Source organism: Martes martes (assembly GCF_963455335.1).
Source record: "Martes martes genome assembly, chromosome: 15".
NCBI lineage: Eukaryota > Metazoa > Chordata > Mammalia > Carnivora > Mustelidae > Martes > Martes martes.
The window spans coordinates 55946620-56018541 of NC_137903.1; the positions used below are offsets into that span (position 1 = coordinate 55946620).

General features: G+C 45.5%; 2 protein-coding genes across 2 annotated transcripts; one reads left to right on the top strand and one right to left on the bottom strand.

The window, feature by feature from the left end:
* Positions 1-24982: 24982 nt before the first annotated feature.
* Positions 24983-30038, bottom strand: LOC308356093 (cyclic AMP-dependent transcription factor ATF-3-like; the record flags this gene model as incomplete). The annotated part of the gene is made up of 3 exons (XM_080824787.1): positions 24983-25180; positions 26612-26719; positions 29799-30038. 3 exons carry the CDS (start codon positions 30036-30038, stop codon positions 24983-24985), a joined length of 546 nt encoding a protein of 181 aa, XP_080680913.1.
* A 430-nt stretch (positions 30039-30468) lies between these two features.
* On the top strand, positions 30469-58342 carry LOC308355957 (kinetochore-associated protein NSL1 homolog; the record flags this gene model as incomplete). The annotated part of the gene is made up of 6 exons (XM_080824508.1): positions 30469-30474; positions 31291-31366; positions 35721-35851; positions 37865-37919; positions 56748-56815; positions 58064-58342. 6 exons carry the CDS (start codon positions 30469-30471, stop codon positions 58340-58342), a joined length of 615 nt encoding a protein of 204 aa, XP_080680634.1.
* Positions 58343-71922: the final 13580 nt, after the last annotated feature.

Here is a 71922-nt window from a genome sequence, read left to right on the forward strand (position 1 = left end):
CCCAAGTCCTTGCCTGCTGGGAGCCTCCAGCCCACTGTCTTGCCCAAATAGGACAACGGCAGAATGTCAGAGCCTGGATCTGGCTGGGGGCATTGGGTACTGGAGGCGAGGCCGCCGGTCCCAGGATTGGGCAACCAGGGTGTGACCTCTGAGGCAGGCAGACTGAAGCCCACTCCGTGCCAGCTGGGCTTGAGTCAGAGCTGAAGGTTTCCAGAGCTTTGCCTTGGAGGCGTGGAGAGCCCCGTGACTCACCGCGGTGCCAGCCAGGGAGACTGGAGGTTCCTCCATCCGGCAGGCTCTGCCCTTGGCACCTTTCATCTCACATTTGTTCATTCCTTCATTCATCCCGCAGACACTTGTCACGCATCCGAAGTGTGCTGGGCTCTGGGAAGGCAGACCTGGGTGAGGAAGACAGACTCGAAGCAGGAAGGCCTGAGGCTCTCTTGTCTCCTCAGTGTCTCCCCATGCCAGACTGCTGATGGAGCTCCCCCGGGAATAACTGAAAACTATGGTGACCCCCAAAACTGCTCCCTACCACCCCTCCCCGCGTCTGCTGTCCAGATTCACAACCAGAAAGGAACTTCTTGTTAGGAAAAAAACAGAAATTGGGGACTTGAATTAGAAAGTGGAAGGAGCAAGGTGCCTCCTTCGTGCTCAGGTAAGGGGCGGCTGTGCTGTGGTTAGCGAGCTGTCGGTGGGACATCGACACCGGCTCCAGATCCCACTTGAATCCCGGCGAAAGGGGAAGTTGCTGTTAGAGGTCTGATGAAAGGCTCACTGACAGATGGTGATAGTTAAGTGACTTGTCTAAGGGCATTCAATAAAGATTAGTTCTCCTGTCCATTTCCTCCTCCAGATTTCCTTGGAGGTCCCAGATACTCCTAAGACCCTTCTTGTCATCCCCGGATGATGGACCAGCTTCTGACTGCTTCCCAAGAGCCAGAGCCTAGACGCAGTTAGAAGGTTTGGAGTAAGTAAACAGGGTTCTTATTAGCTGTGAGAACTTGGCAAGTACTTAACTTCTCTGAGCCTTAGTTTCCTCATCCGTAAAACGGGAATAATAATAGGATCTCCCCAGTGGGAGGCTGTGAGGAATAAATGGGATGAGACATGAGAAGGGCTTAACATGGTGCCTGCTAGAGAGTAGTTGGCCAACAATAATTGCCATAATATCTCCACTCCAATGGCCTACCACCACCTTCTACTCACTAGTTCTTCCCCACTAATCAGCTCCCCGGCCTCACTTTTTGGTTCCCTTCATGGAGTCTGCATTCCCCCATTGTGTCCCTGGGGACCTGGCCACTTGGGTTCTACTTTGTCCCTTTCTCATGACTTTTCTCCCATCCCCCCATGCCCACGCTCAGCCTTTCCCTGTGTCTTCCCTGGGGTCCCTGACATCAGTCCCCTCATTCAGTCCCTCCCCACACAGCCACCAGATTTAGTGTTTGGATTATGCCTCTCTCTGCCTCAGGAACCTCCAGCGACCCATTTGTGACCCCTGATAATGTAACTGTCCACTCCTCACCCTGAAGGCTTAGGGCTTCCACTGTGGCCTGCCACGCCTGCCACCCTCCTTCCTGCCCTCTCCCTCCCCCAACTCTTTTTTTTCCCCTTGGAAGGATGCAGCTCTCCCCACTGCCCTCTTGGTCCCCTATGTGTGCCCTGCCAGCAAGACAGACTTGCAGAGACTATCCTGTGTAACGAAAGGAATCTTCTGATGCTACCCTCGACCCAGCAATGTACCTGGTATATACCACTCATAGCAGTCAAGGTCTCCCAAGGAATGGATTTAATAGAATGTATATATAGATATAGATATAGATATAGATATAGATATAGATATATGCACATGTTCCAGCCCAAAGACCGTCTGTGGTAGAGCCAGGAAGAGCAGATATTGCAGACGAAGTCTGAAAGCAGTTGGCTCGAGAATTCTCTCTTGCTCGGGAGATGTTAGTTTTTTTATTCCATTTAGGACTTCAGCTGATCGGATGAAGGGAAATCTGCTCCACTCACTGTCCACCAATTTAAGTGTCCATATCACCCCAAAACACCTAGAACGCTGCTTGACAAATGTCTGGGCGCCGGGCAGCCCCGTCATGTTGACACATAACCATCCCATGGCCCCCATCCCTCCTGATGTCTACCTTCCTGAAAGGATCCTAAGAATTCATCCACCCTGAGGAATACTATGGGGCACTTTGCGGAATGTTTACACTGTAAATGGTGGAATTTCAGCACCTATTTCCCAGGCATAGGAAGCATGACTTGGGGGGGGTGCGCTGGGGGAGAAGGGTCTTTCTGGAGGCTCTGAGGAAACCGCAGCACGCCAGCGTCTCTGTCAGCTCGCTGCCGTCCGCACTAAGCTGCTAGCCGCTCTCCTCGCTAAGTCTGGTTCACTCTTTGGCAGCTTTGCAGAGTACAGAAGTTCCTTTCCAGCCTCTCCTCACGCTATCTTTGGTCCAAGCACAGCGGCAAGAAAAATTGTGAAGTAGACCCAAATACAGGGCATGAAACCAACCCAAACCACAGAGAGCACTCATCCGTGAGCGGAAGAGGACCCTCTGCCAGGCCAGGAGGGAAACAGGAGATCCCAGAGGCTTCAGAGGCGGGGAAGTGGAGCCCAGGGTGAAGGTATGTCCGTGTGCGCGCGCACGCGCGTGTGCGTGGGTGGGGGTTGGCCCGTGTGTGTTGTGCGCGTGAGCCCCGACAGAACGAACTGGAAACACATCTCGCCCTCCTCAGGCTGTGGTATCTCTCGTGTCTCTGGACACAGACCTGTCCAAGCCCAGCCCACTCGGCCTTTCTTTTTTGCCCCCTTGCCCACACCTCACAGACTCTGTCCCTGTGGTTGCCCACCAGAGTCCCTAGCGGTGGTGCTTGGTCTTCAGGCTGTTGGGGAATCTGCCATGGGGTAAGACTAAGGAGACCCAGGTTCTCCTGGTTCTGCCTCTGCCTCTGCTTCTGCTGCTTCTATTTCAAAGGGATGCAAAGCTAGCTCATCTCCCAGATGTCATCGAGCTCCAATGACGTGTGGTTAATTATTTGGGAAAGCAGTGACATTCAGTGAATCAGCGTGTATGAATGTTTCAGCTGCAAATAACACCACACTTGGAGTAAAGAACTAAATGAGGGGCTGATTCATTATAGCAAACCCAGAGACTAGACAGAGGTTGTTCTGGGATCGGTGATGGTGTCTCTAGGAGGTCATGAAGGACTCCAGCTCTTCTATCTTCTCTCTCTGCTTTCTTCACGGCTGCTGCTGTGTCCCCTCATCGTGGCAAGAGGGCTGCAGGGGCTCCAGACTTTCCTTCCTCTGCAGCAGCTACGCAAGTGGGAAGAACGGGGGAGGGGCACAATCACTAAGGAAAATCTCCCCAGAAGCTTTTTTCTAGCAGCTTCCTCTTGCGTCTCTTTGGCCAGAACTGGGTGACAGGTCACTGGACAAGAGGATGGGACTGACCAGTCGTGATCCACCACTTGGACCAGGTGGATGTACAAACGAATGAAACCTTGGGGTTCTATCAGCAAGAAAGGGCTGAAGCAGCTGTTGGGTGGGTTACTGATCGTGCCTGCCACAGCCGAGGGAGTGATTTCAAGAACAAGAAACAGAGACAGTGTCTGGTCGTTGTAACCAGGAAGGGAATGCATTGGAAAGAGAACAGGGGTGAGTCTGCAGGCAAGAAGCAGGGAGCACACACAATAAATGCTTTTTAGCCAGACTGGCCTGGCATGGACCCCTCATCACTGTGAAAGAATTCTAGTGCCTCTACACTTTGTGTCACTTGTTCAACATTAAAGTCTTGGCACCTATATTGTACTGAATCAGCCTGATGACCCAGACATCGGAGTGCAGAGAGAAGTACCTGGCCTTTTTGTCTCCAAATGAGACATCTATCAAGACTGTATCCGCTGGGAGGTTCTCCTCCAATAGGAAAGAAATGTTGGCTGGTGTCCAGCCAACAAAAAACCAGACAGCCCAGCTAATATCTAAGAATTTGAAGAGCCTCTATTAAGCCTGCAGCTTGAGAAGTACGATACTTGGGAAGGCAGTGGTTGGGCTCGTTGACGTCCACCAGGATTAATTACCAGGAAGCAAAGTAATGCCTGTATGTCTCCTATCATTCTGCAAGTCTTACTGACTGTTGGGTACGTTTAATTTAATGACAACACTAACACCTGTTTGTGTTAGCCAAGTTTGCAGCATGGGCAGCTATTCACACCTTCAAGGGATTAGAAGAATGTGGTTAAAAACAAACAAACACTGGAGGGAACGTTACCCACAATGAAGCTGCACTGGGGAGAAGAGTCATACCTGCAGCTGCTTCTGCCTCGGGTCTTCTCCTCTGGGACACCCAGGGAGGGTACCGATGGGAGCAGAGGCTCCGGAAGGGCACCAGTTCCATCGGGTTGAATCGGTTGGGCAGAGAGAGGCAGGTGGTCTTGGATTCTGCAAGTTTCTATTCTATTGAGGGACGACTTCTGGTCATCCACATGACCTCCAGTTCAAATGGGTCAAACATAAGCTCATGCAGCATCAGTCCTGCCATCCCTGAACACAGGAACCCAGGTCTGGGATGGAGAGAAGGATGGGACAAGAGAGCTCCCAGCCAGTGAGCGATGTGCAGGTGTTTACTCACACATGGTTGTCACTGTTAAATTCACAAGAGACAACCTGAGCTTCACTGTGCCCCACAATGCCCCTGAGGTCCTCCAGGGACTACTTCCCTACCCTCTCGATGTCATTGTATTTGGCATCTTCCTCCTGGCGGCAGGTCAGATCCACGACTGACACATTGGAGGTGGGGACACAGAAGGTCATGACAGTGAGCTTCCCATTCAGTTCAGGGATGACCTTGCTTGCAGCTTTGGGGGGCGAGTAGAAGCAGGGGTGATGTTATGGGCAGCCCCCCGCCATCTGGAGTCCTCTGTGACACGGTCTCCTTCAGCTGAGGCTCCCCTGTTGCCCACATACCTCACTCAGCCTATTCGTCTGTGAGCGCAGGTTCGCAAGCTATGAGCACTACATCAAGGTCGTTGTCCTGAATCGGGAAAACGATGAGCACATTCTGAACCTTGACGGGCTTTTCTTTCTTCATTTCTGGAGGATTTAAAAATAGATCTGGAGAGGACTCTTGGCAAAGTAATTCCACACGCATGATGTCCCCTTTCCACAGCAGAGTTGTCAGGAAAACAGCTGACTGGAAATGCCTTTTCTGGATGAAATTGATTGTCCTCCAGGCCCAACATCAGGATCCCAACGACTAAGTGACAGGTGCCATCCTTTGGGCAGGGCCAGCCCTGGGCGACAGCACAGAAGGCCCCTTCCATTCTCTTCCCCCGTCATCCCCTCGGTGTCCCCACTCAACCTACCCCCAGGTCTCTCCATGAGGCAGGCCCAGTGGAGGGGCTCCCGGGTTTGGCTCATCTTCACCTGCCCCTGGGCTGTGCTGAAACAAAGGTTCCTCAGCTGTGCCCCTGGGGAGGGATTCAGAAGCCTGGGGTCAAGACCGGGAATCTACATTTTTCACTGTCCCTTGTTGATTCTGAAGAGCAGCCCAGCTTAAGAAACGCTGCTGGAGGGCAGCCAGCAAGGGCTTTAGAATCAGACAAAGCTGAGTTCAAATCTAACTTTTGCTACTATGGCTGGGGACCGTTACGGGGCTTCTCTAAGCCTCAGTTTGCCCATCCGTAAACTAAGAACCTTGAGTAAAATGATGTATTTTATTTTATTTTATTTTAAAATAATGTATTTTAAATTAAAATTCTCTCAAATTGAAAATTTGTATTCTTCTTTCAAGCCGGGAGAGAATTAAGGTTAAGAATCACAGTGCTGGGGCGCCTGGGTGGCTCAGTGTGTTAAGCCTCTGCCTTCGGCCCAGGTCATGATCTCAGGGTCCTGGGATCAAGCCCCGCGTCAGGCTCTCTGCTCAGCGGGGAGCCTGCTTCCCCCTCTCTCTCTGCCTGCCTCTCTGCCTACTTGTCATCTCTCTCTCTCAAATGAATAAAAAAAAATTTAAAAAAAAAAAAAAGAATCACAGTGCTGAAAAGAATGGACTGGGACACCTGGGTGGCTCAGTGGGTTAAGCATCTGACTGGCTTTCGGTTCAGGTCTCGATCTTGGGGTTGTGAGATCCATCCCTGCGTCAGGCTCTGTGCTCAGCTTGGAGCCTACTTGTCCCTCTCCCTCCTCCAGCTTGCTCTCATTCTCTCTCTTAAAAAAAAAAATGAATTCTTTAAAAAAATAAAAAGAACAGGACCATACCTGCCTGCCACCCTTTCCTCCATCTCAACCCGTCCCACCTGGGAGAGCCAAAGGCCGAGGCCGTGAATTCCAGGCTCTTAAGCGGCTAGCGGAAGCCTGATCCTGAGGCCCTATGGGAAGTTCGGGAATCCTGGGCGGATGAAGCCCTGGCTGGCTGGGCAGGGAGCAGGATTCTGAGGTCTGTCCCTGCTTGCCGGTGGGGTACAGGTTCAGGGAATCCAGGGGTCCCAGGAGTATGGGTCCACGTGACTGTAGGAATGACCCCCCATAGGCAGGGGTCTGCGGGAGCACCGTGCCCATGTTGTAGCAGGGACTCAGGATTTTTTAAGATCCTGGAACGTAATAAATATCAGTTCCCACCAAGTCCTGCATTACCGTAAGATAAAACTAATAAGATAACTATGAGTTACTCTTTCAGAGAGATCATCATTTTAAGGGGGAGAGACAGAGTGTCGAGACCAAGAACAAATTCCATAATGTAGAGGATGGAGAGTGTTAGGGTCCGTGATCAAAGGAACGAGACTGATGCAAAGCGAAAGTCAAGCAGTTTTATTTGCCGCCAAGCGTGGAAAATCAAACCGACTGGCAGGGGCCGTCTCTTAGGAAGAGGCAAGAGGCGATGACAACCACCACAGGAGGCCGCTCCCAGAGGAGGCCACTCCCCGACGACTACGCTAACGACTACGACCCCGACCCCGACCCCAAAGACGCCGCTCCCCGGACGAGGAGGCTCCCCAACCTCAAGGAGGCCGCTAGCTCTGGGGAGGCCGCCGCTCCCCGCCGCCCCGCCCCGGAGGCTGCTCTAGGTGGCGCGGCCGCTCGCGCGCTCCCCAGGGCGCCACTGCCAAGGACTATCACCCAACCACTACCGGAACGACGACGACTACTACTACCCCAAGGGCTATCCCAACGGCTACTCCTCCTCCTCCTCGCCCTCCCCCCGCCCAAGCCCCCCTCACAGACTAACCGTTAGAGAGGCGGTTGAGCCCGGCCCACACACAGGTGGCCAATGAGATTTCAACAAACGGCAATAAATACATGCGCGCCTCACTGATTGGATGTCTCCATCCGGCCTGGCCCGCCCCGCCCCTATATAGTCTGTGATCTGGCGAACCAGGCCCTCATACAGGCCCTCACATAGAGATGGAAATGTTTCAGGGGAGGGGGCAGGAGAGCCCTTCTAACCCCTGTAAATTATACTTGCGGGATTTCCCATCTCAACAGAAAATTGTAAAACTTTTTACCCCTTCCCTCTCCCTTCTTGTCAATAATCTTTTGCCTCCCTCTCTTTTAAGAATCAGGTTACACTGGGCCCCTGGGTGGCTCAGTCTGTCGAGCATCTGCCTTCTGCTCAGGTCATGATCTCAGGGTCCTGGGCTCCCTACTCTGCCAGGAGTCTGCTTCTCCCTCTTCCTCTCCCCCTGCCTGTGCTTGCTCGCTCTCTCTCTCTCTCTCCCCCAAATAAACTAAAATCTTTTTTATTTTTTATTTTTTTAAAGAGTCAGATTGTTTTGATTCTATCATGCCCAAACTACCGGTCAACCTTAACTCGTATTTAAGGGAAATATTTTGGAAAAATCTTTTCTTTCCTTGAAATCGTTAAGAAAAGGGCAGCTACTCCCTTTGGAAGTGATTCAGAACATCTCAGTTTAGGGTCAGAAGAACGGGCTGTTGCCTCTGGAGCCACCTTCCTCTCCCCTGTCTTCTCAGAGTGGTCTTTTTCTCCCTCCTTCTGGAAATGAGATGCCTGAGGCTTCAAGCCTGGGTTGATTGATCCAAGAGCTATCCTCCAAGGTCCTCTGTATGAACATTCAGGCTTCCTAACCCTCTTGGCCAGGTCCCAGAATATTCTGTTCCCTTGACCAGGAACAAGTAGAAGAAGGTCAATGTAGGAAACGCAAGGGGAGAGGAGAATCGTGGAGTGTTGTCATGGGAAGTGGGATATAAATAAAATGCCCATGTCCAAAGACGGAGAAGGGTCTGGGTGCTCTGCTGTCCAAGATGTACACTGTGGGGTGGTTTTGGCAGGGCACGGGGCTGAACGAGACCTCAGCGCCAAGAGAGGAGAAAGAGGGAAAGCTTGGTGGCCAGATGCTTTCTCTTCCTCTGACTCTTGCTGGGTCACTTAGAAAGGACACAGAAACCCAGACTGTGTTCCTTCCTCTGAATGACTTCCAACTCTGTCCCTCCCTGCCCCCTAACTGGAGGCCACTCTATTTTTAAATTTCTCTTGGGAAGTAGATTCCAAAGTCTTCCCGTCAGGGGAGCCTCTGATTTCCAGTAAATTCAGAGTCAGGTAGTTTTCTATATTCATTTGCATTCAGTTTGCATACAATTAGCATGCTTTGGAGTTCCGGACTCTTGAGTGAAAATCACCCAGAGAATTAATGCAAATGGGCCCAGCTTTTGTGCTCCCCTGCGGTGGCAGAGCAGGGCAGCTTCAGCCTCAGAGTGAGGGAGTGGCAGGCCTGGCTTTGTAGGCAAGAAGTCTTGTCATCCCCTTGATCTGCAGGGGCTCATACTGGGCCCACTGGGAACTCTGTTGGGGCGGGGTGGGGGTGGGGGTGGGGGGCTCTGTTTTCCGGACCCTGAAGCTTCATCCTGAACGTGGAGGAACCTTGGAGAGGGAACTTCAGTCGTGACGTGGGCATGGGAGGTTAGGTGGGACAGGAGCTGGCTGAGGACGCACCTTCAGATCTAAAGAGGGCTGGGGGTGGAGACGGAAGGAAGGAGGACGGAGCTCATCACTGGAGACCGAGAGAGCCTATAGCAGGGGAGCCCCGGGTAGGAAAAGGAGAGAGGGGAGAGGTAAGACAGAGCAAGTCTGGGAGAGTAAGCCCTGCGTGGCTAGTTAGAATGGAGAGTGGACGTTTGTTAACTAGGAAGTTGACTAGGTTTGTTAACGAGGAAGGTCAAAGTTAGCAAGTGCCTGGCCAGGCAGATTCCCTGGGGGCCATTCCTTTCCTCTCTGCTAGACAGGGCTTTCTTGTTGGGCCGAGACATTCATCCCTTGGGTCTGCCCAGGGATGGTCTGAGGGGTCACAGCCTGAAAGGGCCAATGACAGAGTGGTTCCTGGTAAGACAGAGATCAGCAGGTTGGAACCGGAAGGAACGAGCATCCCGCTCTGCCCAGAGGCAGCTATTTCCTCCAGCAGCCAAGACACCTCGGACCTGAAGGAAAGGCTCTGTAGCAGAGAAGTGGAGGGAAAGGGAGGGACCCCCAGGGCCAGGGGCCAGGGTGGCACCTGACATGGCGCCCAGTGTCCTAAGCCAGGGAGTTTCTGGCTGGCCGGCCGGCTGTGGGCTGGCTGCTCACCACAGTGCAGGGGCAGATCGCTTCGAAGGCCACGTGCTCCACAGAGCCAGCCCACGAGGGGGTCAGGAGGGTGGAGACCCCTTGGGATTTCATCCTGGCTCCACTCCTGAAGGCCTTGGGAAGTTATTTGAACTTGTCTCTGCCTCACTTCCTTCATCTGTGAAATGGGAATAATTAGGCCAGCTTTGTGGAGCTGTGGAAATTTTTCGAATAGTGACCACCAGGAGAGGAAGCACTCAGTAGATGCTACTGTCCTCATACGGGGCAGCCCCGACCAAGATGCAAGGAAAAGCCAGCGGAGCCTGGAGGGAAACACGGGGTTGGGGCTGTGAGAGTGTGTGTGTGTGTGGGGGGGGTGGCTCCCAGTCTCTTGGCTCTGTGCCCAGTGTGGCGGCTGCTCGTACACTTTCGGCCCCAGCGGACACAGCCCCAGCAGCAGGCCGTGTGGATGAGGGCCAGGCCCGGGCTCTGGCCATCCACAGGCTGGGAAGTGACACTAGTCACTTCTCTCCCCTCTCTCCAGGAGGAGAGTATGAAGGAAAAGAAATTGCTCCTTTATTAGTTTGGCAAGAAGGCACCTGCGAGCTGGAGGGAGGGACCCCAGTAAGAAGAAAGGCATGGAACCCTGCCTGACTTGTGTGTCCCACTCCCAGCAAAGGGTCTGCTGGTCTGGCCTCTGTGGGTAAGGGGGCACTGAGCATCCTTGGTGGTGTCTCTGTCCTGGGCCTCCTGCCGGTCAGCTCAGAGGACTACTGGAAGGAGGGGAGGGAGGGCCGTAGGGAAGGATGGAATGCCCTGGAAGCACTGTGTGCAGACGCAGGAGTGACTGGTGGGCCCTTTCTTGTCAACAGAGCCCTCCACAGATGCCCTTTCTTCCCGCCTCACACACACAGCCAGCCTCCCGGACACTCCCTCTGGTGCACCCATGTCACGCTCCCAGCATATCCCCCATCTGCACAGCTGCTATCCTGTGGCCAGCAGCACTGAGCTGGCGGAGGACAGAAAGGGCCGAGAGGCTTCTGAATGGGCTTTTCTCCACATCCTGACTACTGAGATCCCAGAGCAATGGGCGAACCCCCCGTGTTTCCTTCAGCCCATGCTCCTCCCTTGAGATCCAGCCCATGATGCCAGGGGACGTCTGGCAGCCGAGCTCTCGGGGACCTCGCCACCTCCCAAGTAGAGTTAGCGGACGAAACAGACTGTAACCTAACAGTGTCTCTGTCTCTCGGGCCTGGCCACAGTCATGTCTTCTTGTCCTAGGTCATGTCAGATTTATCCCTAGCCTGACTTCCATCGTCATCAGCTGAAGTTAAATTCACCATCCCTGGATGCCCAGAGAAGTCCCAGAATGGTTGCTACTTGCTGGATTTCAGCATCACAAAGGAGCCCTTGTGCCTGGGTGCCGTCAGTCGGTTGGAGGGGGCCTGGGTGCCCTGAACCTGACTTGGTCCATCCACAAGACGCCCCGTCCATCTCTGAAGGCTGGGTCCCGGGCCAGGGCTGGGACGGGCCTCTCTGATTCTGCCCCTGGGCCAAGAGGCCGAGATGACATCGTAAAGTTGAAGGAGTAGACGTGAAACAGAAACAAATGGCTTTCGTTCCAGGAAGTCAGAAATGGAAGGAAAACTTGTAGATATGCTTTGAGACCCACTGTGGACTAGGTTTTTGCTGTGCTGGCCAGAACTCTGCAGCTGACCTTGGGAAAGCCCCTCTCCTCTCTAGGCCTCAACTTCCTCATATGTAAAGTCCATCTGGGATTAGTCAAGATCCTTCTGGGTCTGACGTGCTGTGTCGTTCCAGGTGTCCCAGTACTCTCTCTCTTTCCCGGGGGTCCATGAGCCTGAAGGCATGTGGCGAGGGGGATAGGGAGAAGGGGACCAAGAGACGTCCAGTGGGCGTTCTTGGGAGTTCAATTAACTGAACGGGGGAGGACAAGAAAGGGGTAAGAAAAGAAAGTAAAAAGAAGGAAGCACGTGAGAGGGGAGTTGAGGAGAGGGAAAGTAGGAAACCTGGAGGTGGCACAATGACCCCAGGGCTCCTCAGGTAAGTCCCGGCCTGGCTGACTTTGTTAGGCTGGGGGGTGAGGGAGGGGCGAGTCTCGTTCTCCAAAGAAGGCCACAAAACCATCGCCGCCCCCACGTCCTTTTGCAGTGCGGTCTTGTCATTGCCCTGTGAAGAAGGAAAAGTTCAGTTTCTCTCCCTTAAAACCCGGGTTGCCCTTCTGACGCCCTCGTAACCAGCAGAACGTGGTAGCACTTCCGTTGGGCGCCTTCTGAGGCTCAGGGAGAAGCAGCTTCCGCTTGGCTATCTTGAGAGATTTGCTCTGAGGGAAGCCAGTCTGCCTCCCCGTGACCAGCATGAGGAAGGCCGCGTGTAGGCGTTCCCGTGGAGAATCCCACCTCGTAGCCGTCTCCCCCAAGGCACCAGACACGGGAGTGAAGAGTTCTTTGACTCTCCGGCCCGGATGACTGGTTCACCTCACTTGATGCCATGAGGAGCAGAAGAAACCGCTCCCAGTGGAGCCCTGCCCAAATTCTTGCTGTCGACGTATCGACGCGGTATCATTTTTTAGGTCACAAAGTTTTGGGGGAGTTTGTTATAGAGCGAAAGGATGGTAGGAGAGAGAGGCTTATCAAAAGATAAGCTTCCTTAAAACGAGAAACCCTTAAACACGTATGAACAAGACTTTTAAGAGCTCAGAGATGTGTGAGGTTTCAAAAGTCATTGGGAAGCCAAGTTCTAACTTTGCCTACCCAGGACGTTACCACAGAGTTACCATTTTCTATAGGTCACCATATTATGTTTTTAAAAAGTATATTTTTATGGGAAAGGGAGAAAAGGCACCCATCCCAGCAGATCGGTTAGAAGGGACGAGGTGAGCAGCAGCGCACGTTGGCGAGGATGTGGAAACAGCAGAGCACCCACGCATTCCTGGTGGGAGCGCGTAATGGCATAGTCACTGTGGAATGAGCATCTAGGACTGAACCTATGTGTCTATTCGATTCCATTTCTAAGTATATGTCTGAAGGAAATGTATGTATATTTTTACCCAAAGATCTGCGTATCCACGTTCATAGCAGCACTATTCTTATTCGCCCCAAACTGGAAGTAACTCGAACACCCACCAATGGCTGAATGAATCAATAAATTGTCGTCTATGTCTGTAATGAAATAGAGCTGGGAGAAGGAATAACGGCCACAAAAATCATGGACAAATCCCATGACTATGATGTTGAGGGAAAGAAAACAGAGTCAAAGAATACATACAATGTGATTCCATTTACCTAAAGTGGAAAAAGAAGCAAAATGAGTCTCCGATGTCAGAGGTTAGGATAGTGGTTCCCCGGGTGGTAGAGAACACGAGGGGTGCTTCCGGTATGTATGTTATATCCCAAACTCAAATGTTAAAAACAGGAGGAAGGGCATGCTCTCGAAGCAAAGGATAGTTCTTTAAATAACCAATTTAACTTTCTAAAAGGTTTTGTGAGAAACTTTTAAATTAATTAATTTAATGAATTGAAATGAATTGATTTAACTTAATTATGAAAATCTTTACATTTAATTCATTTTTAAAATTAAATTAAATCCAATAAAAAGGAGACTTTTAACTTCTCCTTCTTTAATCTCACGTAAATTGCGTACGGCAAGGTGCTGGGGCTATGACTATGTCTGCGGGAGAAAGAAACAGGGGTGATGTGGTCAGCAGCAACCGAAACTGGGGGAAAGAGGCCAGCCCCCCAAGGAAGGTGCTTCTCGGAGGCTCCTTGCTGCCAACCGTATTGTGTGCACGCAAGCGCATGGCTAGAAAGATCTCTTCCAAACTTCTGCAGGTCACGGCACATGTAGAAAACGGCAACACTGGAATGGCATACTGGGGTATCACATGGGGCTCCTGGCAGCCAAAGCCAACTGGCTGGGTCTTCCGGGTGCCCTCAAGAGGAGTGGTATCATTTCCTCGGCACACTTGTGGGAAAACACCCACTTAGAGAGCGTGGGAAAACATGAACCTCCATAACACATTTTAAGTTCTCCTGCTCTTCTGCTCCAGGAAAACCCAGCTCTAGGTGCCCTTCATTTCTGGATTACAGGTCCCATTTGCAGGAACGAAGATCCTGGGGTCCAGGGGTTTAGGTAGCATTCCTGGCCTCTCCTTTATGCCGTGGTCTCACTTCCGCTTCCAGCCTCATTTCCCAACACACCCTCACCCCCTTCCCACTACCCTCCCCCACCCTACCCCCTAAACACATGATATCCTGGGCGTGCTGTTCTTGTCTGTCATCTAGAAACATCGCCCAAGACCCCAAGCTCCCAGCGCCTCCTCTTTCTCCATCATCTCTCTGCTCAGACCTTCCCTTCTCTGTGATGCCTCTTTCTATACACTCCCCAAGGCCACCACCGCACTTTGATTTGCGTTACTGGTATGGGTGTGCATACATGAATTATCTTGCCCATAGCAGGTGCTCAACAATGGTTTCTCGAATGACTTCTAGGCCGCAGAGAGACCGTGACACTAATTCCACGCTACCCCTATTCTGGACGGTCACTCATTATCCCCTTGAGTTGGAACCCCCACGTTCCTGGGGTACCCGTCTTGTGGCCACTCCACACTCTGCCATTCCCCTGCCCTGGAAGCCGTGCAGCCCGGATGAGAGACATTACGCACTCCCCGCCGCGCCCCCCACCCCCCAGCTCCCAAGTCTGGGATTGGCATTAGGCTAATTGTGGTGTGACAAAGGGAAGGGGTGACTGCCCCTTAGCCTCAGTCCTGGCTCCCATCATTCAAGCAATAGCCCGTAGTACCAGGATGTGGCCACAAGGGGCTCTACTGGGCGACTCTTACCTGTACAGTGGAGGAGGGTTTGTGTGAATCCATCTCCCCGAGATACACGAGGAACAGCTCCAGGAGCTCTCGTCTTCTGTCCAGTTCCCTTTGGCTGCCTTACACTGATGTTTTACCCCTTAGCCACCTAGATGCAGTTTTATATCTTAAGACATTCCTCCTTGCTTCCAGGAGCCTCTCTTCTTGCTATCCCCTGGACACCAACAGTCACCGCGGGGAAGGGCACTTCCCCTGTGGTCTGTTCTGCCTCCTTTAGATGAGTGCTGAACCTAGGCCATGAGCTCCCCGTCCGTCCAGGATGTGGGATGGAGAATCGTCCTGTGCCGTCTTTTCAACACCTCCTGACTCTGCCCCCTTCTGTTTCCCCAATGCCACCCAGGATTAGGTTTCTTCATCTCTGGCCAGGATTAATACAATCCTGGCTTCCTGGAGGATCGCCCGTCTCCAGACAGCCCCCTGGCCGCCAGCTGTCCACCCTGGCTTTCAATGGCTCCCCAAGGCCCAGACATTCACACAGCACCCCAGGTGCCCGAAGATCCAGCTGCCCGATTCTCCAGCCTCCCATCCCTCTTCTCCCCTGGGGCGCCAACCAGCAGTACTGAAATGCCTGTAATTGCTCAACACATGTGCTATTTCAAGGTTTTGTACTTTGCGCACATTCTTTTCTGGGACCGGCACCTCTCCATGCTGTGCCCTAGCTCCCCATACTTCCTCCGCCTGGCAGAGCCCTAGTCACCCTTAAAGCTGCTGATTCCTCTGTGAACCCTTCCCCGACCTCAGACTCCTTCCCACGCCCAGGAACCCCTCCTCGGAATGGATCCTGTGCCCTGAACACACGCCTCTCCTTGTATCTGCCATCTAGAGTTGGGATGAGTACTCAAGCCCGTCCTGTTTTCCCCATAGACGCCACAGCTCCCTGCGGGAGGCCGAGCGAGCACTCAGTCGGTGATCCATGGAAGGTGTTGCCTCACCCCTCTCTGAACCATCACCTCCACCTTGAGCAAGTCCTTTAAATGCTCTGAACTCCCCTTTGCTGATCTGCCAAGCGCAGACCTGGGAGAATCAGAAGAACTTTAAATCATTGTAAAGAACTTTAACGGGCTAAGTGCTGTTCAGCAGCCAAATGCTATGCAGACGTCTTTATTCCAGACTCGCGTTTACCTGCACCTGCCTGTGTGGAAATCGGAGGGTCAAAGGAATGGGATGGGGTCTTTTTGTGACGTCGCTGCCTTGAGTCCGGGGACGAGCTGGTTACGAGTCAACTCTTAATTCTGTCTCCCCGCAGCAACGAGTCTTCTCGGAAGCTCTGGGTTAATGATTCTGAGGTTGTTTTCCTCGCAGGGCCAAACCGTATCTAATCTTTGGCGTGTTCTATTCTTTAAGAATCACTTGACTCACTCCAATAATTCTCCATTCTGGGGTTGTGAGCCTTGTTTGGCCCGAGGAAACGGTGACTGTGTGGGTATCCCTGGCGCCTTTCCTTCCTCATCCGCGCCCCCACCCCATGGCCGCCACCACCCTTCCCTTTACAAAGAGAAGAGACTCCTCTCCTCCCCCACTGAAGGGCCAAGCACATATGCTGGGACCTAACAAATAATCTCCCTCCCGTGAAGTTTAAGGATTTGTGTTCTGAACTCCGAAGGGGAGACTTGGTAAGGAGAAACCCCTTTCAATTGTTTCTCCGTACCAAAGTTTAAATTGGTGGCGGTGGGAGAAACGGATTGTAGGGAGATTGCCGCCTGGTCCCTGGAATCCCAGGCTGTTTATGGCTGCAGTGCAGGTCACACAGAGGCTGGAGATAGAAGTCTGGGAGCCAGACACCGCTCAAGGGTGGTCTGGGCACTCTTGAGATAAGACCAGCTGACGGCTGTGAACTCACTGAAATTCAAAAACCAGCTCACAGTGGCTCACTACCAGGAGTCCCCCAGCTCCCATGCCTCCCTCCCCTTAATCTAGTACATTTGGTGCAGAGTTTTGGAACACAGTGGTGGAAATGCTTTGCCTAAAGGAGTGGGTCACTGTTCTGCAAAGGTCCCACCCTGCCATAGGAACTAGTTCACTTTGTTGCGCCTCGGTGCTCCTGTCTGTAAAATAGAGATTACATTTACCGTAGGTAAATTATTCCAAGAACCCAGAACCCAATTTAAAGAGACCAGACCTTGCAGACATAAGACACACACTTTTGGGCGTACAGAAGAGTGAAAACGTAAGGGAAGGCATTGGTATGTCTGGAGCAGTAATTTCATCATAACTGCCCCGGCATTTCTCGGACCGTTCAGGCTGCAGAGGTCTGATTGCCGAACAGAACGTTTCCAACAGCACTGAAAGCCCGGTCTTCGCCTCATGATCCGGTCTTGTTTGATCACACTGTCCTGAATTTTGTGTGTGCTGGTCCCTTGTTTTTGTCCCACATGTACTTTTAAGATTTTAGTTTTAATTTAACTTATTTACCACATGCACTTCCGATCTTGTTTTTGAACTAGTCTATAGATGGGATAGGTGACAGCCACAGAATAGGTTTTTATCGTAGGCCGGGGTATGCCGCTGCGCCCTGTTGCCTGTTTTATCTCTTTCACATCCGACTCTATTGTCAGTTGTGTTGATGGGAATTTGGGCCGCTTGCGGTGTTTTGCTACTTTTTGCTATAAACGTTCTCACTGCCTTAGCAAGTTCTTTCCTTGGTATATACCCGGTGTATAGACGGGGTTCCCGGGCTAGCTGAGAATATTGCCAGCAGAGGCTGCTGCTCCCCTCTTCCCTCCACTGAATAGCCTGCAGAGATGGGGAGTCCCCCCGTTCGTTCTTTGTCCCTGTTCTTTGTCTATGGACCTTCAGGGGTTAGGAACATTGATTAAACTAGAGAAATGGGGGAGGTGGAGCTTTCCGGGCCATAGTTTGACTTTCAGCTGTGGCCCAGAGAAACAAGCCAGACGGGCCTTGAGGCAGGATGCTTTGGCTCTGAGCACGGGTGTGAGGTGTGGGCGGTCCTCGACCGGACCCTTGGGTCTCAGGTGGCAGCCCCGCTCTGAGGTCACTACTGGGCTGCAGGACCTAGAAATTCAAACAGAATGCAGCATGCCATTCTCAGATTGCAATCTTTTATTTCAACTGCAGTTGAAATAAAAAATTACAATTAGCTGGTCGAGACCGTTGGACGAGTCGGAAGTAAATCAGGGGTGTTTGCGGCACCTGCCAAGTCCACGTTCAGGCTCCTGGGGGACATGTTGGCAGTGCCCGCAATGGCGAGGTTGGCTCTGCCTCCTCCTGGATGCTTGCTGGCTGCCCCGACCCCCCGGGGTCCCAGACCTGGGGACCGCCCCGCTCAAAGCGCCTGCTGTGGTGCCTGCTGCGACCCCCGCTGCGAACTCTGCTGCTGTCCCAGCGGGGGCACTGCCGCGGCCGGCGGCCACCGCCTCGGTCGTGGCCCCTGCTGCCGACTCCCTGTAGAGCCCGGCAGCCCTCGTGTTTGCGGCACCTACAGTGGGCATGCTGGTGGGTTTGTGACACTGTGAGGTCACTACTGGGCTGCAGGACCTAGAAATTCAAACAGAAGGCAGCATGCCATTCTCAGAGTGTAATTTTTTATTTAAAAAAAAAAAAATAGTGAGGAACGTAGAGTGGGGTCTCCGGGGATACGTCCCCAGCTGCCGAAATCTCTGGGTCCGACTAATGGGCTTCGAAGTTCACTGTCTGCACGACCGCAGACGTCCCATTCCCGCTCTCTCCAAGCCATGGCTGCTCGCCGCCGCCTCGGCGATGGCCTCCACACCGCTCCTGTCCGCCGTCTTCTTCCCCAAACTGTCCGCGACTCTGCCGCGTGGGGAGGCCGCGCTTCAGGCAGCGAGGCTGGGTCTCCGGTGCTTCAGGAACCCGCGCACCCCGAGCCCCTTGGTGCCGGCGCCCGAGCTGCCGGCCGAGAGGCTCCGCCCCGACTTGTGGGCGGTCCCGGACTCCTTGGCGATGGGGGCGTGGCTGGTGTCTTGGTCGGGGGCGCGCCTGCCGCGCGCGGGGCTGCTGCGGCCCTAGTCCTTCTCGCCCTCCCGCGGGGCTCTGTGGCCGCCTAAGGAGCGGCTGGAGGCCATCGGGGCGATCTTGTTCCCCGCGGCCCTGCGGTGGCGGGAACTGCGGGGGGCTCGCTCCTTCTCCCTCCGCTCCCTCCGCTCCCTCCGCTCCCTCAGGTCCTTGCGGGGCGGCCTTCCCGCCGGCTCCCCACTGCCCGCCGAGCTGGGCGCCTCCGACAGGAGCTGGCCTTCCGCCCCGTCCGGAGCGGCTTCTCCCGCAGGCTTGCCCGCAGCTCCGGTCCCGGCGAACGCCAGGCATATGCGGGCCTCCCCGGCTGCCAGCTCTGTCTCTGTCCCTGCCGGGGGCACTGCCACGGTCTCCTCCCCTCCAGCAAAAGCTGCAGAGGTGGCCCCGGCCACCTCCGAGCCCACGTCCAGGCTCCTTACACTGACCTCGTCACTGACCTGATCCCCGCTTTCTTCGACCTCTGCCCCTGCTGGGTTCCCCCAGTCCTCTTCGTCCAACAGGGGCGCGCCCAGCATGTCCTCCGCTGGAACGGCGTAGGTCCTGCTGTAACTGTCCAGGGGCGGCCGCAGGAGGTAAATGAGCTTTTCCCAGTAGGGGAAGAGGTCTTCCCGTGCATCCAGAGGGGGGCTCAGCTGCAGGTAGTAGGAGCGGCCGGTGGCCAGCTTGAGGCGCAGCTGTTGTTTCTCACGGTCGTGCACGGAGATCCGCACAAGCTTCAAGGGCAGGAGCCTGGTGAGCTCCAGGGTCCTCGAAGCCTTGCGGCCTTTTCCCTTGGTGGCCTGGCCCCGGCGGGAGTCCTCTTCACAGCCGGTGTCCGGGCGGGCCAGCAGCATGACATCTGGCAGCGGGAGGGTGGGGCTGGTGGATGCCACGGCCACCGTCACCGTTCTGACTCGGTTGTGCACGTCCACGACTTCCCCCCTTTTGCTGATCTGGATAAAGTCACTTTCAAAAATTGGTGCATGCTGGAAGATGTCATATTCCCCCTTGCGCAGTTGTCGCTGGAGTTTCCCCATGGCGGTGTTGAACATGCTCACCCCGGAGGCGCTGTGGGCTGTGTGATACGGTGGCAGAGACTCCATGTTGGTGACTTCTCTGTATCCCAAACAGCCGGCCCAGCAAGGGGTGAGGGTTGGTCTGGGGGCTGGTCCCTGGAGCTTCTCCTCCTCGGCCTCCTTGGGTTGGCAGAGCGTGCAGCCCTGCTCCTGCGACACTCGGCTGGCTCTGTGGCAGGGGTCCCAAACCCACCCAAACACACCCACAGGCCACAGGCCACAGGCCACAGGCTCCCCCTTTGGGTCAGAACCTCCCAGAGACAGGGGTCAGGGTGGGGGGCTCTGAGGGTGACCAAGGAGATGCTGGTGGGTGCCTGGACCTCGGATGAAGTTCTGCAAGAGTATGGAGATGGATGGTGGCTCCTCCACCTCACCTCTGTCCCTCGCTTTTTAACAGCTCTGATAGGCCAGGAACTGCAGTCCTGGTGAGAGACTAACCACTGTCTCAGCCTACACCCCCCGCGCAGCCCTATTTATACTCTGCCGCCCTTTGTGACCTGTCGCTGTCACGTACCCCTTTGTTGTCATCTCCCAGACGCCCCCTCAGGGCAGGGCCATCATCTTCCCCCCAAAATGCCCCATTGCCCCCACAGAGGACAGGCCCACCCTGCCAGGGACCCAGGCGGGTATCCAAATACAAATGTCTTCAAATGGAACAATTTGGTGTGGGGAAGTTTTTTTTCCCTCCCCCAAATTCAGGAGATTCAGCAGCTGGACAAAATCTATAGGAATGACTCGAAGACGATGGGATAGTATCGTCTGAAGCATCAGAGCCCTCGGTTTCACTTTCTCCAGGAACCCAGAACTGGCAGTCTTGATCCTTAACCTGTTCCTTCCTAAGACTGCAGTAGACACGGCTGCTAACAGCCATTAACAGCCGTTAACGATGACATTGAAAACGGCCTCCCCTAGGCACCAGGCCGTGTTCTCCACATACGACCACGAGAACCCATCAGGTTTGGGACTGCTCCTACTGCCCCGTTTTCCGAAGAGAGCGAGGGGACAGCATCAGCCTAACTTCACAGAACTCATGGTCGTAGAGGCCATGTTTCCGGGCAGGTCTACCGGATTCTAAAGCCTTGTTTGGAACCACCATAGTACTTCGCTCCACAAAGCTCGGGCCAGCCCCAGGTTTTAAACCAGACTGATTTAAGACCTTTCTGAGGCCCTGTCGGAAGTTGCGTGACTCCCTGTGTGTATACGTGTTATGGAGAGAACCTAAGACACTACTTCAGACGGCGGCTGGGCTGAACTGGGGAATTAAATTCTACAGGGGGGCATCTCGGTTCCTCCCCTCGCTTATGCTTCCACAAGCAGCCCATCTGTGGAAACCTGGTTATGCTCTCGCAAGACCCCCCCACCCAGGTTTCGGTCCCTTCTCCTCCAGTGAAATGAAGCGGGGGTGGGGGTGGGGAGTGCTGAGATGTCATCTGCCATTCCAAGAGCTTGCCACGCAGCCTCCTGGGGCGACAGGAGTGCTTTGGAAGCAGCAACACCTGTGGGGAGCAAGTACCCTTGTGCTTCCTGCCTTCCTGCCCCTCCCACACGGCTAGCCACAGAGTATGTGATTTCTAAACTGGCGCTTGAACGTTCTAGACATTTGGGATTCATTCCTTGAAAATAAAGGCCTTTCTGTTAAAACGCACACACGCGTTCATCGACAGGTGAAAGGACAAATAAAAGGTGGTCTATCCATACGGTGGGATGCTATTCAGCTGTAAAAGGAAACGAGGTACTGCCACGTGCTCCAACAGGGATGAATCCTGAAAATAGGATGCTAAGTGCAAGAAGCCAGATGCAAAAAGGCCACATACTGTATGATTTCATTTAGACGAAATGTTCCAGAAGAGGCAAATCCATCGATATATTAGAGGTTGACTGGGGCTGGAGGGAGGGGAGTGTAGGGAGCGACTGCTTCATGAACAGGAACAGGATTTACTTTGTGGGGATGAGAATTCTGGAACTAGATCGTGGGGATGGTCTCACAGCACTGTGAACGGACGGAGTTTCACTCTCTCTAGAATGGGTACGATGGGAAACTTCATGTTGTAGTTTCTCTCTCCCTCACACAATGCCCGTATACATTCCTGCTTGGAACCCTTTAGAAAGGTCAGTGGTGTGACTCAGCTTTCCATTTCCTCATCTGTAAAATGGGGTAAGAGTTGCTGTGAGGATTCAACGAGATAATGCCCGTGAAGTGTTGAGCGTATCGTGGAACTCAATAAATAGTAGCTGTTGTAATCATTCCCCCTCAACTGACCCTTCAAGCGTCGGTGCAGAGTCCTTCCTGAGAGCAGTTTTTGAGAAGACAGACTGAGAAGCTTCTGGGGTTAGAGCTACTATGAGAACACAGAAGGTGCTCAGTGGGCAAACCTGGCTTCTTCTGAGTCCCGGCTTCAGGCAGATCCATGAGAACACAGAGAAACTGAACACAACCAGAGTATGGGATGCAAAGAGACGAAAGGCTTAATACGGGTTTGGGTTTCAAGGGTTTGTTCAAAGCCCATGGGGAGAAAGTGGGATAAAGACGGAAAATAGCATTCTAGCTCTTGGCAGAAAGCGCAAGTTTGAATTCCAGAATCCCCTGGGGCCAGAATCCTTTAGCACTCTCGGTTCCGAAAGAGGTGTCAGGCCAGATGTCAGGGAAAGGCCAGGGGACAAGGATGAGGTCAGGAGAGAGGGTGGACGCTCCACGCCCTGCAGTGTGACGTCACCAGCCCAGCAGGAGGCAGCCGCGTGGAAAGACACTGGCAAACAGGGGGTCTGATTCTGGCGGAGGCCCCCATCCAATGAATTCTCCCAGATCCTCCCAACCTTCCCTCTCCGTCGACAACTTGATGGTAAATACATATTCATTTTCTTTTCTTCAAGTATCAAAACACAAACTTGGCCGCAGAAAATTAAGCTGCTTTTAATGCACTTGGTAAAAGGAGCTTTCAGTTCCACTAACCATATCCAGTGTTATTTTTCGGATCCATTTTTGGGGCCATAGCCACCACCCACTTCCTTCCTCTCCAATTCATTGTCCGTGGCAGCTGAAAAAAAAATGGTCTTGAGTTTTCGAAAGAGCTGATTGGTGGCACCTACACCTACAACCGGAGGGTAAATGCGAGAAATTCCTCCCCACCCCTTAGAGAAACTAGATGATCTCCTGAAAGTGGGGGCAAACAGGCGCTATCACCCACTGGATCTGTAGAGATTGGGAAGTGTCCCCGATGGGCAAGCGAAGCAGCAGAATCAGGACACTGGTGTCGCAGGGGTTAACTTGAACCGTGCAGGAGTTCAGAGGAGCAAGCTTCCCATTCGTGTGCACAGGAGTCTGAACCTGGAATGAAGCTCCTCCCTCTCTGAAGGAAGACGTTAGTGGCAGAGCAGCCCATTTTTATTTCTAGCCTGTTAGGGATACCTCTGTGTGCCGGCAAAGAGCAAGGGCGCCTGGTTCTGTTCCAGCCTTCCTGGAGATTCCAGAAAACTCGGCGGAGTACCTCTCTTTGAATTAGCACACCTATCCCATCTAAATGATTCTCTCCCTGTCTTCCTCCATTCTTTCCTTGTGTTTGAAACACATACAACAATCAGACACGTATTTGGACATAATGGGTGTACTCGAGTGACGACTTTCAGAGATGTCCCACGGCAGAAGGTATGGTGTTGAGCTGAGCAACGGGTCTACGCTTTAGGCGTCTGTACATGCAGAGGAACCCAGTTGTGGTATTTGGCAGTTCAGATTTTATCTCAAAACTCTATGCTAACACCAAACAGTTGGTCGAAGGGATATACTTGGTTGCCACTGTGTTCCGGGGCTTGTCAGTGAGAAACCGGGCATCAGATGTCACATACTGAGGAACAGAATTTAAAGTCAATTATTTCACCCTGGGGCTCCCCAAAGAGCAAAGGATGACTCCCGGGAGAATTTTTTTTTAAGATTTTATTTATTTATTTGACAGACAGAGATCACAATTAGGCAGAGAGGCAGGCAGAGAGAGAGAGAGAGGAGGAAGCAGGCTCCGTGCTAAGCAGAGAGCCCGATGCAGGGCTCGATCCCGATCAGGACCGGAGCCAAAGGCAGAGGCTTTAACCCACTGAGCCACCCAGGCGCCCCTCCTGCGAGAATTTTTAAGCAAAACGCCCCTCTGTCCACAATGGAGGAGTGGGAGGTGGGGAAATGACTCGAGTTCACCCACAAACCCATTGAACAAGAACAGAAACCAGCCCGACACTTAAATTGACCATGTCTTGGTTCCAATATTTATTATATCAACAGGTTAGGAATACTAGGATAAATAAGTAATATTTTCCCTTACAGAAAATTGTAATGTACTATTGAGTGGGATTAAACGCTCTGAGGATTTCACAGAAACATCAGAATTTAAACAGACAGTAGCCAGAGCCCTGTGGCCAGTGTGAATGACCTCTCACAGCTCTCAATGCTCTGGGCCAGATTTCTACAAACATCCTCATGACAAACAATGCCACTAACGTCCAACAATGCTAAAGCCTAGGCATCACCGGCTTCAAACGTGTCTCCACTGAATGTGGTTGGCAACCGCGAGAGAAGGAAAATGGAATATTCGTTGGCTCTTCTGGCCTAGAAACAACTCCTGACCTAAGTCACCGAGTAGAGAGTCCTAGTCCTTTGGAAGTCGGACTTCCTGCTTTCTTCCTGGGACATTAGAGCTGAGTTTGCGACAGAGGACCTGCAGTCAGGCCCGTGAGTTTTGCGTCAATGCCTGGGTGCCGAGGGAAAGGGGGCTTTCTCCAGTGATGTGAAGCTGCCCAGCTCGCCGCAGAAGGCTCTTCTCCCGGGGTGGACGAGCTCTTCTGGCCACCTCAACATTCTGGAAGACACTGCCTTGTGGGGATCGCCCCCCAAACTCTCAGAAACCAGATCTGAGGAAAATCACACCGGTGTTGTGCGCAACAAACATCAGGAGAGCACAATGCCTAGCTTGGACACAGCGCTGCCTTGCACACAGTAATTGCGGTGCCTCATAGCAGGTTTGCTAGAAAGCACATCCCTGACCATTGCACAGCGTTGCTAAACGCCATTCTCACTCCGTGTCCCCTGTGCGTGGCCGTGGCCGTGGCAGCGCAGGACGTGGCCCCACTCCATCCACCCAAGGTCCAGACACTTCTTCAGCATGAGTCCTAATGGTGAGAGTCCTGGTCTTGGTAGAATCCAGGCAGCAGGTGGGCAGGACCCTGACCGGGGCCCCTCTGCAGCATCCAAGAATAGCCAGCACGTCAAGGCCTAAATCCTGGCATTGAGACAAAAAGATGCCCTCGTCCTGGTCCAGTGTCCACTCTGGTGCAGAGAGGAAAGGCCCAGCCGAGTTACCCAGGGCTCTTCCGCCTCGACGGTTCTTCACGGCTTGGGATGCGAGAGGGGCACAGGAAGTCAGATCTCCAATGGCTTCAGGGTTCGGGATGCAGAAGGTTTCAATGAGGACCCCCAGTTGCCCCCATACCACGATGGCTTAGCTTTGCAATGTTCCCTCTTTTATCTGTTGGATAAAAAGGTTTCTCTCATCTTCTGGAGTCCGCCCGTTCTGAGCCCGGACAATGCACGTGGGCCGGTGAAGGTTGAGCATGTATATCAGATGCTGCTTCTCGTTCTTGAGCTCTTCGATCTGGGCCTTCAGTTCGGCGTTCGCACTCTCCAGCTTCTCCGACTCCTGGGGGATAAGCAACAGAAGTGTTGGGGACGGAGCCAAGGTTCCAGTACAGAGAGGCTGGCCTCGGGGCGCTGGAGGTCACCGCCGTCAGGGTTCATCGGGCTGGGAACGGCCCTCAGGGAGGGAGTGCGGTGGGCTCCCCGGGGACAGTGTCGCCACAAAGCTGGGACAGCGGCATCAGGTCTGGAAGAATCCAGATCCTGGGGAAGCCTTTGAACTTGGAGGCTTCTTCAGAGACGCCCTCGAGTTTCCACTCACAGTTGAGTGCGGGTTGTGACTCTCACGGCAACGAACCAATGGCTCAGATAACTCCTTTGTGGCAGTCCAAGGGCCCACGCGCAGCCCTCCTGGACCCGCGAGGGCCCCGAGCGCTGGGAAGAAATGCACACTCGTGGTGCTTACTCTTTCCTGAGCCACTAATGTCAGTGAGAAGTTCATCTCCCCAAAAGAAACGTACAAGGCAGCACACGAAATGTCTCCGTTTTCCCTGCCTCCCTGAAGCCATCACCAGAACCCCTGGGGACCTGCAGACCCCTGGCGGACACTCTGCCCTGGCCTGTCCACACTCGGGGGAGGGGACACAGGCACGGGAAGGACCGTGCCAGGGCCCACCCCACCTGCCCGGAGATGCTCTTCCTGCCTGCGCTTCTCCCTGCAGAAGGGGAGCCGGCAGAGCGCGGCGGGGAGCTCGGACCACGGGATGAGCTGAGAAGGGCGGGAGTTGAGAACACACAAGCACCCAGAAAAAAAAAGAGAGAGTGTAACCACTGCTTGCCGATTAAGGAAATCACTTGTTCGAAGGGATCAATTAAAGGCTTTTCATGCTGAGCCGATGAGAGCTGGCAGCTTCCTTCTCTCGGTAAAACGGGCGAGGGGGGCGTCTGTGGCTGGGCCGACAGATCCCGCAGCCTGGAAGCTGCCGGACGTGTGTGGACGGGCCAGGCCTGCTGGGAATCTGGGCAGCGGACAAGCTGTGGTTTTTAATTCACACACCTGCTTCTTCTACACCCAGAATCCCCTTGGACGTGCTAACAGCTTTGTCCCCCCTCCTGCAGCACCTGGCCTTCTCACTACCAGCTACACATCCTTCTGGGCAGGGGCCTTTCTGACTCCCCTTGTGATGGCAACATGAGGTTGGTGGGGGGCAGGCATGAGCAGGAGGAGGGGGTGAGGCTGGGTCGACTCTCTCTCTCTCTGTTTCTTTCTTAAAGATTTACTTGTTTATTAGAGAGAGAGAGAGAGAGAGAGAGAGAGAGGGGGAGAGGAAGTGGGGGGAGGGGCAGAGAGCGAGAATCCTCAAGCAGGCTCAGCGCACAGCCGGCCCCGGGGCTCGATCCCAGCTGGCCCCGGGGCTCGATCCCAGGACCAACTGCCTGCCGCCACCCCCACCCCCCACCCCCACCCCCCCGCAGCGCTGCAGGGAGGACTCACTTTCTGCAGGCACTCTGTCTTCTCCTCCTTCTTGTTGCGGCACTTGGCAGCTGCAATCTTGTTTCTTTCCCGACGCCTCTTTTTCCTTTCGTCTTCTTCAGGAGCTACCTATAAAATTCAAGAGACCGCACGCTTCATGGGAGGCAGAAAATGCGACCCATCTTAAATACACCGCCTTTCATCGCAGCAAAAACGGTGAACCAGGACAGCCTCCACGCGAGGAGGGCTGAAGAAGTCAAGTCCTAGCCTCCTGCATGAAACCTCTCCACACGTACTCGCAAAGGAAGAATGCAAATCGAAGAACCGCTGGTTAAAATTACATTGACAATACTGGGGCGCCTGGGTGGCCCCGTGGGTTAAAGCCTCTGCCTTCGGCTCAGGTCATGATCTCAGGGTCCTGGGATCCAGCCCCACATCGGGCTCTCTGCTCAGCGGGGAGCCTGCTTCCCCGTTTCTCTCTGCCTGCCTCTCTGTCTACTTGTGATCTTTGTCTGTCAAATAAATAAAATTAAAAAAAAAACAGTATAAAAAATTACATTGACGATACTAGTCAGTTAAAATTCAGCTTATCTAAAAAATACATTTGGGTTCTGACATGAGTGGGATATTCAGATTGAAAACTATCAGTCACAACTGTAATCCCTTGGAGCAGGAACCAGATTCTGTTTCATTTCCTTTCCCCTGGATCTAGGAATGACGTCAGGAACATCGGCTAGCCGGCCACCTTTTCTCTCCTGCCTCTTCTTTGATTTGAGACCCAGGGCACCCCATTCACCTCTGTCTTCACTCAGAGTATGAAAGCACCTCCTTCATGAATTCCAGAGAAGCCCCTCAAGCTCCCGGAAAAGAGGAACCCAAGCACATTCCCCAAACAAAGTGGCATTATCGGCCTGGGGCTTGGTGCCCCCTGTGGGCGGGGACCAGGATCCAACCAGTGACTCAGCCAGCCAAGACCGACCGACCTCTTCCTCTGCGCCCCACCCTGAGGCAGCCGTGGGGGTCCTCAGAGAACAAGACCCTGTCCTGCTTTAGGATCTGGTCCTCTCCGGAGGTTGGCTCTGATCCTGACTGATGGGGAACCCACAAAGTTCAGCTGCGGGGCTTGGCTGAGAAGCTGGAGACCGCCGGGGATGAAGTACTCACGGTGGGCTTGAGTGGGTGATGGTCTAGGCTGCTCACGTCAGACCTTGTTGTGCCGCCTGTCGCTGCCCTGGACGGCAGGAAAGGGCTCCCCAGGGAGCCACACCTCCAATCAGAGAAATCCTGGGGCACCGTAGTCACCTCAGATCCGTCTTATTACTAGTCCTTTGGCTTTGACGACACTGACTTAGCTCGCACGGAGACAGAAGGCCTCACGATTTAGAGAAACAAAGCCCGAGGGGAAAGCAGGGCAAGGGCCAGTTTTATCTTTTACATCCCGGACCCCAGGACCACACAGGCAGACATCTGAGTTTAAACTAAACTGGCTCTGAATCCCAGCTTCACCACTTACCAGCTGTGCGACCTTGGGCAACTTACCATCCTCCTCTGAGCCCCAGTTTCCCTCACTTGTAAAATACGATCAATAATCTTATCAATCTAATGGTGTTGGCAGGAATATATATATAAAAGTCAAATGCTTTGCACAGTGCTTAGCTTATAGTCAGCGCTACGTAAGCCTTAGTTACTATCATATTAACCTCACTGTTCCTCATCAACAACTCAGCAATGGTGGTGCTCTCTACACAACCCTACAGGTGTTTTTGGGTAGGTGAGAGGACTCAGGGTTTTCTCATATGAGGAAGTATTTGAAAGTAGAGCAAATCTCAGAATCGTACACTGTCAGAGACAGAAAAGGCCTTAAAGAACCCTTCGGTTCAATCTCCTGACTGTCCTGACATGGAAACGAGGCACAGAGGGACCAGCAGCAGTGCATTCGGGGAGCCCCGGGAATCGCTAGTTCACGGTCACTAAACCAGCAGGCTACAAAGCTCGGGCGTAAGCCCAGACTTTTGGCTCCCTGTCCTGTGTCCTCTCCGGGATGCACCGCCTCATTCTCCCTTGTCGCCTTCCCAGAGGTGACTGGGACCTGGCGGAACAGGGTCCTGCTGCCCAAACACACGCATGCCCATCGGTTTCACAGGTGAGAATTATAGCAAACAAGGGGACCCGAATTTTCAACGATTTAGTTGGTGCATTCGCTTCCCAGCAGAAGAACCTACTTGTCACACTGAGCTAAAATCAGAAGGTCACACAGTAAACACAGTCAGCGGATGAGCTGGGTGGCTTTAAGGGGTACGGCCACGGAGCAGGAGATATTCTGTCACTGGCTGTCCTCTGCACTGGACATCTGCTTCTTCCTCTGAAGAACTCTCCAAATACCCTTGCAAAATGCTTTTCTTTCTTCTATGGGGAGCCTACTACTTCCCATTACATCCCGTCATCTCAAGGTATTTAGAGAATTTTTAAAAATTCCGTGTGTGTCCCATGGCCCACCTTGCACTGTCCAGTAGCAGACAAGGCGATGATGACATCCTGACATTAACGGAGCACAGGCGATGCCTCTAACGATGGCTTACGGATGCAGCGTCATGGGGAGCCCCGCGGCCAGTCACTGAGTGCTGACCATCAGCGAGACCCCCAGCAAACGCCATGTCGTTGAAGCCTTAGCTCAATCCTATGCCGGAGTCACTATTACCACCAGACCTTTTATAGAATCATAAAGATTCTACAAAACCTCCTATGAGAAAACCCAGAACCAACTTCCTTTTAAACTCAGTTCTTTCTTGGCCAGTTCTGCTACCCCTTGACCAAAGACAGTGGCCATGGCAGATGAGTAAGCCTGATACACTCCCGTCTTTTATCCACGAGGGAAAGGCCCACAAAGTAGCCCACAAAGACCTCCCCTCTGAGGTCCTCGAGCCACCGCCGCACGGCCAGCAACCAGCTCTCCGGGTGTCTGACGGAAGAGCGCCCGACGGGGAAGCGTGCAAGTGTTGGAGACAGGGGTGCGCTCGGAGCGGAAGCTGTCACCGGGGCTGTGAGCACGGCTGGCTGGTCCTGGCTCCCCAGGCTGGCTGCTGGGGTCCTCGCCGTGATGAACACCGTCACCACACTCTGAGCAGCCCCCTGCCTGGAGCACGCCCGGCCTGGGGGGGTGTACGGTGGAAAAGCGTGGAAAGACCTGGAGAGAATGCGGGGAGCCCACCTCGGTTTTCGTGACGGCCATCTCGAGGGGTCTGCCTCTGACCGTGACCGACTCCAGCGCAGAGGACATCCGGTGACAGAGGTGCTTGTTCTGGATGGCGAATCTCAGCTCTTCCTTGACAAAGGGTGTCAGGTTAGCAAAATCCTCGAACACCAGTGACCCAGGAGGGGACAGGCAGGGGACGATGGCAGACGCGCTGACTTCCGAGGCAGAGACCTGGCCTGGGTGTTGAAGCATCATTTTGCTGAAAGAAATATGGAGACCCAAACTACTTCAGGGATTTGGGGCGCGGGATCAAGTCTCCCCACATCCGCGGCCGGCAACACCGGAGCCGCACTCCCCTTGGGCTTCTGTGTTGTTTTCATTTTATGCCGCCCTCCTCCTGAGGAAAACAGGTTCTTAAAGCACACAGCTCGGCGATGTGCAGAAAATTCCTCCTTGAAATATACAAAGGGTGGCATTTCGGGCTACTCTGAGTTCAAGGTGTTAGTTTTGGCTGGTGCGCATGCACGCAAACGTAGCCTCGAACAGTCCTGAAAGAGGAAGAGCATTTAAAGAAAAAAAAAAAAAAAACCAACAGTGAGACTCTTATGTAACCCCACTTTCAGTCTCTGTTTTGAAGAGAAACTTGTAAGGTATCTGAAGCGAAGCCGAACGTCTCTGTCCGCGAATGGAAGTAAGAACGAGGGCCTGGGGACTCTTGGGTTTAGCAAATAAATCTCTGAAGCTTCTCCCTCAAAAATTTTGATCCAAGTCAGTGAGAACGAGGACAGTAACCGCAGCCAGCATGTGTGTTTCTTCCTATTTTTTTTTAAGATTTTATTTGTTTATTTATTTGACAGAAAGAGAGAGAGAGATCACAAGTAGGCAGAGCAGCAGGCAGAGAGAGAGGGGGAAGCAGTCTCCCCGCTGAGCAGAGAGCCCGATGCATGGCTACATCCCAGGACCCTGAGATCTCAGAACCCTGAGATCATGACCTGAGCGGAAGGCAGAGGCTTAACCCACTAGGCCACCCAGGCGTCCCTGCACTTCCTATTTTAAAGCAAACTCCAGATCTCGTGTCATTTCATTTCTATATACCTCAGTGTACATCTCTAAAAAATACAGTCCTTCATGAAGTAGAAATTAATTTTACTTTGTTTTAAGCATTTTTCCCTTGTTAACACTGATGCGTGTTCAGCAGCACGTGTAGTACTTGTGCCCTTGAGATTCAGCTGAGCTCAACTTTGTTAGCTTGTATTTTTTCTTCATTAAAGAAGTACATAAATTTTGCATCAAATTTTCTCAGATGTACCATAATGGTTATCAGAGCTAAAATGAAGGAAGAATCAGTGATTGAAATGGGATCTTCACTGAAAAGAATACAGTAATAAGCTCGTCTATTTTTCTTGGTCTTCTGTATTACAAATCTGAAGTTCTTACTTTGCCAAAATGTTTTAGTTCAATATTTAAAGTTATTTTCAGCGACTTGAGTATTGTGAATTTATTTCAGACTTTTGAATCAGCTGTGCAAGAAAATGTCAGCATTAATGGACAAGCATGGCAGGAAGCTTCAGATAGTTTTATGGGTATGTGATTTAACTTTCCTTCTGTCATTAATTCCTCAGTGATTTTTGTGGCTAATTTTATCTTGAATGCTAATTTTTAATCCCCGTTTTCAGTCTTGTTTTTTTTTAAAAGATTTATTAGTTTGTTTGTTTATTTGAGAGAGACAGCAGAGTGAGAGAGAGCACCAGCAGGGTGGGGGGCACAGAGGGAGAGGGAGAAGCAGGCTTACCGCTGAGCAGGGAAGCCCCATGCAGGGCTCCATTCCAGGACCCTGGGATCATGACATGAGCCAAAGGCAGATGCCCAACCGACTGAGCCACCTAGGGGCCCCTCGGTGTCCCTTCTTCTAAAAATTTTCCTTCACCAAAAAAAAAAAAAAAAAAAAAAAAAAAAGTTTCCTTCACTGGGGGGGGGAAAGGGAAACAATTCTAGAAGGCTACTGAGGCAAACTATACAGTAGTTGCCTTGGTTTTAATATACGCTATCTGGCATTCTCAATAAGGTTTTCATCTGATTAGATTGAAAGTATTCTTGTCAGTAGGTTGTCGGAAAATACTGTACTGCTATCTCCAGATGAAGAAACGGGCCCAGAGAATTTCTGTGATTAAAACCTTATAAATCAAGTTGTATTTTTACAAATGATCCTTATAGTAGACAGTGAAGTACCCTTAGAAGTACAAAGTTAAATTCTAAGAGTCCCAACCATGTAAAGGATGAAGTAAATATATGGAGAAACCCCCTAAGAGACAGAATGCTTTCTTTCTGTTTAATATTTATTTAACTAATTAATTTGAGAGGGAGAGAGAGAGCGAGAAAACACAAGCAGGGGGAGCTGCAGAGGAAGAGGAGAAGCAGACTCCCCGCTGAGCAGGGAGCCTGATGCAGGGCTCAATCCCAGGATCCCGGGATCATGACCTGAGCTGAAGTTTAACTGACTGGTCCACCAAGATACCCCAGAATACTTTCTTCAAAACAGACTTAATTGTAATCCTAATGGTGTTGACATACCTAAAAAAAAAAAAATCAAAATCTTAATGGAAAGAAAACGGTCCGTGGCCAGTGTAAGAAGGCAACAAATTTAGTAGAAAAGAAATGATCTGTGTGAAGAAAGGGTCAGAATTCTCCAGCAAAGTCTAGGAGAAGGGCTACCCTCACGAGAGGGTCAGAGTATCTTGTCTTTCCCCATGGTCATATTACAGAGTCTGACCAGCATAACTTGGTATCACTGCTTGGTATTACTTGCTATCCAGTTATACCCTTGAGCTGATTCCAAGCCATCAGGTAACCCTCTGTGGTTATAATTTTTCTTCTCAACATTAAGGTAATACTTTGCCCAGAAAACTTCAATGTTTAACCCTTGGGATTATTATAGTTATCTCTTCAAGGTCACCAAAATTTACTTTCTGGTTTATATATTGAAATGGTAAAAGCAGTAACATTAGATTTCCCGAATAACAGAATGATGGCCAATTAGTAGAGGAGAGGAAGTGTATCACAATCACCTAAGAGTATTTTTAAACTCTACGGCCTTCCCTGTGTCTTTATTTGACTCTTGTTCTGTGAAGTCAGTTTGGAGTTGCTTTATTGTTTGCTCCAGGCTGCCTTTAGCAATATGATTCATCAATTTATAGATTAAGATACGTATTTTCTAATTGGTTGGCAGCCTGGGTAGAGTGTGGTTATTCTTTGCCCCTTTTCTTCCTTATGACTGTGAGGCAAATAGTTCAGAATACTATAATTTTACCTGCTTTCACTGACACTTGATAGTGACATACCAAATTCTAGGCCATAGATGAAAACACGCGGTCCTTACTATTTAGGAACTCATTGTTAATGGAAAGAAATGGACAGGGAATTACTATACTGTTTAGGAAGGGGGATAAGACCTAATCGAGTAGATTGTTGTTAAATGCATTTAATGAATGACAGCATGCTAGATAAAAAGGAGGAAGGATATTGGAAGCAGAGAGAACAGCATGTGCAAAGGCACGAAAGAGTGATATGTTTGGAAAATGTCAGAAATGAATTGGGAAAACGAATGGCAGGTGTGACCAGAGGTAAGCTGAGGCCAGATCACAAAGAGCCCTGAGAGTTTGCTAAGGAATTTGTACTTTATCCTGCAGGCAATGGGGAGCCAGTGGAGATTTTTAAAATAGAATTTACATGAAAAGCTTTGCATTTTAGAACACTGAGTGCTGCCTGTGAAGGGGGTGGATTGGAGAGGGGTGAAATTCAAGGTGGGCTGATCTGAGGGAAGTTACTGCAGTAGTACAGTAAGAGACGGTGAAGACATGCTCAAAGACAGGAGAAAAGGAGAGAAGAAGGTTCTGCAGATGAGATTCAAAGGGTTTGTATCTGATCAAATACATAGAAGCAGTAAGGAAGCTTCACAAGGGCAGAGGTTTGTCTGTTTTGTTCACTGGGATCATTGTAGAAATGAGTGAACAAATAAAAGGAAAGAAGAAATGAATATACAAGTGAAAACAACTTTCTCCCTTCCTCTGTGGCTACCCTGAAAGGACTTGATTTCAGGGTTGACCAGGTTCATTTAAGAATTAAAGTGTACGTTTCCCGAGAGCAGGGGCTATATTTGTTTTTCAGCACTTGGCTTGGCATATAGTAGGTACACAGTAAATACTTGTTAAATTGGTGACAAAATCTTCTCTCAAATCTGCTCAAATTGTTTATACATTCAGTTTTGTAGCTTTATCATTAGGTGGCGCTGAAAAACCATTTTCCTCCATAGAAGATTTAGCTGGGAGACTTTTTTTTCTTAACTGTGAAATAGTACGTTATTTCAGGCTAATGACTGAACTTTTTAAATGGTAAGTTAAAATTTAGGAAAGGCTACTCATCTCAATGAGTATTCAAAGTAAGCAGTGATTGTTTTTCTCATAATACTCCCAAAAGAATTTAGTTGGTCTTAGTATCTGTTACATGAATGAGATATACCCGATGTACTTCATCAATCTTGACCCAGTATGTGTGTGTGTGTATATATATGCTGATATGTCAGCAATGTTTGAAAGCTTCCAAAAATAAATATCACAGTTTCGGAATTCTTAGTGAAGCTTCTACTTAATAAAATAGATACATTTCTAGCATAGACCGTGACATAGAACAGCTATGATGTGAGACCACTTAGGCCAATGATCTAGCTCTTTAGTTTAGTTTAGTTTTGTTTGGAGATTTATTTATTTGAGAGAGAGTGAGGGTGTGAATGCGCATGTAAGAAGCCGGTTTTTTGGTGGGGGGGAGCAGAGGGAGAAGGAGAGAATGCTCAAGTAGACTCCCCACTGAGCAAGGAGACACTCGGGCTGGATCCTAGGATCCTGAGATCATGACTGAACTGAAATCAAGAGTCAGACCTGTCATCGACTCAGCCACCCAGGCACCCCGTTCTGTAGTACTTTTAACTACTTATTCTTGAAGACGACTTTCAAAATAAGGTTGATGTACCACCTGCATTCATTTCATCTAGAGTACTTCGTTTTGGGGCCCCATTCCGGAGGCCTCTGTTGAATCAAAATGTCTGCACTTCTGACAAGTTCCCCATGTAATTATTTTGCTGAAGTTTGAGATTCACTATTTTAAAACAGGAAAGCAACAGAGAAGAGTTTTAGTTAAAGTATAAAGTCACCGTGTCTCTTGCTTTTTCCTGCTATTTATCCATTGGTATCTATTTCAGATTTCACTTTTCTGCTCTGCTACTGTCACAGCTCTGGTGCAGCACATAATAAAGTCAAAACATGTTGGAAACTCTAACATTAAATGCCCTTTACAGTCTAGTGCTTTTATATTTTATCATCCTTCTTTCCTTACACTTTGTCCTGCAGCCACTTAGAACTTTTAGTTTTAGAACAAAGTTTCCCAAAACCTCTGTGATCTTGCAAATACAGTTTGCTCTGCCTAAAGTGCTTCCTCCTGTTATTTTTTGTCCCACCCTTTTTTATCCAATGGATTTACATTTATATTTCAAGCCTTAGCTCAAATGTCGCTTTCTGTTTAACGTCTTAAATTCCCCAGGTAGAGTTAGTGTTCTCTTATTCTGTGTCTATATAGCATTTTGTTCATACCTTAATTGCACTTATCAAGTTGTTTTGCAGTTATGTTTCTTCCAGGCTCTTAGGAAGCAGGGATCATGTTATATTCATCTTTGTATTTTTCTGATTTAGGCCTGGCTTCCCATAGGTGCTCAGTAATTGGTTTTTCAGTGGGTAAATAAATGAATTAATCACCAAGGGGAGGTCCATTAACTTACTATATTTGTTTTCAATTATTTTGTATTTTCTAAATTTAGCTTGTTACATTTCTATATACAATATAAGCAATGTGTTTTAAGAAATGTTTGATACTGTTTGTCTCTTGAAATAGATTCTGATATCAAAGTATTTGAAGATCAGTTTGATGAAATCATAGTAGATGTAGCCACAAAACGTAAGCAGTATCCCAGAAAGATCCTTGAATGTGTCATCAAAACCATAAAAGCAACACAAGAAATTCTGGTAAGATGATTTATCTTTGAGATAAGAAGCTTTGTTTTATGTCTGTTTTACTATAAAAAAGTTAACATATGAGGTCTTTGTGGACACACGTGACGTTTTGTTCTCTTTGTCTTTTCTTACTCAATTACTACTGTTTGTCTCGTGAGATTTTTTTTTTCCAGTTCTAAGTTATACTAGATTTTGAACATAGCTGATTTTAAAATATAATTTGAGGAAAGAAGACTAACTTTCCAATTCTGAGACAGGAAAGAAAAATAAGTTTATCTTTATTTTTTAAGATTTTATTTATTTGAGGTGCGGCAGTGGGAGAGCATCTTTAAGCAGACTCCCTGCTAAGCGCAGACCTTGACCTGGGGCTCAATCTCACAACCTCTGAGATCATGACCTGAGCCAGAACCAAGAGTCAGACGCTTTGAGCCATCCAGGCCCTCAATAAATTTGTCTGTGGAGCCTTTTCTTTCTTTGTGTCATTTGTGTTTGGCACATTATTTGTACATGTTTCTAAATTCTGGAAGGCCTCTTTAGCTTAAATTGATGATGAAGGTTGAATACCTGTCAGAACACTGAAATTTGCTTTATAAATTGTGTGTAATTTGTTTTGCTCCAAAAGTCATGATGGTGTGGGAGTAGGTTTGCTGGGAACGGCACTGCCTCTGGAGCGAGAAACACATGTTGCTTTACATCATGTTATACTACTTATCATTACTTTTTGAAATTAGCATACTTTCACATTTAAATCTTCCAGTAGCTTTTTGTCAGGAATTGTTTCAGACAGTGCAGGCATTGTTCTGTGAGAAAAAAATATAAGCAGCATTTTTCTTTTTCTTTTTTTCTTCCCAAGCATTTTCAAAAAAATACCCCACTCTATCCTCTCCCACTCAGCCTTGCGTTTTAAAGCTTCCCTGAGAAATGTATTTCTTTTCTCTCTGTTATCACCCCCTTCTTTCCCGGAACAGAACTGAGCTGGCAATGAGTATTGCATCAACGAAAGAAGGCGGGCAGGCCTAGGTGAGGTGCTGCCGTGGAAGGTTAAAAATGGACGCCAAACGGATTGATGGGGTGAGGATACTGAAGGCAGCCCTTTTAGAAAACATTTTTGGCTCCTGCTGGCTTTGGGCAGGAGTAAGGAACATTTTACTCTTTCTTTTTGCTAAATTACAGATCTTATTCCATGAGCCTTGCCCAGGGGCCATGCGAAGCTCCGTGTTGTTCCAGTTTTGCTGTATGTACTGCTGAAGGGAGCGCGTGGATCCTTTGCTGTAATTCTGCTCTCACAGTCCCAGGATATCACAGGACAGATACGCGTCAGTGCGCTGACGTGGTAGCGGCCGCCTTGTAAAACAGAGCTCCTGGGAAAGAGTTCCAAGCTCCAAACACTTCTCTTAAAATGAACTTTAGAAAACCTGTCTGTTCATAATTTGGAGACTGCCTTGTACTTTAAACAGAAAATTCAGTCTCTGTGGCTTTAATTTGCTTGCTTGCTTTTCTTAAACTTTTTTTGTGGTGCTATTTCTTAGCGTATGCAGTGGGTGGCAATGCTAGCAAAGGTAACATTTAGTTTGATCTTTCCCCTCCTTTCCTAAAGATTTCAGGACTGACCTTCCTTCCTTCCTTTCTTCCCCTTCCTTCCTCTCTCCTTCCTTCCTTTCCCTCCCTCTTCCTTCCTTCTTTCCTTTCCTTCCTTCCTTCCTTACTCTTACTTATTGGAGAGAGAGAGAAAGCACTAGTGGGGCATGGTGGTAAGGGGCAGAGGGAGAGGGAGAAGCAGACTCCCTGCTGAGCAGAGAACTCAGTGCTCAACACTGGGCTCCATCCAAGGACCCTGAGATCATGACCTGAGGTGACCTGAGCCGTAGACACTCAACTGACTGAGCCACCCACGCACCCTCCCCCCTTTTTTTCGTTAGAAGAACGGTTCTACCAGCTAATAGTATATTTGCTTATATTAGTTGAAGGAAATGTTTATATGAAGGATTAAGTGATTAAATCTGTTTTACCTTATACTGTGTTTAGAAGCAGTACTACCCTGTTGTACATCCATTGGACCTCAAATATGACCCTGATCCAGGTGAGTCATTGCTCATTTGTGATAAAAGTGAAGCACCAGCTTGTAATTTTTATGAGTTCCTAATCCTCTTTTAAAGGTGTCAGTGGGAAGGATATCTTCCCTTCGACGCTCTAACTTACTACTGTGTTTCGCTCTTCTCTAAGATTATAAAAACTTGGCTCTAAATGTACTGGCTCAGTAATCTCCAGGAGTAGGTCCTAGGAATCTGGACTTTTATAAAGCTCTCCCTTGACCTGGACTATTAACAACATCTCAGTCTCTAACTTCTGTTATAGTACCGTCCCATTTCTCACTGCTACTATACTGTCCATGCTTTGTATTACGGTCTAAGTTATACTGTTAAAGCATTCATGGTGTCACTCCCCAGTGTGATGACCGTCATTGGTTTCTCAATGTTTGCAAAATAAAACCCAATACAAATATATTGTTGAGCTTAAGAAGAGATATGCATACTTGATAAACCTTTGAACTCAATTCTGTTTCCATTTAGATGCATCCTTTAAAACTCAGAGAAATAAAATGGGTAAATCTTATGTAAATCTAGCAACAGAATTTGCATTGCTAAAACGGTGGATCATATATATTTTTAAATGGCTCTATTCACACATTTAAAAATTCGTAACAATTCTCCTAAGAGATCTTTTGGTGTTTTCTTTGGCATTCAAAAGTACCATTTATTTGTTTCTTTATTTTTTAAGATCATATTAATTTGTTTATTAGAGAGAGTGAGAGCACACATGTGCACGTGCAAGCCAGGGAGCAGCTGAGGGAGAGGGACAAGCACATTCCATGCTGAGCACGGAGCCTGATGTGGGACTCAGTCCTGCGACCCCGAGGCCATGACCTGAGCTGAAATCAAGAGTCAGGTGTTTAACTGACTGAGACACCCTGGTGCACCCCCCCTCCTTTTCTTAAATACCCTTTCAGAACTTTTAGAAGAACAGTTAAAACCTTGATTTGTTTGTATGGGCAACTTACACTTATGGTTTTGCGTACTTTATCTTTGTCTAATTGTGCACTACTTTCTAACATGTCCTGCCCCTCCTAAATCTCCCAAAGCCAATGGGGATAAACCAAGAGGGGGATGTACAAGTGTATAGATACTCAGAAATTTGTTAAAATCACAGCATTCACTCTGTTTGACAAATAAAAATTGACCTAGGCCCACTAAAAAGGTGAAGTTGCCAAAATGCAGTAGTTGACATAGACTGTTTTGATTTTGAGCAACATGAAGATAATAGTTGAAACTTGTGGTATCATAATTACCCAAGTATTGCTTTTCTTTTCTTTCTTTCTTTCTTTTTTTTTTTGTGTAAACTCTACATCCAGTGTGGGGCGTGAATTCATGATCCGGAGATCAAGAGTCACACGCTCTACAACTGAGCCAGCCAGTTGCCCCTGCCTCAAGTATTACTTTTTAAAGATAATTATCCTCTAAAGAAACTTGTAAACTTTTTATCTTAGGAGGGAAAACAAATTTACTTTAATGATCTTTAAGGTCCCCTCTCTCTCTTTCAAATAAATAAATAAAACTAAAAAAATAATAACCTTTTGATTATTCCTATCTCATTTACAACAACATACCTTATAATACTGCTTATAATATAATACTGCTTAACTTGTAATACATCTAACTGATAAAATCATACAAAATTAACTAAAATGGCTTAGGAAAATAGAAAGCATACATTTGTATGGAACCTAAAAGTCTGAATAATCTGCATGGGAAAGTTTTTGTGGGAACTTGTTGAAAAATTTTTCTTGTTATTAGAATATTAAGTGATATCAAATTTATTTGAAAGCCGACATTTTTAAAAGAAGGTTTTCTGGTTTTCAAAAAACAATACTTAGCCAATGTGTATAACATTGATTTGGCAGTCACGTTGAGAACTTCGAGGTATACGTAGTTAAAGTAGACAGATTCTCGTATGAAGAGCTTCTGTTTGAGTGTGAGAGATGAACATAAAACAATTCTTTCATGCCCTTAACTGGTTCTCTTCCCAGTTTCCCCTGAGTAAATGGTACCTTCATCTGTGTTTTTGCTTTAGTTAGAAGTCAGCCTTTCCTCCCTTGAACTCCTCATATCCAGTCCATCAATAAACTACAAATGATTCCTTTGAAAATCTCACGTTCATCTGTTTGTCTCCATCCTGCTATTATCACTTCTAATCTAGATCATCATCATTTTAGTCAGGATTTCCGCATATACTTTCTAGAAGGTCTTCCTGGTTCACTCTTGTTTTTTCCCCATTCCATTGTAGATGTATATTGGGCAGAGTTGATTTTTTAAAAGTTCTTTGAAATATTTCAAACATATAGAAAATATGGAGTATAACATAATGGACATCTTTGTTGCTACCACCCATGTTTAAGGGCTATTCACATTTTTGCCAAATTTGTTTCAGACCTTTTTAGGAACCTGTGGATGCGCTTGAATCCTTCTCTGTACTCTTTTACTATTCTATCCTATTCTCTCTTACTTCAGAAGTAATCACTATCTTCAAGCTGAGTGGATCCTTACTGTCCATGTTACTCTTTTACTGTATAGACATGTAACCAGAAATAATGTGTGGCATTCATTTTTTAGATTTTTATATAAATTGTATCATACTGATCATATTCTGCAACTTTCCCCCCCTTGACACTGTATATACACAAAGCTTTCCATGCATTGAGCTAATATATAGTATTCCAGAATATGAAGAAACCACTGCTTATCCATTCCTCTGTTGCGAGACACTTAGATTATTTCTTTTTTTGCTGTTATAAATAGTATTACAATGAACATTCTTATAACTGTTTCCTTATATAGTGTAAATATGCCACAGATTTTCTGGAGTACATTTCTGGAAGCAGAATTTCTAGGTCATAAGGTTTGTTTCTATTCAGCTATTACATTTGAACTGTTACTATTCAGCCATAACGTTCTATTACATATGAACTTTACTGCCCATCCAAAGTAGTTGTATCAGTTTACATTCCCACGAGCAGTGTTTGAAAGTTCTTGCTTTCCCAAATTTTGCCAGCATTTGTTACTGTCAGGCTTTCAGTATAATCACAGTTATACAGCCATCACCAAAATAAATTTTTAAACATTTCCATCACTTCAAAAAGAAATCTCATACTCCTTAGCCATTCTCCCCCAGTCTCTTCCCTCTCTGCCCTGGCCCTAGGCAACCACTAATCTGCTTACTGTCTATAGATTTGAGTGTTCTGGACATTTATATAAATGGAATCATGCAATATGTTGTCCTTTAAGAATGAAACAAGATGAAACCAGAGAGGGAGACAAACCATAAGAGACTCTTAATTTTAGGAAACAAACTGAGGGTTGCTGGAGGGGAGGGACGTGGGGGATGGGGTAACTGGGTGGTAGACATTGGGGAGGGTATGTGTTGTAATGAGCACTGGGTATCACATGAGACTGATGGATCTTGACCTGTACCCCTGAAACAAATCATACATTATATGTTAACTAATTGAATTTAGTTAAAAAAAAAAAAATTGGGTGCCTAGGTGGCTCAGTCAGTTAAGTGGCTACCTTCGGCTCAGATCGTGATCTCAGGATCCTGGGATCGAGTCCCACATTGGGCTCCCTGCTCAGCGGGGAGTCTGCTTCTCCCTCTCCCTCTGCCTGCTGCTCCCCCTGCTTATACTCTCTCTCTCTCTCTGTCAAATAAATAAAATATTATAAAAAATTAATAAAAAAAAGAATGAATGGCTTCTTTTAATTAGCATAGTGTTTTTGAGGTCCAATCGTGTTGTAGGATGTATCACTGCTTCATTTCTTTTCATCGCCAAAGAATACTCCCTCTTACATATATACTTTCCATTTATCCATTCATCAGTGTAGAGACTTTTTTTTTTTTCCCAAGTAGGCCCTGTGCCCAGTGTGGGGCTCGAACTCATGACCGTAAGATCAAGAGTCGCATGCTCTACTGACTGAGCCAGCCAGGCATCCCCAGTGTAGAGATATTTCTGAGTTGTTTCCATGTTTGACTATTATGAATAATGCTGCTGTGGACATATATGTATAAGTTTTGTGTGGACATGTTTTCAGTTCTCTTGAGTATATGTAACTAGGAATGGGATTGCTGGATTATATGGTAACTCTAGTTTAGATTTTTTTTTTTAAAGACTTACTCATTTGAGAGAGAGAGAGCACAAGTGGGGTGGGAGGGGCAGAGGGAGAGAGAGAGCAGACCCCCCACTGTGCTGGGAGCCTGATGTGGGGCTCCGTTCCAGGACTCTGATATCATAACCTGAGCCAAAGGTAGATGCTTAACTGACTGAGCCACCCAGACACCCTCTCCCTTATTTTTTTTAAGATTGTATTTATTTATTTAGATACAGAGCACGTGACCCGTGGTAGGGGCAGAGGGAGAGGGAGGGAAGAGAATCTCAAGTAGACTCTACACTGAGCATGGATCCCTACTTGGGGGCTCCATCTCGTGACCGTCAGATCATGACCTCAGCAGAAATCAAGAGTGGGTTGCTCAACCGACTGAGCCACGCAGGTGCCCCAACTCTAGTTGAGCTTTTTGAGGAACTGCTGAAGTGCTTTCCAGGGCGGCTGTACCGTTCACATTACTACCAGGAGAGTGTGAGGGTTCCATTTGCTCCAGAGCCTCACCAAATCTGGTTATATTTGTCTTTCTTTTTGTGGCCATTCTAATGGGTGGGAAGTGGTATCCTACTGTGATTTTGATTGGCATTTCTCTTCTGATTAACAATGAGCATCTTTTCTTGTGCTTATCGGTCATTAGTTTATCTTTGGAGAAATGTCTATTCACATGCTTTGACCATTTTTTTTTTAAAGATTTTTTATTTATTTATTTGACAGATAGAGATCACAAGCAGGCAGAGAGGCAGGCAGAGAGAGAGAGGAGGAAGCAGGCTCCCTGCGGAGCAGAGAGCCCGATGAGGGGCTCGATCCCAGGACCCTGGGATCATGACCAGAGCTGAAGGCAGAGGCTTTAACCCACTGAGCCACCCAGGCGCCCCTGCTTTGACCATTTTTAAATTGGATTATTTAACTTTTTATTTTTTATTATTTTTTTAAAGATTTTATTTGTTTATTGGACAGAGAGAGATCACAAGTAGGCAGAGCAGCAGGCAGAGAGAGAGAGGGAAGCAGGCTCCCCGCTGAGCAGGGAGACCCCTGTGGGCTCGATCCCAGGACCCCGAGATCATGACCTGAGCCGAGAGCAGAGGCTTAGCCCACTGAGCCACCCAGGCGCCCCTATTTATCTTTTTTTTGTTGAGTTGTAATTATTCTTTATATATTCTGGAAATCAGTCCATTATCAGATACGTGATTTACAAATATTTTCTCCTTTGTCTTTATGTTGTCTTTCACTTTCTTGATGGTTTTCTTTGAAGTACAAAAGTTTTAAATTTTGATAAGTCCAATTTATTTACTTTTTTCCTTTGATTGTTTACACATTTGATGTCTTATCTCAGAAACCATTACCTAATACAAGGTCATGAAGATTTGTTTCTAAGAGTTTCATAGTTTTAGTTCTTACATTTAGGTCTTTGATCCATTTTGAGTTAATTTTTGTGTATGGTGTGAGGTAGGACTCCAACTTCGTTCTTTTATGTATGTATATCTAAATTGTTTCTAGCACCATTTGTTGAAAAGACTATTTTTCACTTCGGTGAATTGTACTGGCAACCTTGTTAGAAGTGAGTTCACTGTAATGTGCAGATTTATTTCTGGTCCTACCGTTCTATTTCATTGATCTGTATATCTGTCCTTGGGCCAGTACTACGCTGTTTTGATTATTAAAGTTTTGCAGTAAGTTTTGAAATCAGAGCATACAGGGCCTCCAACTTGGTGCTTTTTCAAGAATGTTTGGCATTCCTGGCTCCCTTAAATTTCCATATGAATTTTAGAATCAGTTTGTCAATTTTGCAAGGAAGCCAGCTGGGATTTTGATAGGGATTGTGTTGAAATTGAAGATTAATCTGGGAGTAATGCTAACTTAAGGTTAAGTTTTCCAGTCCATGAACAACAAACATCTTTCCATTTATTTAGATCTTTGACTTCTTTCAACAGAGTTTTCTAGTTTTTAGCACTTCTTTTGTTACATTTATTCCCAAGTATTTTATTCTTTTGATGCTAATGTAATTGGGATTTTGAGAAATTTTATTTTCACTTTGGTCATTGCTATTATATAGGAATGGAATTGATTTTTATGTATTGATCTTGCTGAGCTCATTTATTAGTTTTTTAGTGGATTCTTTAGGATTTTCTATATAAAAGATTATATCATATCATCTGCAAATAGAGGTAGATTTACTTCTCCCTTTCCAGTCTGCATACCTGACATTCATTGTTGATGAAAGGTCTTCTGAGAGTGTAACTGCCATTTTTATAGAAAGTCTCTCCTGACTTTTTAGATCTTCTCTGTAATTCTTAGTGCTCTGCAATTTTACCACAATGTGCCTAGATGTTTATTTTTAGTTTTCTAGCAGGGTGTTTTATGTGTACTTGTTTCTTATTTTTTAACATTGAAAATAATTTTATTTTTCTTGATTGTATAAAAACACATTCACATTCTAAAAATGTTAAAAGCATAGGAAATACAGTACATGAACTTACATACTCATGATTATTGCTTTATTTCTACACCTTCAGTCCACCTGCAAATCTTGCTGCCCTTACTTTGGAAACATACTCCAAATTCAGCCACATCCCCCTAAATCCATCACTACCTCTCTTATGCATGTTCTCTTAGCAGGATTTCTATGATAGTCACCTCACTGGTCTCCTTCCTTCCATTCCAGTTTTCCACCCAGGCGCCAGAGAATTCCTTTCAAAGCATAATCAGATCATCTCACCCCCTGCTTAAAACCCTGTAGTGGCTCCCCATCCTCCTTCCCTTGGTTTACAAGATCCTTTCTGACTTGGTCCCTGGCTGTTTCTTGGAGTTCATCTGTGACCTTGGTCTCTTATCATTCTCACCTTTCCTTATTGTGCTGCAAAGGCACTAGCATTCTTGCTGTTTCCCCAAAGACATGCCAAACGCACACTTGCCCTGTGGCTTTCTCACTTGCTGTTCCCTGGTTCCCCTCTGAAACCACCTGCCTGACTCACTTCACTTAGCTCTCTGTTCAAGGTTACCTCATCCGAGAGGTTTTTCCTGACAACCTCTATCACATTCCCTTCTGACTCCTTTAGTCATACTCTGTCCCCTTAATCTGCTTTTGTTTTTTCACCACTTAAGACATATAATATCTGTTTGTTTTATCATCTTTACCCCCCTCCACCGTATTATAAACTGCCCATGAATAAGGACTTTGTTTTGTACTTGTGTATCCCATGCTAACTCTCTGAGATCATTATCTGACATTGTACATTCAAGAAGTATCTAGGAAACAAATACACAATTTTAGGTAAATTGATCATATGCATTTAAAAAATAAAGATAGTATTCTATTTTATACTTTTTGTTTTTCGCTTCCTCTCTCTCTTCCATTCACTACACCTTTAGATATCCAATCTTAACCTGGTACAATACCGTTTACCCGTCTTTCTCCACTTACATAATCATACAGGAATACATATGTACTGGACATTTACCGGGGTAATTTATTTTATAGAAAATTGGTTCATGTATTCACATTGTGTGCAGTTTACTCTTTTAACCTAAGGATATGGTAGAAATCCTCCAATTCAACTGCCATAGATCTGTGTTTGTATTTTAAATTGTTATATTTTTATAGTTTTTGTGCTCATAGTGAATGCAAGTTTAATATGAAATTTTAAAGAACCAGTGGTGTATATATAGTAGTAAATGAAAATCCTCCCAAGTCTGCTGATCCCACACACCTTCAAATAGAAAACCAGTTTGATATGTCCGATTTTAGATCTTTATCACTGTATTTGCAAGCGAGCCGACAGGCACAGGGGATTTTAAGTTGTTTATTTTCTTATATAACTATTACATAATACATTCTGTGACTTTTTCACTCAACAATGTCACAGTAGTTCAACTCTGCATTTTGTTGGCAATTTCTTTGTGATTTGTACACACACAATTTTATTTAAATAGATTATGTACATTTGGGAGGAGTGGGATTTTTTATTTGTTTTGCTTGCATCCTCTTTCCTCCCATCTTCCACTCACGTCTCCAAGTATACTTTCAATCAGAGGACTCCCATCTTCTAGAAAATCTTTAACCTAATCTTTCAACTTTGCTTCATCATTTCTTCTATTTTTGTATTATTCTTGTTTGCATTTAATAATTTATTTTTCTTGGGGCACCTGGGTGACTCAGTGGGTTAGAGCCTCTGCCTTTGGCTCAGGTCATGATCCCAGGGTCCTGGGATCGAGCCCTGCATCGGGTTCTCTGCTCAGCAGGGAGCCTGCTTCCTCCTCCCTCTCTCTCTCTCTCTCTCTCTCTGCCTGCCTTTCTGCCTATTTGTGATCTCTGTCTGTCAAATAAATGAACAAAATCTTTAAAAAATAAAAATAATGTATTTTTCTCTTGTGCTATTATGATTTCCTTCAGCTATGAGAAGATCCTAAGCTTTTAAAATTGTTCTTAGATTGCTCTATTTTTATGCCATCTGCAGGATTCTCACCTTGGCATTAGTTACATTGGCTATCCTTCATGGTTGTGATCTCTTCTTGTATTTTAGAATTTTGATTGGTAGACTTTTCCTTCACTAAGATTATTTATGCACCTATTTTCTTGTCGCTGCTTTCCCTCCTTCCTGTCTAGTAGTTTTGTGGTTGCCTTTCATCTGGCCCCTGAAAAGTCTCAGCAAAGAGGCAGTCTCGAGTTGGCAGCATGGGGCCCCTGTTCCCCTGTAATATAGGAGATAGTGGATCTAGTCACTAAGGCAGCAGACAGCTTGGTCCAGGACCAGGCTTTGAGGCATTATCTGCCTCCCATTATTTCTAATACATGCCTCAGCTCCTGGCCATTGTTATTGGCAGGACTTTTTCAGCCTGCTTCTCAGGGTAGAAAAACTCTACTTCAGCCCTTGGTTTCATACAGTGAAGCTGACTCTTCCCATTCCCTGCTCCTCTGGGGTACTCTGGGTGCGCCCCTTTTATGTTATAGAAGCAAATTCCTGGTGACCTACTGCCTACTTGCCATCTCCTTACTGGTAGATCTGCAACTTCAGCCTGACGTATAGCTTTTTCTCTTTTAATTTTTTATGGTTCATAGAAATGTTTCTTTTGTATATGCTTTGGGATAGCTTTTTAATTTTCTGTATTTATCAGATGATGTTTTGGACAAAGGTGGGGAGTTTTGTGAATTTCCAAGACCAACTACTCTTGAGCATAAATCTGTTTTCATTCCTCTGCTTAAATCCGAAAACCTTCCAATTAAAAAAGATATGTATCTATCTATCTATATATATATACTACATTTCAAACACTTTTTTTTTTTAAGGATTTTATTTATTTGACGGAGAGAGACACTTAGGGAGGGAACACAAGCAGGGGGAGAGGGAGAAGCAGGTTTCCTGCAGAGCAGGGAGCCTGACGCTCCCAGGAGCCCCAGGACCCCAAGATCATGTTCCGAGCGTGGATCATGATGTGAGCATGAAGGCAGACCTGATGCTTAACAACTGAGCCACCCAGGCACCCCACATTTCAAACATCTTAACGTTCCCTTATATGGTCTGGCCCCCACCTACCTCTCCAAATTCATTTCAGGCACTTTCCTTTTTGCCGTAGCCCTGTGGCCCACCTTTCAGTTTTTCGAAAGTGCCTCACTTTCAAACATGCTTTTTCCTGGTGCTTCTAAAGTTGACATCTTCTCAATTTTTCTCTCATTTGAATGATACCTTCTCAGGGGTGCCTGGGTGGCTCAGTGGGTTAAGCCTCTGCTTTGAGCTCAGGTCATGATCTCAGGGTCCTGGGATCAAGCCCCGCATCGGGCTCTCTTCTGGGCACAGAGCCTGCTTCCCCCGTACCCCCCACCCCCTGCAAGTCAAATGAATAAATAAAATCTTAAAAAAAAAAAAACGCTATCTCCTCAGAGAGATCTTCCCTAACCACTCTAATGACAATAGCCCCTTCTCAGTACTCTATCATAATACTTGTTTATTTCCTAAATAGCGCGTATTACAATATATTTGTGTATTTCCTTGTTTATGGTCTCACAAAACTGAAAGCTCCATGAGCTTTTTTACTTTGTATTTGCATTATATGTGCCCAGCATATAGCACCATGCTCGGTACATTTTGAGGGGCCGTTACTCATCCATGCACTCGGCATACTTTTCAGATGTCCACCATATGCCAGAACTGTTCTCCTCGTAGAGGATATAATGGTGAGCAACACAAACAATATCCCTGCTCTGAGGAGCTTCTGTTCTAGTTGTGAGCGGAAAAGTAGAAACAAATATAAAAGTAAACAGTCAGTGTAGGGTCATGCGTTTAGGTGATGAAAAACACTTTCTGGGAAAGTAGCAAGAAGGGATTTATCTTATGACAAGAGGAAGAGCCTTTCAGTTAGGGTAGAGCTAGAACAAGGTTCCTAAGTCGAGGGTGTTTCTAGTTCTTGAGTATTTATGGAGTAAAAGACCACTGAGGATACAGTAAAGGGAATGGTAGGAAAGAACATTATCGGACAATGTTAGAGACTTGGCCCAGGCCAGCAACCACAGGCGAGGAGTTTGGAAATACATGGTACCTTAAGAGAGATACAACTCTTCAGTATGGAAGATGCTGGTGAGGTGCAGGTGGGAGTGGATATACAAGATTATGTATTATCTGTGACCTAGCAGGTGTGTTTGACAGCTCTGTTTAAGTTGTAGCAAACGGTCACCTTCCGGAAAGTCATAAATCACTGCTTAGGTTTTTGTTTCATTTTCACCAGGGGTGCTACCTTTCAAGTCATGGTTCTTATTCATGCCTTTAATCATCCCTTTAGCAACCAGCATAAGCCAGACATCCTATGTAATGCAGGCTCCCTTGCTCAGTTATGCACATAAAATACACTGGGAATAGAAAGGAAGCTCTCAGTTAGTGCTTTTCTGCTGAATGTCTACATTCGTGCAGGCTTTTAGAAGTTCATGTTTCCCTGTTTAGTCAGTGCAGTGACCTGAAAGCAAAACTAGGTTGATTACCCAATCTTTCATTTCCACTTTTTCATTTCCCTATGTTTTAGAAAGCAAGTGCCAAGGGGAGGCAGTGTCCTCAAGGGTGCCTACTTCCACATTTTTAAGAGGCAACTTTTTTTTTTTTTAATATCCTTGCAGCAATCCTCTGATTAGTTGTCTACCAGTAAGATGAATTTTCATTTGTCAGTTATAACCTTTTGTGATCCTATTAGTAAAACTAATAATTGCTTCTATATTGTCTTCTTTTTTAAAAAAGTTCCTTAAAGTTAGTTGAAGAGACTCCCTTTCTCCCCTGTCCTTCACTAAACATGTAGTGATGACAAGGAGCTATTTTAAGTTTCTCTACAGTAGACTTGATACTTCCAGTTCTTCTGCTGACCCTACAAGCAGAAGACTGGACAGTTCGTCTTCTTTCTTAATAATGCCAACTTGCTTAAGCCACTGCCAGAGTATTTACAGGTAGTTACTCGCTTACAAATGGTTACGTTTCAAAAATTCTTATTCAGTCTGAGCTTTAGAATTTGAAATGCATTTCCCCTCTGAAAAAAATTTGCAAGTAGTATTATAAATGGGTAAGTTTCTAGGCTACCCTTTAAAGACCAATTTTTCCTATAATGTAGCTGAAATACTGCCATTTACGTTGGAAAATATTAGGAAAATCACGTTGTAGATGCACCTTTGTTCCAGTACAGATGCTTAAATAGGAGTTAGAGGGAACAGTCTGGATCCCTAAATACCTTTGCAGTGACAGGATAGTGGAGTCACAGAGATGTCCCCATGAAAGCTGTGGAGAGAAGGTCATGGGGAGCGCATCTGGAGGAAGCCCATCCGCAGTCTCCCACACGGCAGAGCCCGGCCATCTGCGTGTGCTACATTCTTCAGTCAGATGTTTGTATGTCAGGAGTACTTACACGCTCTTTTACTAGGTACAAGAGTGAAAAATTCATTTAAAATAATCTTGAGTGAGGGAGTGAAAGTTTATATATTTTGAACTTTTGTAAGCAGATATTAATGTTGGAAAATGCCTTTCTGGATGCATTTTATAGGCAACATTCATATATTTAGTGATCATTTTTATTTCTGTGTGTGTGTCTTTTAGTGCTTATTAAAATCTTTGTGTGCTTTTATTCCTAAAGTCATTGCTGTTCCTTAGTTTTCAATGAAAGGAATTTATTTCACATAACTTTAAAAATATACTATAATGTTAATAGTTAAAACAGAGTTAAATCTAGAATTGTGCTATTTTCAGTTTTTTACCAGACATAATTTGTTTTCATTTCAAAGGGATTTTTATTACCTTGGAGCTAACTTTTGACCATTTGTTAACTTTTATTCTTATAATTCTGGACAGCCGGATATTTTGGAAAGTTACATATGGAGTATAAAAGAGCATATGCTTTGAATTCTAGGAAACGTGGGTTCTAATTCTATTCTAGATCATTTCTCAGTTCTCACAGCTTCTGTTTTCTTATCTATAAAAGGAGGCTGATGAAACCTGCTTGCCTCACAGGGTTGCTAATGGTTATTACACAAGATTGATTGGCAATGGATGCCACCCCATGCTACTACAGGAGTGGGCTGTCAGGGGATTAAGTAGAGACAGCTGTCACGTCATTGTGTTTCTCTTCTCGGTACTTCTGTTTTCTTTTCAGAATAAACTGCACTCATCAGATTCACTTTTAATCTCTCATTTTTGTCAAGAAATCAGTAGTATTTAGTATTTATGTTGTTATGACTATATAAATGTTCTTTGGTATAAGTCAGGTAATCATTACTGTGAGTATGTTTTTCTTGAACAGCTTCCCATCCTCCTTTGGAATGATAATTGCTTTATTTTTCTGTTTGTTTTGTTTGCTGTTGTGTCTATCAGTAATTCTTTCCCAAACTCTTTAATAGAACTGTAGAATTCCTCTCAGCATGGTAAACACTTAAGGTTATCCATCAAATCCATTTTAAAACCTTTTCCTTTTTCTTGGAGATATTCCTCTGGGAGCCTTTTGTCTTCCTAGTCTAATCTGGACTGGTTGCTGTCTAGGCTGCTGCAAAGCTTTGTTCCATCCTTTCCTTTCCTCACCATCCTAGGAATTTCCTGCACTTCTGTTTTGAGTCATGTTTCCTGGTTCCTGTGTTGTCTTCTTTCTTGATTTATTCCCTTGTTTTGGTATAGCACATCCTCTATCATCTACCTCCTATTCCCACTCACCCCAGCCATCCAGCAGCAGATCCTCTTCTATGGAAACTTTCTCATAACACCTGTGAAGCCTCTACTCTTTTTTTCAATTCCCCTGTTGCACTGACCTCACCCTTCTTTGTACCTCCACAGCACTCTTGTCATAGCCTTGTTTCATCGTACATTTTGAGCACCTGCTCTACATGTCAGGCACTGTGGTCAACACTAGGGAGTTCAAGGTTAAGAGAATGAGGTTCTTGTTCCCAAGGAATGCTGATAGATGAATAACACCATGGTTCTTACTGGAGACAGTACTGCCCCCTAGCGGCCCTTTTCAGAAAGTGGGGTAAGTTTCTGGTTACCACAGTAATGGAGAGGGTACAGCTGACATTTTGGAGTCAGGAGCCAGGAACACTAAATGTCTTCAATGTCCAGCACAACTTTAGAATATTCCACCAGAAGTTCATGTGTGAAAATCTGTTTATAATTGTCCAAACCTGGGACCTAACTCCATTCTGCATATAAACTACTCTTGGCACTTTTACATTGTCGTTGCTTGTGCAAGAGATAACAGATATTGTTGTCCATTAGTGTGGATTTATGGACATTTTTTTTCAAAATAGCAGGTATTTATACAAAAATTAAGAATCCCTTGGATGACAGATTATTTTGTAAATCATGCAGTAACAATGAAGAATATAAATCACCATTATCCTTCTAGAGTAGATGTTAAAAAAGATTCTGTTCATTGTTGTGTGGATGTGTGTATATATTGAGGTATAACGTACTGTGCATAGCTTGATGAATTCATACACATTCATACACATAAACATGCGTAACTGCCACCTTGATCTGGATATGCTGAGTGTCTGCATGATTGGGAAACATAGGATAAACTTATTTGGAAACAGTATGTCATATTTTCAAATAATGTGCCTATTATGTTTTCATGTATACAATAAGTACAACTGAAGGTATCCCAAAAGTCGAGAAACAAGAAAAATAGTATATTTATTATGTATTAATAATTGGACCCATTGCATTAAATTTAGAAATACTTGAGTTTAAAGAAAGAGATATTGAGTATATTATCTGAAAATGTAACTAACACATATTTATCCTACTTCCTGACTTTATGGACAGTCTGTACTATGTAACATTTCCAGTACCCAAAGCAGTTTCCTCACCTTCCTGTTTAGTACTCCCTGGGTATCAGAGGTAACCACTCTGACTTACATCATCATATTTCTTCAAATATTCTTTCTCTGTTAGTCAACATGTGCAGGAAAGGTAAATAAAACTTTTAAAAAGAAACAAACTAGCCAAAGGAATCTTTGCAACTAGAGCTACATTTTATCAGTCTATGAAAATGTTTTAGGTTCAGTTACAACTTTCATACTCCTTTTTTTCAAAGGACAATGAATTATTTAGGGGCATTTCCAATAGCATTTTTTAAAAAAAGATTTTATTTATTTATTTGACAGAGATCACAGTAGGCAGAGAGGCAGGCAGAGAGAGAGAGAGAGGGGTAAGCAGGCTCCCCGCTGAGCAGAGAGCCCGATGCGGGGCTCGATCTCAGGACCCCGAGATCATGACCCGAGCCAAAGGCAGAGGCCCAACCCACTGAGCCACCCAGGCGCCCCAAGATTTATTTATTTATTTATTTATTTTTTTTTTTTAATTTATTTGACAGAGATCACAGTAGGCAGAGAGGCAGGCAGAGAGAGAGAGAGAGGGGTAAGCAGGCTCCCCGCTGAGCAGAGAGCCCGATGCGGGGCTGGATCCCAGGACCCTGGGATCAGGACCTGAGCGGAAGGTAGAGGCTTTAACCCACTGAGCCACCCAGGTGCCCCTGTGTTTATTCTTATTCAAAAGCTATCCCCAGAGATCTATCTACAATCCAGAATTGATCCATAAAGATCTACCGTGTATCTCCTCTATAGTTTCTCATATTCTCGTTTTGGCCCAGTCTATCCTAAGTTCCTCATCGCCTTTTGATAGTATGATCACTAAAGTCCTTTTAAGTAAATGTTCATAACAAATGTAGTCAGAATTATGGTGGAATTGCAGAGTAGGATTTAATCTTAACACCTTCCCATAATTTAGGGAATTATTTTGACGTGGCATTTTTAATAAGGCCATCTCATTTGTAGAAATATTGCACATTGTAATTTTTACCGTTTCAACAGCCTATACTTTGTCTCAGTATGTTGTTCATAGTCCATTTTCCCCTCCTAATCATATTAAAATCGTATAGTCTGTTATTTCTCATAAAACACTAATTTTTCTATTTGTGTTTATCTGGTCTTTTGTTTTCTACGTAGAATGACTTCTAATATGAATTTTCTTAAATCCAAACTTAGTATAATAGTTACAATTATTTGAGTACTTCATTATGTCTTCTGATGTGGTTGGATAGGAACATACTAAACATATTAAATAATATTTTATGATAAATGTCCATTTTTCCTTTGTATTTCTATTTATATATCAGAAATATCATCCATGAATTTTTTTTGGAATAGTAAGGGAACTTGACGAAACATGTTCTAAAGGAGGAAGTTGAGTCTGATAGGGTTGAGAAGCTGTTCTGAACCAATCAGTGCAGTGCAGTCTTCTAGATATTCTACCGGAACTGTCAGGACAAGTGGCAGTCTGTAGCCCGGGAATGCTCAGTTCAGGCAGAGGGTAGAATTCGTGGCAGGGATCGTGGAAATGTGAGGCTGCACAGGAAAAGTTTGAGCCGATTTTCAACAAGTGCTGGTTTGTTTCTGTGCGTTTATCATCTAACCTGAATGTTCCTTGAGAGGCAGAGACCGTTTTTCCTTACTCTGAGTCCCTAGTGCTGGGCCTAGTCCACGGAAAATATATAAAAAATGTAGGAAGAATGGGCAACCCCCACACAGGTGGGAGAGAACTGAAGGGTGGGCCTGGCCAGAAGCCAGATTGCCGCAAGAGTGCCAGGGGCTGGATCATGTATTTGTCATACTCAGAAGGAAATTTATTTATTTACTTATTTTAAAAAGATTATTTATTTGACAGAAACAGCGAGAGGGAATACAAGCGGGGAGTGGGGGAGGGAGTGGGAGAGGCAGAACCAGGCTTCTCGCTGAGCAGGGAGCCCCACACAGGGCTTCATCTCAGGACAGATCCCGAAGGCAGATGCTTAACTAAGCCACCCAGGTGACCCTCAGAAGGAAATTTAATAATTGCCTAAGTACTTTGGGGAAATCTCCCTAAATCTTAAAAGAATTGAAATTAGCATATTATTCTAAGGTAAGGGTCCTTAGAATAAAGGGGGATTATGAATTTGGATACAAAAAAATTACATTATTTTTACTATCCTCAGACTGAGATTTAACATTTCTTTCAACATGGAATGTAGGTCACACTGGTAGTATTAGCAGTACCTGTAAACATTTTTTTTTGCTATTAAAAGCCATAGATATTTTCTTTCTTTCTTTCTTTTTTAAATATTTTATTTATTTATTTGTCAGAAAGGGATCACAAGTAGGCAGAGAGGCAGGCAGAGAGAGAGAGGAGGAAGCAGGCTTCCCGATAAGCAGAGAGCCTGATGCGGGGCTCGATCCCAGGACCCTGGGATCAGGACCTGAGCCGAAGGCAGAGGCTTTAACCCACTGAGCCACCCAGGTGCCCCAAAGCCATAGATATTTTCGGTTTCAGTTGTTGCAGGTACGTCACAATATTGTTTATGCTCACTATTTTCACATTATGGTAATTATTAGACCTGGTGTTTGATCTTGTTATTTAAACCACTAATAAGCACATGTATTACCTATCATAACTTTGTAATAATTGTATTTTGAAATTTAAAAACATTCTGAAATTCTAGAGTAAGCAAAAGCAGTGTTATAATGATAGAAATCAGATGAGTGCTTGTTTCTTGTAGGGAGGTTTGATTGGGAAAAGGACACAAGCGAACTTTCTAGGGTGATGGAAGTGTCCTGTGCATGGTATGCATATATCACAGGTGACTGAATGTTAAACTTGACATCTGCATTTCACTATATGTAAATTACACCTCAATTAAAAAACGAATACATTTAGAACTATTCTTAGAAGGTATCTGTAGGCTTCATCAAATTGCCAAAGAAGTCTCTGGTGGCAAAAATGGTTAAGAACCCTTTTTTCTTTTTTAAAGATTTTATTTATTTATTTAACAGAGAGAAAGATCACAAGAAGGCAGAGAGGCAGGCAGAGAGGCAGGCAGAGAGGCAGGCAGAGAGGCAGGCAGAGAGAGAGGGGGAAGCAGGCTCCCCACTGAGCAGAGAGCCTGATCCCAGGACCCAGAGATATACCCTGAGCTGAAGGCAGAGGCCTAACCCACTGAGCCACCCAGGTGCCCCGGGTTAAGAACCTTTTACAGAGGCTATCCTTTTGCCTTTGCCTTTCTCTTTCTTTGCGTACCCCCTTCTCCCAGTTACTTTTGCTATTCATTTCCCCTTTATTCTAAATGTGTTCTCACTTTTTTGACCCAAAGAAAGTCAGAAAAGAAAAACAGCAGCTATGAAAGAAATTTTTTGCTTGGTTATTTGCCACTTCCTGAAGCCAGTAAGGCTGTAGCTCTCCTAACGTGGTTATGTATCTGCTTAGATTTGAAGTAATTTCTACTGATAACTACTCTTCTGGAAACTAATTTGTAGATGATTTCAAAAGGAAATGATTTTTTTAAGATTTTATTTCTTTATTTGAGAGAGAGCACAAGCAGGGGGATCAGCACAGGGAGAGGGAGAAGCAGACTCCCTGCTGAGCAGGGAGCCCAATGTGGGGCTCTATCCCAGAACCCTGGGATTATGACCTGAGGTGAAGGGAGACGCTTAACCAACTGAGCCACCCAGGCACCCCAAGTAATGATTTTTCTTATCCAGTTCTGCTTGGAGTTTTAGTAGCATTTTTATTCCTGGAATAAAATTATATGTTATAATTTTATTATATCGTTGAGTACGCAGTTCTGTTGTGAAGTAGCCGTGAACATTTATAACAAAGATTGGAAGGAAATAAAATGTATTAGGAATCAGTAAAGCATCAAGGAAGGAAGGAAAGAAAAATTAATATTACTGACAGTCTAATCCAGGTTTTTTTCCCCCAGAAATTCCATTTAGGTATCCCTGATGCAGTGTGATACTGTATATTCCAAATTCAAAGATGTTTTGCTTATAGAATACTCAGTAATACAGATATCAGATATTAGCCTATATCTATTTAAAATGTGGTGACAGGACTTGAGGATGTTGAACACAGTGTAGATACGTATAGAACAAATATGGGGCTATCAGCTGCACACAGTGCTAAGACTACTAATAGAACTCTTGTTGCCTGTCATCTTATAACTGTTAGTTTTACTCTACCGTTCTAACGTTTCCACGACCTTTTTATTTACTAAATGAATTTAACGGGACACTTGCTTTAATAGATTACAAAGTATTCTAAGAAAGATTGAACTAAGGTGGATAATCCTAACAGATTTTTGTCCAAATAACATCTATGTGTCTTATGAGTTTATATTAGATAATAACCCTAAAATACTATTTGGCGGTTTCTTTGCAGCCTGTCGAGTGGAAAATTTGAAGTGCAGAGGAGAAACAATAGCTAAGGAAATCAGTGAAGCCATGAAGGTAAAATCTACATGCCGAAAAGTTATAAAATGAACAAAATGGAGCTAGGTATTTGCTTTAAACATGGATATATATTTAGTCTCTTATAACAGGAATTCTCAGTAGTCTTTTATGTAGATATTTAATGAATTTATTAAAGAGACAATAACACTGAGGATAATGAACATTTAGTAGGCACCAGTATATGCCAGTTTTAGATCTGGTTTCTTTGAAGATTGATTATATTTTTGAATTCTGAGAGTTAGCAGTCCATCAAACAGTTTTGGATAGTAATACTGCCTAACTTTTAGTGAGCATTTATGGGTCAGGCACCATTTATCTGCTTTACATACGTTACCTTCCAATAATCCTAGGAAGTAGATAACTGCTAATTTCCCTGTTCTATAGTTGGGAAACTGAGGCACAGAGAGAGGCTATTGCTTGCCCAAATAAATAAATGAGACAAGACTAAACCCTGGATATTTGGCTCCAGAGCCTATATATATATTCCTAACTGCTATAGTATGCTGCATATCCAACTCGGATACCTTAATATTGTTATAATACAACTGTTTATATTCTTGACATTTATTTTATGCATACAGGAAAACATCTGGATATGTAGTTTATGAAAACTGTTTCAAAACTCTTTGGAATTTCCCATGTTTTGATAATTTTCTGTAATATTCTTTTGAGGTTTGTATTCATTCCATGATTTTCTGGTACCCAAAGCATTTTCTTTATCAAGAGTTGGCAAACTAGTGGCAAAAATCTAGCCTTGCCACTTATCTTTGCAAATAAAACTTCATTGGAACACAGCTGTTTCCATTCATTTATTTATTGTCTGTGGCTTCTTTACATTACAATGCAGAGTTGAGTAGCTGTGACAGAGATGTAAAGCCCTTTACAGGAAAAATGTACTGGTTCCTGCTCTGGATGATCAAGATTTCTAAAATACTTCTATCCTCAAATATGGAATTTTAGACATTAAATCCTCAGTTCTGAAATTCTGTTACTTCCTGCTGCCAAAGTTTTATTTTACTACGAGGCATCGCAGGAATAGGATGTATCTTTTTAGTTTTAGTTTTTGTTTAAAATCCTCAATTAATATTGGTATTTTAAGGTCACGCCAAATATCCATGACCCAAATAATTAGGTCTTAGAAAAAGCCTTAACCTGAAGAATGACATTCTAGAGCATTGTCTCTGGCTCTGTGTGTGTGTGTTTCAACCTGAGATTAATGTTATGTATTACTGTTGTTTGTTTAAGTCCTTGTCTGCATTAATTGAACAAGGAGATGGATTTTCCCAAGTTTTAAAGATGCAGCCTATTATCCAGCTCCAGAGGGTCCACCAAGAAGTCTTTTCCGGTTGTTATAGGAAACCAGATGTTAAACCTGAGAGCTATAGAACACAAATAGAAACCACACCAACAGAGACTTCAACCAGGAAAGCCACTGACCTGGTCCTGAAAAGAAGGCGACCTAAAGACTGTCCCCAGAGAAAATGGTATCCACTGCGGCCAAAGAGAATTAATCTGGACACATAAACTCTTCTTGTTTGTCTTGAGAGTTGAAATTCGACACTGTCAACATTCAGATTATAGCCTAATGCCTCCACGGGACTTCATTTAAAAAGGCAAATAACTCTTTAACTAGTGATTCCTTTATACAAATACAGTAGCTCTATGCTAGGATATAATGTAATAATTGTATTTCCTCATCATTTCGTCTCTGGTAGGTGAAAAGTCTATTTTTTGAATATTGGCACAAAGCCCATCAGTGGGCATTAAGAGTGCAGGCTTTTACAGTCCTTAAATGTAATTGGCTCTTGGCTGCCTTACAGCTTTTGTGGACTATCCCTAGTAACACGTTCTATTGGATTTCTAGTATACATCTTTCTTCTAAGAAGAGCCAGTGTCACAGTTGTCTCTAAGTGCTAAAAGTAATCATCAGTTCTGTCTGGGAGCTAGGAGCAGATAAAGTTTGTTTGTTTCCCCAATGCAGTTTGATTTATCACATTGATATGCAGATGAGGAGACTGGCTTTGACTTTGTTACTCCAAGTTTGGCTAATTTGGATTTGTGGTATTGTTTTTAGAATTTTTTTGTTTTTGTTTTGTAAGACAAAGATGACTTATTTATATAAGACTTTCCCTTAGAAATTAAAATTGGCAGGTAGCCAATGTTTCTTGTCCACACTTATTTTCTATAGGCCTTTCAACTTTGAAACATTATTTGACTTGGGACTAAGGGATTCTCTTCAGAATTTTTTATTATATCTTTGTACATGATTGCAGTTCAAAAATATATATTGGATTAAAAATTAACAAGTTGTCATTGTGGAACAAATATAGTTGCAATCATACTGAACTATTTTACATTTACGGCTGTTTATTATCAAGGATGTTATTGGTAGAAGGCAAAGAAAGCTATATCGCCTATAGCTCTAATATTTCGCTATAGCTTATTATAGCTCTTACTGTGTCTCTTCCACACATTAATACAATGTAGGCAGGGCCATCTAACTTTTCTCCTTTTCTCCTTTGATGCCTATAACTTCATTCGTTTGCAGAGGAATTTAATCATGATGTTGGGAAATCTGTAATTCTCATTTATTATGTCTTAACAGTCATAAAAATGTGACAAAGTCGGTCTCAGTGAAGAAAATTTACAAAGCCACTTTATTGCACTCTGTATTTTAATGTTGCAATTTCAGATCTGTATATTTGTAATTGCAGTGTGTTTTTAATTAAAATAACGGACAAAGACTGAAATCTTGATACTGTGTATTTGTTAGTTGTTGGAGACATCTTGAACTCAGCTTTAGTTGAGTGATAGGTAAACATCCTGCCTTTCAGAACATACGAAATTTCCCTTTGAAATTGTTTTGAAGCTACAGAATATTGTTATTATAATACAGTGCTATGGTTTTTATAGTATGTTATAATATTTCTATAGCATAAAATTCTGTATGAGTTGTTTCATTTCAATAGCCTGTAAACAAAACACTTATTGTAAATTCTCCTAGATTAGAGAATCGCTTTGTGATTATATAAGAAAATGTCTTCCTTTTTTTAAGAGACATATTGAGATCCATATTGAGAGACATAGAATTTAATGACTCGATGTCTTGGATTTGCCCTGAAATATGTCGGCAAGGAAAAAAAAGAAAAGGAATAGATGAAGTAAATGTGGCAAAAATCTTAATAATGTTGGATCTCTGTGATGTAGCCATCCTTCTACTCTTGTACCTGTTTGGAAATTTGTAAAATTACAAAAAAAGTTTGTTATATTTTAAAGTTCCCAGACAACTGAAACTTGAAATCCCTCAGAGAGCCCAGAGTATCACTCCACAGTAATAGCAGAGTTCCAAAAGAAATACCACCAGGCAGGACAGTATATTAGCATTATTAATTAGGATAAGCCTGGCTGATATCAGTGAAAGTACTGGGTAAGTATACCTTTTTTTTTTTTTTTTAAGTAATCTCTACACCCAACGTGGGGCTTGGACTCATGACCCCAAGATCAAGAGTCACATGCTTTTCCGACTGAGCCAGCCAGGTGCCCAAAGTATACATTTTTAGGAGGAGAAATTGGATTCCTGCATAAGCCAAGAATTAGGTAACTAAGATAATGAAAAGTAAGAAAGTCTATAGTTGTAGGCGATGTTGAAGGAAAACAAAGTCAAGTGTTGGCCTCCTTATAGTAAAAGAAGACTGGATTGGATGGAGTCTTAAAATTTGCTTTCAACAAAAACAAAACAAAAAAGCACAGCACAAGAAGGTCAAATCCAGTTCCAAGCGAGAGAGAACGCTGTTAAAGCAGCTAGTTTCTGACAGAAGTGAAGGAAAATGGGTTTTCTAAACTTCAGCCATTGGAAACCATTAGTCTGATTGAGTTGCTATAACACATTAGACTGGATGGCTTCAAAACCAAATTTAATCTCTTCTATTTCTGGAGGCTTAAAGTCCATGACCAAGATGCCAACAAATTCAGTTTCTGGTGAGGTTTCTCTTCCTTTGTACATGTGTGGTGGGGGGAGAGGGGTGTTGGTACTTCTTTTTATAAGGGCGTTAATACTATTGGATCATGGCCCCACCCATATGACCTCATTTACCCTTAATTATTTCCTTAGAGTCCCCATCTCCAAATAGAGCCCACACTGGAGGTGAGGGCTTCAACTAGGGATTTTGAGGGGACACAAATATTCCGTCCATACCAGTAGACAACAGAAATCATCCCCTAGAACTTCTCTGGGTCATTAAGGCTTGGGCTGCATGAAGAACAAAGTCAATAAAATCAGACTTTTTGTTTGCTTCAAAATATAGCTATCTCTAAGACTGAATTTGTTTGAGTTCTGCTGAAGGTCATGGTTTTTCCTTCTTTCCCTTCACAGTCATCCATTCAACAAATACATGTTAGGCACCTACTCAGTTCAAAAGTCAGGTTCAGAGCATAGTCTCAGACCCAGATCATCTATTAGTTATTATTAGTTAATATTAGTTAAATAGTATTGGAATACGGAATACTAGAGTTACTTAACCTCTCTGTGCTGTTGTTTCCGCTAATTTAATAGGGATGATGATAATACCTATATCATAGGGTTATTATGTGAAGTAAATGTGTTCATAATATAAAGTCCTTAGGCTAGTACTTGGCACACAATTTACATAGTGAGCATTCTGTAAGCACTGTTACTGCTTGGCTTGATGAAAGAAATGAAAACACTAAACATTGGCTAAACATTGTCTTCAAGAAGCCCATATATTCTAATGGAGACAACGAGCATGTAAACAATGATCGTGCAAAGCAGCTAATGCTAAATAGATGTATATTGGCAAACTTTGGGAAGAAGCTCGGAAAACCTTTGTGGAGGAGGTGACGTTTCAGCAGTTTCGATTATTTTACGTGAAAAATCAGGAAGATTACTGGCAGTGTGAAGCGAATTTCCCCAAGGCAGGTGGTTGGGAGAGAGCATAATGTACCGAGGACCATCAGGTACGGCTATATGTATCTTGCCTAAAAAGACTTGCTATAGGTGAACTTGAAAAGAGGCAGGGTTAGCTCTTAAGAACTTTGTACTTTTTAGAATTGGCAATGAATCCCTTTTTCTTCTTGTGTAGCATTTCCCCCCAAATAGCAAGAACGAGAGAAATATGCAGTCAACCTGATGATGAAACCAGGAGGTATGTTGCCTAGACCGTAACATAGGAAGAAAGAATGTGTATGGAGGAAACAGTAATGAAGTAGCAGATCAGAAGAAGTGTCTGCAAAGAGAGACATTGGTAAGAGAAATCTGCCTGTTTGCCCCCAGGATCTCTGGCGAGCTGAAGAATGGAGGACACTGCAAAAGGCTGAGCTGAGATGGAGGAGCCTATACATGAGGTTGTGTCCGCCGCCCCTCCATTCACCGTCAGTAACTGCCTTTGCCAGAGGAGCGTGTTTTCTGGAAAAAATTGAACTAAAGAGTCCCTGGAGAGTAAAGGTGAAGCTCAGAACAAACAAATGCTCAGAATAAAATTCTCCATTGGAATGATAAAATTTGAAGTTCCAGAATACTGGTCGTTTGGCTCACACATCTTAGATGATCCTTGAGAGAAACCGAACAACCTGAGAGAAAAGAGCTACAACAGTGGGATATTTAAAGACCCCAAACCACATATGCAGCTGGCCAGTCCGACCACCCTACACTGCTGTCATTCAGTGTCTAAGTTTCAGGTACACAGAGCTTCCAGAAACATTTTGTGTTTCATTCTAAAAAATAATTGGATGTCATAAAAAAAACTGGAAGCTACCCACATATCCATCAGTAGTAGAATGAAGAAAATTAGTTGTGGCATATACATATAATGAAACACAAGAATTTTTAAAAAATGAATTACTGATAGAGCATGGATGAATCTCAAAGATGTTATGTTGAATAAAAGAAGCCAGACACAAAAGAGTGCATAGTGTGTCTGAAGTCAGAATAGGCAAAACCAATCTGGTGATTACCCGTGGGGAGAGGGGAGATATTAACTGGGATGGTCACTAGGAAGTTTTTTGGGTAAAGGAACGGTTCTGTATTTGATCCGTTGCTCACATTGTTGCTCACATGGCTGTATATATATATATGTATAACTGTTTAGCTACATATTTATGCATTTTATTATATGTAAGTTTATCTAAAAAATAATAAACACCCAAATCAAGATTCATCAGACATTTGAGGGAGGCATTTATTTATTTATTAAAGATTTATTTTTTTAGAGAAAGAGCATGTGCAAGTGGGGATAGGGCCAGAGAGGGAGGGAGAGACTCTCAAGCAGACCCCCCACTGAGTACAGAGCCCACCATGGAGCTCGATCTCACAACCCTGAGATCATGACACGGATCGTGACCTGAACTGAAACCAAGAGTCAGACACTTGACTGACTGAGCCACCCAGGTGCCCCTTGAGGAAGGCCTTTAAATGCAGAGACCAAAGACTGTGAGTTCCACAAAGGAAAGAATCTTTGTTCTGATGTATTCCAAACACCTAGAAAAGTGCCTGGCATATAGTTTCTTAGTGCATATTGGTTAACCGAGTGAATGAAAACAAGTACACTAAAACCAAAGAAAAAACCTAGAGATACATATAAAACAAAGTTTCAGAATAATCACGGTCCTCCCAGAGATAACAGAAGATATTCCATTTTTAAAACATCTGAATATTAAATTAAATATCTGAATATTAAATTAAGTAACAAGAAAGAGTTCTTGAAAATTATAGGTGTAAAAGTTGAAAGAAATTGAGTAGGAAGGCTGGAAGATAATACGAAATTTTCCCAAAAGCAAAACAAGAAGACTAACAGATGGCCATTTAGAAAAGATAAGAATAAAGAGAATAAATTCAGTGGGCCCGGTATCTGCCAGAAGGTACAGAAAAGAACCAAGGAGCAAAATTATCAAGCAATGCAATTACCATGTGACCCAGGAATTCAACTCCAAGGTCTAAACTAAAAGAACTGAAGACACGTCTCCACAATAATTTGTACATGAATGTTTGCAACAGCAACTCAAATGTCTATCAGCTGATAAGTAGAAAAATAAAATATGGTACGTTCAATTGATTGAATATTATTTGGCAGTAAGTACAGTACATATTACAACGTGGATGAAACTTGAAAGCGTGCTAAGTTACAAATCACTCACAAAACACTTTTGTATGATTCAATTTATATGAAATCTCCAGAGTTGGTAAATCTATAGAAACAGAAAATAGATTAGTGGTTGCCCAGGGATGGAGGACAGGGGAGGGTAGGAGGAATGGGGAGTGACTGCTAATAGGTATAGGGTTTCCCTTGGGGGTGATGACCATGCTCTAAAATTGATAGGAGTGATTGTTGATAGGTGAATATTGGTTGGTACACTTTATTTTTTATTTCTTAAAGATTTTTATTTGAGACAGGGATCACAAGTAAGCAGGGCGGAGGGGAAAGCAGGCTCCCTGCTGAGCAGACAACCTGATTCAGGGCTCCATCCCAGGACCCTGGGATCCTGACTTGAGCTGAAGGCAGACGCTTAACCCACTGAGCCACCCAGGCGCCCCTGGTTGGTACACTTTACCTGGGTGAACTACCTGGGATGTGAAGTGTATGTCAATTTAACAAGAGTAAAGAAATAGAAATAATACAAGAAACATTCCCAGATACCAAGACTCCACATGGACTCCAAAACTCCGGGAGGAAAAAGCACACTGAGTATTCAGCACAAGAAATGAAGATAAGAAACAAAAAAACAAAATCGCCCCCACCAAGGCACATCACTGTATTAAAGAGAAGTTCCTAAAAGCTTCCACTAGGGGAGAAAGATCATAAAGGAAGAGGAATCTGCATGGCATCAAACTACTAAACAGTAATTTTTTTTTTTTAAGATTTTATTTATATACTTGGGAGAGAGCAAGAGACAGAACATGAGCAGGGGAGGAGCAGAGGGAGAAGCATTTATCCCCCTGAGCAGGAAGCCTGACGGGGGCTCAATCCCAGAACTCTGGGATCATAACCTGAGCTGAAGGCAGACGCTTAACCAACTGAGCCACCCAGGTGCCCCTAAACAGTAACTTTTAATCTAGAACTCTCTGGAGCAATAAACCTAGAAACATCCTAATAAACATTCAGTATAAATGAGTTGCAACCTAGAAATCTACACCCGGCCAAGTGAGAGTTTAACCTAACTTGAGAGTCAAGTGAGAGTTTAACCTAAAGCCATTCTCAGACATGTAAAATTTAAATAAATACATCCTTTAAAATATATACATTTTACCCCCAAAGCACGCTGTTTGGGACACTACTAGTGGATGTGCTCCACTACAAAGGGTAAACAAAAAAGCAGCAGCCATGGGGTCTAGCAAAGAGAAGCTACAAGATGGAGAGCAGCAAACTCGAGTCCTCGGGACACTAGTCAGCAAATCTGGAGAAAAGTCCATCCGGTCAGACCAGGCTGCAACAAGAATAGGAAGGACTAGAAAAGAGGTATTTTCAGGAGGAGGAAACAGAACTGACAAAAGGAGTGATCGTTTTAACCACCTGGAGAACCGTATAAAGGAGATATTTGTGGTATTTAGGTGTCCAGAACAACGAACCAAATAAGAAATCAGACAACTATTCGCTAGAGTATAAGCAGAAAACCGTACAGGAAATGTACTCACAGTTACAAATCAGCTTCACAGTGACCAGTGTTCATACAGATATAACAAGGAACACTCTAAACTGAATTCAATGAAAAATTGGACCAGTTCTGTGGGGAGGGTAAGAGGACTGGGAAGTAATCAGCACAGGGAGGGCACTCGGCAGTCGGGGCGAGTAGTGGTGAAAGCACTAGAGCTGGGTTCAGGGTCCCCCCTTAACTGCTGGGCTCTGGGGAAGTGCACGGTGTCCCAGGACAGGAGCGGGGAGCAGCCTGGGGGACAGGGATCGGGCACGGAGGGAGCTTCTGGACCAACCAATGCAGAAGTTCATTTTGTAATACTGAAACAACTCATGTGGTCATGACTGTGTGACCATCTGAGCATCAGCCATAAAGTGGGAATGCTGGGGAGTAAAATCTTCACCACAAGTAAAAGTGCATAATCCCTGAAACAGCTGACCCAAAAGACATCACAAGGTGGATATTATTCAAGCAAATACCAGGAAAAGCAAACAAACTGCTAAGAGACTGGAAAGTGAATGAACCGAGGTGGCTGAAGCAGGCTGACGAACTGAGATTTTTTTGTTATAAGCCTTATGGATTTGATTCTTTTATGTGTGTGTAATACTTGCATAAAATTACATTTTTAAGTGATTTTAAAACTCACGCATATGCAAGTGAATATGAGTAATCTTCCATTCTATCCTTCATTATTCCTATCACTGAGAATTGAGAAACAAATCCCCCGGAGGCTTTTGCAGGGTTTCAGTTCCATTCTCTCCGTATATTTCAGATAAGACTTGCAGACTTTGTTTTTAGCTGAGAGTTTAGTTTTGGTTTCTTTACAGGCTTGTTTTTTTTTCCTCCCTAAACTATTGCTTTGCAAATAGGATTCCATTATGCAGCCTCTGTGTATAAAAATGATGAAAAAGTGTCTTTCTGGAGAACCACTGAAGAGGTTGCAGTGATTTTATGAAAGGATTTGGGGGAAACTAATGTTATATTCATTTGAAACTTTCGGGCTCAATGTCTCCCCATAGTCATTGCTTCTACCCTGTGGGCTATTCACTAATATTAGTTCAATGGATGAATGATTTCACATTGCAAATTTCTGACTTGTCAGTTTCCTCTAGCTCACAATCTGACATGAATGACTTGGCATTCGTGTTCATTATTAATTGAGTTTAGAAGATGGGCTTTGTACTGCAGGAAGTAGGGGGTGGGAACATGAGAGGGGGTGGGATCTAAAGGACTGGGGGGCAAATCCTGGGGAACCTGCCTGAATTAGAACTCTAGGGGCTCTTGGCTACTGAAGCTGAAGTCTGCTCCCCATATTGCGGAGGATGTCAGAGCGGAGGATGGCATTCACACTCTCAAACTGACTCCACGGTGCCCACAGATCTGTTTTCCCTCTGGCCCACTTCCCCTCGGGTTGCATTCCTTTGACTCTGTGGGGCCTGGCAGAGCCAGATGAGAACACTTGGCCCCTTGGGGTCCCCTGCTCCGGCGGATGCCCCTGCCTGTGAAGGATCAGGCAGCCTATTTTCACCTTGATCAGCCTCAGTCAGAGAATGGCTCCCATGCCTCTGGGTTCAGACCTAGTCAGAGACTTCAAGGCCTCCCTTGCTGCCCACACGCGTGGCTCTGCCGCCCACTCCTGCCGCTGGCGGCACTGGAACTCTGTCCACTCCTGCCTCTGGAGTTACCAGGATGGGAATCCCCTCCGTGCCCCTCTTCGCCAGTCCCTGAGTAGTGAAAGAGCATTTCATTTTGTTTGTTTGTTTGTTTCTTCAAACTCCTCTGAGGTTTGGTTTCCCCAGGAAGCAGCTCCAGGTTGCTCTCCCCCTCAGGGCCCTTGCTGCGGGCATCACCCCCCCCCACCGCCAACAGCCACCCCTTAGGCCTCCCTCCCCTGCTCTCTCCTATGCCATTGGTTTGGTGGCTTTTTCCCTTGTTCCCACCTTTGAGCCTCCTTTTCTTTTGAGTCATCTTACAGCTGGGCAGGGTATCTCCACTGGAAGAGAAGGTAGAAAAAGGAGAAGAGGGATGATTTGACCGGCGTATCTTGCTTCATTTCCCTCCCTGATTTAAAAAAAAAAAAAAAAAAAAAGATTTTGGTGGGAAAAAAGGTTCGAATTAGTGTGGGTATGAACTTTCGCTGATTTGTCATATTCTCTGTACATCACATCTGCCCTCTCTGATCCCGGGAGGGTGTAGGGGGTGGCCGTGGCTGCATAATATCATTTGGGTAACTTGTCCCCCTCTGCTCCAGGTCCCAAAACCCCAGCCTCGGAGCCTCCTGGTCTTTCCCAGTCACGTGACATACAATATTTTAAAATCAGTTTTCAGGGATGTCCAGGTGGCTCAGTGGGCTAAGTGGCTGCCTTTGGCTCAGGTCAAGATCCCAGGGCCATGGGACTGAGCCCCACGTAGGGCTCCCTGCTCAGCCGGGAGCCTGCTTCTCCCTCTTCCACTCCCCCTGCTTATGTTCCCTCTCTCACTCTCTCTCTCTCTGTCGATAAATAATCTTTAAAAAATGAAATAAAGTCATTTTTCTTACATGCCTTCTTTTATTCCACAAATACTCAAGGAATCCAAACAGGGTGCTAAGGTGCCTATGGCTATGCACACGTGAGCCAAGGAACAGACCCCGCACACAAGCCGTCTACCGTTGGCCACTGGAGAATCCACCAGGCTGGTCGAGGGGGACCAGAGGGAAAGAGGAGCAGCGGCGGCTGGAGGGACACACACCTTACTGCTGCCGAGGTTCCAGAAGGAAGAGGAGACTGAAACCCACAGGTTTCTGAGACTTCTGAGGAATTAGCTGCAAAAAGTTGGTTTGTCTGGCTTCAGCAGCCACGACAGGGTACTACAGAATTCCTAGACCTTACTAGCAAATTTTGATACTGCAATTTCCCTTTGTTAGAAGCCCAACCAAGAATTTTTCTTTTAAAGGAAATTATCAGATTTGGCAAATGATTGCTTCTCTAGATATACTTCTTACTAAAATGAATCCTCATTTCGTTTGTCCTTTACACTCAAAAGGAAGAAAAGTTCAAGAATATAAGTAAGCACTGCATTCGCTTTTCTGGGTGATGGTTTCTGTGGTTTCCCTCACTACTTAACACATTGGATCAGTGCCTTAGGATGCTGAGAAACCATGTTTTTCCCTAACAAATTCCTTTTCTCTTTCATATCTCCCTAGAAATCTGATTTGAAAAAAATTTTTTAAGATTGATTTATTTATTTGACAGAGAGAGAGAGGGAGAGAGAGAGATCAAAAGCAGGCAGAGAGAGAGGGGGAAGCAGGCTCCCCGCTGAGCAGAGAGCCCGATGCCGGACTCGATCCCAGGACCCTGAGATCATGACCTGAGCCGAAGGCAGAGGCTTAACCCACTGAGCCACCCAGGCGCCGCTGAAAAAAATTGTTTAAACAAACCCGCAATGTCAGATTTGTTCCAGCAACGTGAAGTCACAATATATTCTACTCTTGGGAGATGAAGATACGGATTACCCAAAGAAAAGGAAGAGATTCAGTGAAGCCACCACTGTAACCATTCCCCCAAATCGGTCGAAAGCCGTTCATAAATAGAGTGAATTGTAGAACTTGGAAAGGAGCATATTTTAAAAACAAACATGTGAAGAGTCCACTATATGTCCAGAAGTATACAAAAATACTTTCCTGTGAATGTTTAGATATAGTCTTATAAACTGATTTACCGAAGCTAATAGTAATAAATTACTAGTAGTTACCGCGGGCGGAGTGCTTCCTATGTGTCAGGAACATGCTAAAAGGTTCACATGTATCATCTCAGTAAATCTCAGGACAATCTATGAGGTAGAGGCGATTATCTCCATTCTCATGATGCAGAGAGAAGTCACAGAGAGCGCACACTCAGCCCCTGTCCCGAGGATCTGCCCACTATCACAGCGGGGCGAGGCTCTGTGACTCCAAGCCCTGCCTGTGTCTCTCCCGTGGTCCACAGCCAAGTCCCCTTGCCCTGGGTCTCAGATACCGGTGCCCTTACACGATAGCCCCCTTGCTGGACCCCTCCTCCCGCTCCTTCTTCCCCCCTCCTCCCCCTCCTTCTCCCCCCTCCTCCCCCTCCTTCTCCCCCCTTCTCCCCCTCCTTCTCCCCCCTCCTCCTCCCTCTTCTTCTCCTCCCCCTCCTCTCCTCCTCATTCATGACTTATGATAACATATGCTAACAGCAAACATTTCTCAGTTTTCCAGGAGTTAATGAATAGCTAACAACGCCAGATAATAGCAGAATCTAAGAAATTCCCCAAGGTGGTTTAAGGCAGTTGATCATCTTACAGAGATTCAATATAGTACACCACCCCGCACCCCCATCCCGTCCTTATCTGTGGTTTGCTTTCCTCCATTTCAGTTATCCATGGACAACTGGATAAAACAGATGATCCTCCTTCTGATGTGTTGTCAGAAGGTCAACAGTTGACTAATGCTACATCACAACCCCTGACTTATTCACCTCACTTCATCTTATCACATAAGCATTTTATCATTCCATATCAACACAAGAAGAAAGGTAAGTACAGTAAGATATTTAGAGAGACCACATTCACATAACTTATTTATTTTATTCATTTATTTATTTTTGAAGATTTTATTTATTTACTTGACAGAGAGAGAGAGAGAGCACAAGCAAGAGGAGCAGCAGGCAGAGGGAGAAGCAGACTCCCCGCTGAGCAGGAGCCCAATTTGGGGCTCGATCCCAGGACTCTGGGATCATGACCTGAGCTGAAGGCAGATGCTTAACGACTAAGCCACGGAGGCGCCCCTCACATAACCTTTTTTAACAGTATATCATTATAATTGCTCTATTTTATTCTTAGTTATTTGTTATTCATACTACTAATATTACTGTGTCTAATTTTTAAACTAAACCTTATCACAGGAATGTATGTAGAGAAGAAAACAGTGTGGGGACACCTGGGTGGCTCAGTTGGTTAAGCGGCTGCCTTTGGCTCAGGTCATGATCCCAGCGTACTGGGGATTGAGCCCCGCATCAGGCTCCTTGCTTGTCAGGGAGCCTGCTTCTCTCTCTGCCACTGCCTGACACTCTGCCTGTGCTCGTTCTCTTTCTCTCTCTCTCTGACAAATAAATAAAATCTTTAAAAACAAGAAAAAAACAGTACTATCCATGGTTTCAGGCATCCACTGGGGGCCTTGGAACATATCCCCTGAGGATAAGGGGGAACCACTGTATGTCTTTTTGCTGTCAATTTCTAATGGCAGTATAAGTCATCATTTAAATCCTCACAGCCCACCATTGCTTCATTGTGGGAAGCTAACCGTCATGTCTGTTCAGAATTACACTTGTAAGAAAATTCAACTGGCAAACTGAGAATTAATAAGGTTTTAAAGGAACTTCCAGACAGCTGAGTCATCAAGTGTTTTGGGGAATTATGTGCCACACATTTAATTCATTGTCCTATCCCTTTGGTAGCATGTTCGTGATATTTACCTAAATTATAAAAGAATTTTAGTTGATGGCTGCTTGAAATTGTATCTTTCTTCCAAACTTATTTATTTATTTTTTAAAAGATTATTTATTTATTTGACAGACAGAGATCACAAGTAGGCAGAGAGGCAGGCAGAGAGAGAGAGGAGGAAGCAAGCTCCCTGCTGAGCAGAGAGCCTGATGCTGGGCTTGATCCAAGGACCCTGGGATCATGACCTGAGCTGAAGGCAGAGGCTTTAACCCACTGAGCCACCCAGGCGTCCCTGTATTCCAAATTTTTTATATATATATATATTTATTTTTTTTAAGATTTTATTTATTTATTCGACAGACAAAGATCACAAGTAGGCAGAGAGGCAGGCAGAGAGAGGAGGAAGCAGGCTCCCTGCGGAGCAGAGAGCCTGATGTGGGGCTCGATCCCAGGACCCTGGGATCATGACCTGAGCTGAAGGCAGAGGCTTTAACCCACTGAGCCACCCAGGTGTCCCTGTCTTCCAAATTTATGCACTGTCTGTTACAAGAATGTTTTGAAAACACTGACCGGACTTTATTTTGTTTCCCTAAGTTTACCCTTGTTCCCTCCTGGCCTTCCACGTCTAAGGCGAAACACTAACACTTACTGCCCCTCAAGTGAGGAGGGGGCCATGAGTCCTGCTTGAAAGAAAGTGCTGTGAACCAGCTGGGCATCAAAGCAAGTCCTGAAAGTTCTATTTTGCTTATAGAGAAAAGGATTTTCTCAATTCCATTAACCTCCTTGTCACACATTAAGAGCCCGGTCTGGTAAACTAGTTAGAAGCACAGTCTAGGAGAAGAAGGTGACCCTTGTCCCTCTGGCCCCCGTGAACTGTGGGAAGATGAAAAGGATGAAGCCAGTAGACTCAGAGCCCCATGTCCCCTCTCTGGGGAGTGGTCTCAGACTAGAGGAGAATGAGGGGACTCTGAGAGGACACGGCCTGGAAGCACACTGTCCCTGTGCTCCCCACCTAACCATGATCC